This window comes from Acanthochromis polyacanthus, chromosome 3 (assembly GCF_021347895.1).
Source record: "Acanthochromis polyacanthus isolate Apoly-LR-REF ecotype Palm Island chromosome 3, KAUST_Apoly_ChrSc, whole genome shotgun sequence".
NCBI classification, from domain to species: domain Eukaryota; kingdom Metazoa; phylum Chordata; class Actinopteri; family Pomacentridae; genus Acanthochromis; species Acanthochromis polyacanthus.
Window position 1 is genome coordinate 15,945,384 of NC_067115.1, and position 60,948 is coordinate 16,006,331.

General features: G+C 39.9%; 4 protein-coding genes and 1 long non-coding RNA gene across 5 annotated transcripts in view; 2 read left to right on the forward strand and 3 right to left on the reverse strand.

The window, feature by feature from the left end:
- The window catches only part of LOC110966375 (procollagen galactosyltransferase 1-like), a 17,890-nt gene extending 2,376 nt beyond the window's left edge, over nucleotides 1-15,514 (reverse strand). Inside the window, exons 1-10 of the mRNA XM_022215710.2 lie at nucleotides 15,297-15,514; nucleotides 10,461-10,571; nucleotides 10,258-10,375; nucleotides 7,605-7,739; nucleotides 3,891-4,095; nucleotides 3,677-3,796; nucleotides 2,825-2,901; nucleotides 2,628-2,734; nucleotides 2,109-2,241; nucleotides 334-461 (exon numbers count right to left, since the gene is read on the reverse strand). Coding sequence (XP_022071402.1) covers nucleotides 334-461; nucleotides 2,109-2,241; nucleotides 2,628-2,734; nucleotides 2,825-2,901; nucleotides 3,677-3,796; nucleotides 3,891-4,095; nucleotides 7,605-7,739; nucleotides 10,258-10,375; nucleotides 10,461-10,571; nucleotides 15,297-15,514 — 1,352 coding nt within the window. The remainder of the gene's footprint in view (nucleotides 1-333; nucleotides 462-2,108; nucleotides 2,242-2,627; nucleotides 2,735-2,824; nucleotides 2,902-3,676; nucleotides 3,797-3,890; nucleotides 4,096-7,604; nucleotides 7,740-10,257; nucleotides 10,376-10,460; nucleotides 10,572-15,296) is intronic.
- Nucleotides 15,515-15,633: 119 nt separating this feature from the next.
- On the forward strand, nucleotides 15,634-16,435 carry LOC127533286 (uncharacterized). Its single transcript, XR_007941042.1, has 2 exons — nucleotides 15,634-15,764; nucleotides 15,876-16,435. It is a non-coding gene; the product is annotated as an uncharacterized LOC127533286 (long non-coding RNA).
- A 13,788-nt stretch (nucleotides 16,436-30,223) lies between these two features.
- LOC127533304 (uncharacterized) lies at nucleotides 30,224-33,418 on the forward strand. Its single transcript, XM_051945943.1, has 2 exons — nucleotides 30,224-30,322; nucleotides 31,498-33,418. The coding sequence occupies exons 1-2, from the start codon at nucleotides 30,224-30,226 to the stop codon at nucleotides 32,197-32,199; spliced, it is 801 nt and encodes a 266-aa protein (XP_051801903.1). The 3' UTR covers nucleotides 32,200-33,418.
- Nucleotides 33,075-41,229, reverse strand: LOC110966366 (long-chain fatty acid transport protein 1-like). The gene is made up of 14 exons (XM_022215698.2): nucleotides 41,087-41,229; nucleotides 40,827-41,004; nucleotides 40,566-40,704; nucleotides 40,216-40,471; nucleotides 38,019-38,186; nucleotides 37,360-37,429; nucleotides 36,749-36,840; nucleotides 36,265-36,374; nucleotides 35,918-36,127; nucleotides 35,703-35,829; nucleotides 35,466-35,603; nucleotides 33,865-34,029; nucleotides 33,624-33,770; nucleotides 33,075-33,535 (listed from the first exon to the last, which is right to left on the reverse strand). Exons 2-14 carry the CDS (start codon nucleotides 40,997-40,999, stop codon nucleotides 33,378-33,380), a joined length of 1,953 nt encoding a protein of 650 aa, XP_022071390.2. The 5' UTR covers nucleotides 41,000-41,004; nucleotides 41,087-41,229; the 3' UTR covers nucleotides 33,075-33,377.
- Nucleotides 41,230-43,663: 2,434 nt separating this feature from the next.
- LOC110966370 (adhesion G protein-coupled receptor E5) lies at nucleotides 43,664-60,254 on the reverse strand. The gene is made up of 17 exons (XM_022215703.2): nucleotides 60,162-60,254; nucleotides 56,503-56,580; nucleotides 55,967-56,119; nucleotides 54,205-54,345; nucleotides 53,582-53,722; nucleotides 53,088-53,131; nucleotides 52,759-52,869; nucleotides 52,510-52,663; nucleotides 52,301-52,420; nucleotides 52,024-52,223; nucleotides 51,759-51,926; nucleotides 50,411-50,605; nucleotides 47,954-48,171; nucleotides 47,602-47,760; nucleotides 46,429-46,597; nucleotides 46,148-46,249; nucleotides 43,664-44,404 (listed from the first exon to the last, which is right to left on the reverse strand). The coding sequence occupies exons 1-17, from the start codon at nucleotides 60,190-60,192 to the stop codon at nucleotides 44,363-44,365; spliced, it is 2,226 nt and encodes a 741-aa protein (XP_022071395.2). The 5' UTR covers nucleotides 60,193-60,254; the 3' UTR covers nucleotides 43,664-44,362.
- Between the last annotated feature and the right edge of the window lie 694 nt (nucleotides 60,255-60,948).

The window sequence follows — 60,948 nt, forward strand, 5'->3', positions numbered from 1 at the left end:
ATCGAACAACAGCTAAAATTGCTGAATTTCAGACTTATATCAAGTATTTTCATCAGAACTGTTGCAAGACTTTTCTGTTTTAATCCGTTAATGAGTCACACCAAAAACTTCTCTGATGGACATTTTCTGATACAGTTTGTGTCAAAATGCTGGAGGACAGTGCTCAGTAGTGGGATGCTAAGATGCATTACTCCCACAAGTGTTTTCAGGAACTGATTGGCGCTGTCGGAGATGACATGTGTGACAGATGGATGGATTTCACTGTAGGGGGATGATAATCCTCTCTGTTTACTGCGCTGTATTCCTCCCTCTGCTTACTGACGCGTCACTCACATGAGATCCCAGTCCAGCTTGTGTGTCGTCACCTCCTGCAGCAGCGTCTGCAGGCGACGTTTGAAGAACACCTCAAAGCGAAGGTCGTCCTCGATCACCAGAGAAGTCTTCAGACCGCGGTCCACTATCTAAACACACAAAACACATATTGGATTTGGATCAATAGAGAGCTGCAAAGACCTTGGTGAGCCTGCTCATATAAGTTACAGTGTGTTTGTTTTGGACAAAATAGTTTACTGGCTTGTGTTGTCTGGATGTAAAAGGTTGGATTATGGCCGTTTTTTGTGGAATCTTTTTTTCTGTGTGTAATAATGAACCCGGAAATGTGAGTCGCGCTGTGTGCGTTGAAGCCGTGTATAGAGAACGGATGGATGAATATTTGTTTTTGTCGGACAAATGTGTTTTTCTCACCCGCTGTGGTAATCGCATCTGAAAGTGGTTTATACCGGCGGATTCATGAGAATCTAAGCTTTCCATCGGCGTATAGTGTTTGTATAATCAGGTTTGCAGCCGTCGGACATTCTTGAAATTCCTATGCAAATTAGTAGGTGTACCGCCGGCGGTACACCTACGACGCACTGAAGCGTAAAGGGTTAACACATATTTCATAGTAGTTAGGGCCTATATCCTGTGAAATTAAATGCTCGTCAACACTGAGTCCTTACTTCACCCCAAAGCCAGCTGGACTGTGCTGCATGTCATTATCCACCCTATGCTCTACTATTCTCTCAAAATAAAGGATAATGTCCCAAAATAATCTTAAAATATACTTTTTGACATAGTACCCACAGTAAGGAAATGTTTCTTCCTGGTATGGTTGTAAAAAGACTGTGGGCAGGGAGACATGTACCCATTTACATTATTAGCAAGTTACTCATAAAGGCAGATTCTAAAAGGCACTGCATTTACTGAAATCTGTATAGGCTGTATAGGGTGACAAATTAAAGGAAAACCAACCTAAAGTGTCTTTGTAAAGTGCTGGGCCACCATGTGCTGCCAGAACAGCTTAAATGCACCTTGGCATTGATTGTCAAAGTCTCTGGAACTCTACCGGTGATTGAACACCATTATTCCAAAGGGTATTCCTGCATTTAGTGCTTGGATGATGGTAGTGGAGAGCACTACTGAACATGCTGGTCCAAAATTGAGTTCAAAATGGCATTCAGTTTGGTCAAGACCTGACAAGGCCATCACAACATTTTTATATTTTCAAATCATTTAGTGACTCCTCAAGCTCTATGGATAGGCTTAATTAACATCCTGGAAGAGACAATTTAATGCCAGTTTGCAGTTACCCTTCCCTCCAAGGGGACAAACGGACCCAAACCAGATCAGAAAAATGCTCCCTTTTTGTTTTTTTTTAAAATTATTAGTTATCGTTTATTTATTTGTAAGGGATTGTTTTTTGCTCACATTATGAGTATCTTTGTATGATTTACCCATCATAAACGAAGAGGTGGGGTGGGTGGGGAGTGTGTATTATGCAACTAAATGTAAAACTGCAAATGCGATTGCAAAACACATGAATAAAAAAAAAAGTTGATCACAAAAAAAAAAAAGAAAAATGCTCCCCGCAGCATAACAGAGCCACCAGATCCCCTCACTGTAGGGGACAAAGGCTTCAGGCTCTTATTTAGGTACTTTAGTTTGTTACACATTTGTCCAAGACAAGTATATTTATCCCACCAAACAAACTGAATTAGTGCTTTTAACAATATGCGTTATCTACACGGTGCAGGCAGACCTTTTCCTTGGCGTTGGTCCAAGCGACTTACCTCCTTCCAGATGTTGTAATGAGAGAGGAAACACCCCAGTTCACCCTTGGTGAGAGGTCGCCCATGATAAGGGTCTTTATACCCTGGCAGCATCTTAATCCCCATAGGCTCTATATCAGACATGTTCAGAGCTCTAAGAAAATGAATTAGGATGAATAAAGAGATTAGGGATGCAATCAAGAACTATATGAATGTGTGTGACGGTTGAATAAACATGTAAAACGCCATAATGGAATAAACCATGCAGCTCCTAAGACTGTCTTTTACTTTCAGACAACAGAAGAAAACAATTCAACCTGATTTCTGGACAACCTACGTGGAGATTAGTGTGATACGTGTCTAACAAATGAGCTGAAACTACGTGGTTCAGGAAATCTTTAAAAAACAGCATGCAACCAGCTACTTTCACCTGGCTGTTTGTCTCAGCCCCGGCTTCCTACATCAATCTACACCGCATGTTGCAGAGGCACAAATCAGGACGACACAGGCAGTGGGGGAGGAATAAGATGAGAAACGTACTTGCCATCCACAGCAGCAACAACCTTACAGCTGAGCTCCTGCTCAAACAGAGTTCTTAGCATTCGCTCACGACGGTCAGATCTCCGCACCAGATTTATCATAAACACCTGGGTGCACACAAATGCAAAACCTCACACACATGCTTCAGTGGTTGTGTACATCCGTGTGTGTGTGTGTGTGTGTGTGTGTGTTTATACCTCATCAAAGCCCATCTTGTTAGGCTGCTTGGGAGGAAGAGACAGGAAGCTGGAGGGCTCCAACGGTGGATTTTTCACTGTCAAAGAAAAAAGGAGTGAAGGTTACAAAGAGAATGAGTAATGTGTTGGAACAGGGGTTCCCAAAATGAGGTCCAGAGAACAGCGGGGGTCCACGAGTGATTTGCTGGGGATTCCCTGGGGAGCTCCCAAAAAATGAGCCACAATTTAACTCATGATTTGACTTTACATCCTGAAATTTAGCAAGCCAAGCGTACATACAAGGATGACTTTCTACTCGTCGTAGTTTTTATTATTTTGGTGCCAAAGCATGCAGATAGTAATGCAACACAAGGAGTATATAGAGGAATATAATTTTGTGATAAATAACATTTAACAAAAGGCAGTTTCAGCAGGACCCACCCTTATCCTGATTTAAATATTTTCAAGCCCCTCAATCATAAAGCTGCAGCCACACCTCGTCTGTCACTGCATTTCTGTTGCATCTTAATAGCACAACCTTTTTGTGTATGCTCTGTTTCCTCCCCTGTTGTTCTGTATGTATCATCTCAACCAGTTTCCATGTTTATCTGTCAACGCCTTAAACAGAAAAGAAATGACTGCAGCAGGAGGAGAAAAATCAATTAAATGCAACACAACAGTGCAGACCAGCACAACATGACGTGGAGAGTGAAAGACGGTTAGAGCAACAACAAATCAATGCATCTGAAACTTTCATTGTTCTCAGATATAATTGAAGTTTGAGTACTTCATCACAAGATAACTTAAATCCTAAAACTTCTAAGCAGAAAGAAATCCGCCCAGTGTTTCGGAGCGCCTTGCTTTTTGACTCACCCATGATCTCGAGGTGAGTATGCAAAAAGCTCTCCGCCTCGTCCTGCAAAGTAGCAAGGGAACGCATTGGCACCGGGAAATACCCGTAAGTTTCTTTGTTGCATATGTACATCTGCACATCTGAGGGAAAACAGAGGAAAGCATGCTTACACATTTAAACATACTGAACAAGCTTTCCATGTGAAAAACCGTATCTCTGGTGCATTCGTCTCACCTGCCATGCGAGCTGAGTAGGCAAAGACAATGACATCATCCAGGGCCCAGCTATACTCGGGGTGTGGCGGATGAAAGGCCAGCTGACGGGACGCCTCTTTCCTGAGGTCCACCAGGTAGGTGGAGTGAACCATCGGCACAGCGAAACAGCCACGACGCTCTTGCTTACGGATGGGCATGTATGCTGGTGTACGCTTGTAGTAACCCTGCAGAAAGTGCACACAAACTCTGTTTGGTAAAGTTTCACTCACTTCTCCTCTGTGTCCAATATATGGACAAGTGAAAATATTGAGTTGTTGAGGAGTCCAGGTCAGGGGAAACTTGATTTCAGTTGAGAAGGTTGGCTACAAACGGTCCAGCGTCCCTGAATGCCCTCTCTTGCCATGTGAGAGATAAAATGTGGCCCTTTGAAGGGTTTTGAGGAAGTGATAGCTGCATATTTTCAAACTAAATAACAAAAAATACATATATTTTGACTGCACAAGTCACAAAGTTCACAATCATAAAGTGATTGAACAATATCGACATGGAAGAAAAGACTATGCCAGACTCTGATTACTCGTTGTCTTCCGGCCATAGATCTATTAATTCTATTGAAGAAAATATTCTTTGCAGGAATCAGAGAGGCAGATTGTTGGTTGAAATTTGTTGATTTAGTGCTGGAGGAACCAAGACGCTTAGAGGACTACTTAAAGGCAACCTGCTGAGGCAGAAATGTATTACAGCTCGCATGATGCATCAGATTTGCAAGTTTGAGTAGTCAGAATCATATCAGCAGTGTCTGCATATTCACACAGTCTAATAATTATGGAAAGGTATTTCTTTGATAACTCATTTTAATGAGCACAAGCAGCAGTGGTGTCTGGTGAAGCCGACGGTAACAAGCTGAGAAGGTAGAGCAAATTAAACATAATGACTGTGTGGGATGTCTGCGCACCAGCCATACAATCTACTGATGTCATATACCTTCATCGGAGCTAAATATTATGATATATCAGCCCAGCACTGTTTCAGTCAACCTGTGAGACGAAACAAACAAATTACTTTAATTTACAAATTAATTTACCGGTTCATACAGCACCTGCACAGCAATCCAAGGAGAAACACTACACTGATAAAAACAAGAAAGCCTCTCTCCCACACCTTCAAATTGATTCATTTATAGCATTTTAAAGTGACTTATTGTGCAAATATGATTTCCTCATGCATAAGAAAAAATAATCAAATGAAAATGTCCCAGTAGATTACAGAATATTTCAGTGCTATCAAGTTGGCAGGAAATATGTTCTGCTGTTCAGCAGAGCTGCAGAGAAATTGACATTTTATTCACTATCAGTAACCCACAGACTTAATAGTGGATTGCATTATTCATCCAGGATGTAGAAAAGAGGTTTTTATGGAGACATTATAAAGAGTCTACACTTGATAACACCGGACCTGCAGGTTTAAGGATGTTAAATCTAAGAGCTTTTTAAGATCACTTTGGTGAAATTTAAGGTCTTACATTTACAATACAGTGAGAAGCGCTTATTTTTCACCTGATCAGCAGTTCAACGTTCAGCTTAAAAAGAACCTGACAAGAAAAATTTGAAGGAGAATATTAACATGAAATATCACACTAATGAAGACTAGATTTAAATTGTAAGGTGAAAGACAGACATGTAAAAAGACATTTCTGAAATAAATTACGCTACAATTACTCTTTGTTGAATATTTCTAAATATAATATCTTAAAAATGTTTTTCAAACGCAGCCAATCGGAGCACATTGCTTTTGCAGCTGTTAAACATCCTACAGCATACATCATCTGTGTGCATTACAGATTTAGTTTGAAGTTGAATTTAGTTTGATTATTTCTATATGCTATTCAGAAAATTTCTGGTTAAATCTGCATTCCTTTGGTGGATATGGATATATTAGCCAGGTTTAGCATCAAAACTAAAACTGAAGTTCCCTGTTTTAACAGACTGAAGATAACATAGTCTATAATCTACAGATCTCCTCACTGCTGCTATTAGGCGAGAACTATAAGAACATTTCTCAGGTACACAGATAAAGGACAACAATGTTAAATTGTATTTTCATTCTAACATATTTTATTCAACAATTCAAAAATGTTTGGAAGAGACTAATTATAAAATGTAGCCATCTATAGTGCCTCATACAGAGCTGCAAACTCTCAAAAAGTAAAAGTGAAGGAACAAAAACCAAATTTAACATCCACTGCATGCACTGTATATCTTCAGGTTTGTTTTCTTTTTCTCCCAGTGACTGGCAGCAACAAACGGAAGGCGGTGCTACCCAGTGCCATCCCCTGGGGTCACAAATATCTCACAAAAACTAGAAAACAGAACAACATTTGCAGTGGAGGTCACATCTGCCATCATGTTCCCCTCCTGTTCTTTAAGAATGTTTTAAACCGCAAGATAATGAGAGAAATCTTATCTGCCATCTGTAGTATTCTCAAGACTTTTTTTGAGACGGATATAAATACTTAACAGTATTTTTAAGGACAATTACCGCCTTAATTTTGCATAAGTTAATTAAAGACTTTAGGGATCCGCAGACAAACTGTGATAAATACGCTAATCTTTGCAATCTGCTGGTTCTGTTTGTGTGCCGTTGTGAGTGAAAGAGGATACTGGTGGAAACTTTATTATGTGTCACACTGAAAAAGAAAAACATCCAAGAGATGCTTCTTGTTGTTAATCCTTTCATGTATAATAATAAGTAGCAGATTTAAAAAAGCTTTAAAATTAGCATAATTATATTAGTCCTCTGAATCTCAACCAGTTTCTGGGCATTTTTTGCTCACATTTCTACTCACTGTGGGTTCAATTTTCACTTCAACGAGTCCCGCATCTCTATAGAAACAACACAACCATGGCTAGAAGTAGTGGGAACTGGCAAAAGACTTCTGTGCATTATGAAGGAGGTAAAACGCAAAAAAAAAAAAAAAAAAATGAAAGTCGGAATATCTTTAATCACTTATTTTACCAAAGTAGAAAAAACTGTAATTACCATGTAGAACAATTTCCAAGTGTTCATAGTTGCTGGAACAAAGAGTGACTCTATAAACTTCAGATATTTTATTACTTACACAGTCACTGAATTATTGTCATGTGTGTCATGCCGCAGCTGAGTCTGTGATGGTTTTATGGTTGAAGAGATGAGCGCTAATTTTTTTGTTTTTTATGGATACCAGTTGGTGCAAAGGGCCTACTTTTGGTGAATTTTTAAATGAAACATACAGAATAAAGTTACTCAAATATTACTCTTATTTTACGCTTTTATCTGCACATCACATGAGCTGTTCAATAATCATCAGAAAGTTGAAAATCTGATGATTCTTTCTGCATTCAGTTTCTGACTCTGATAAACGGTGCAATTTCTGCCTTTTTTTGGAAAAAAAAAACACACTTTTCAAAATATCGGGCAGGTTTTGGGGGTTTTAGAGGGTTAAACAGTAATAAAATTTTAAAATATCGCTATTTTATTATCACATTTATGCCTTTCTTGTCCATCTTGCTGTCACGCATGTTATTACATTAGTCAATTCCATTCAGACTGCCAGGGGAATATTTACGACACACCCACACTATATGAGCTACCCAATACCCACAATATTAATCTGGTGAGAAGGATGTGGAGGTTCTGTGCCTCACTTTGATATAGAGCTGCGAATGATGAACAGCACAAAAGAAATGTGCCGTACCTGTGAGGTCATGCCGCACCAGTAGTTGGAGTACGCCGCTCTGGACTCCAGCATGGGAGCTACGATGGTCTTGTTCTCCCTCATGAGCTTCCACAGCACATCCTGATTGGTGAGCAGGTTGTCACAGTCGGCCACCTGCAGACGGAGGAGACGGTGCACAATATTGACAATCGCTCCAAACCGTACACGTGAAAGTGCACACAAAACGTCACCCGCTGCCACTAAATGATTGATGGAGCCGCTGTGACATGATTTGATCGCAGAGCACTGCAAGCGTATGAGGCTCCTTCTCAGTCCCTCTCATCTCGCAGCCTGTAATTTTAAACAAGCCTTACAAGCAGATTGCACTTGGATTTGTAGCATGCCGAGTGGTTATATGTCCAGAGAAAAGAACAACACCTGTACTCCAATAAATGAGAATCTACACTGTCTGCAGCCATAATATTTCTTCTGATCATAGCTTGTTGCAGATATACTAGTATTGACCTTTATGTCTGACAATAAAAACAAGAATTTGCACAAGAGAAATGAAAGAAACATGAGTTGAGGTAGTGCAGTTTTACAGAAGAGGAAGGAAGCACTGCTGCTCCTTAGGAGGGCAAATAAAAAACAAGACGCAGGAAGCCTTGCTTTGTATTAAATGGTGCTGACAACAATAGGGAAAAAATAAAGGACTCCATCTATAGGTGAAGCCTCATTATTAATTTATTCTTTCAACACACTTATAGGCAAACAAAGAAGAAGCACAAGAAAACTTCCTGGTTCTTGTTTATTAAATTAATTTTAAAAAATCTCATTTATTACATATTCTGGTAATGTTATGTTAGTGATTAATGCAAAAACAGTTGTTATATTATCATTTAGAAAACTTTTACTTGGCAAATATCTGTATAAATAACATTAAAAACACCATTTTGCTTGGGCTACATATTTTGTTTCCACTGTGTGTGAAATCAGAGTCTTCTCTCAGCCATTAATTTGCATATTCCAAAGCTTAGTTTGAAGAAATTTCTAAATTAGGGCATGTGTTATAACAAAATGCTGATTACTATAGTAAGCAATGGTCCACAGTAAGAATTCAGTACCAATAAAATATATATTTTTGTAAATGTAGTCATGTTTATATGTAATGCCAACTTTCAGCCAGAGGTTAGGTTTCTATGAAGTGAAGTTGTGTGAAGTTCTTCTCAACAGTGAGTGTTTTACTTTCAGTATCTGACCCCAGTGAGGAGATGCAAAATGAAGGAAACTAAGAAATAAACTGCTGTGTACGGGGTCAGAAGTAAAAAGTAGTTTAGATGTTTAACAAAACAGCTTTACCTTTTCATCAAACAGATTTCTCCAACAGAGAGCTAAAGCTTTTTAAATCACTCTATGCTCTCTTTAAAGCCAAACGACTCTGTGGATAAAAACTATGATTTGACTTTGCCAAATGCGGGTGTTGTTGGTCTACCACTGTGTGATTTTGGTGTTTTAATGGGTTAGGTCGGATCCACACTAACTTGTTACAACGCCAAAGTCCCACAATAGCAAAAACAAACTAACTGATCAAGGCAGTGGTAGGCCAGAGTTGTCTGGGGTAAAATTTACTGTTTTTGTCAGTGGAGGCTGGTGGCTTTGAAGAGGGCAATTGAAAAGCTTCAGTTCACTGTTGGAAGAGACTGTCTGCAGCGTACTAAAGACCAGAATCCTTAAACTGATATTGATTTTCTTTTGCTGAACCTTTCCAGCTAAAATTCCTTTTGCTGCTGACCCCGTCCACAGCACTTCATCACCCAGCTTTGATGTAAGTCCTTCTGTCTGCTTCCAAAAACCGGGCATGTCAACCACCATCCACTGTAGGTTTTACACCAATTATGAATAAACTCCTTACATAAACCCACTTCAAAGAAATCAATCACTCCATCTCCATTAAACTCCTTTCACATTAGGTGTTAAAGTTGTCAGTCTTGTTAGGATCATTACAAACAAATTAAATAATGAAAAATATAGATAAGTGGACACACCAGCATCCATTTTATTTGTTATTTCTTTCTCTTCTTTTCAGTCTAACCCTTTTTAACCCCATTTCTCAGTTGGAGAGGACTCTCCACAGCTCATTTATATACAGAATTATTTAGCTAATATTGATTTTTTTGTGGTGGACCTTTCTGTAGGTAGCTAAGATTCAATTTGCTGTTGACCCTGTTCACCCAGCATCCATGCCAGACTTACTGTCTGCATCCCCAAATTGGGGGCATATTAACCACCATCCACTGAAAAAGGAGAAGTGTGTCATATAAACCCACTTTGGAGAAATCAGACTATCCCTGTTGTCTGTCTTAGCAGCATTAACAAAAATCTGCTGCAAGAAAACGGCTAAATATTAACAAGTCTAGAACGGTGTGCCACACAAACACCTACTTGGATTTGTTACATCTTACAAATTTGTAAGCACCTACCTTCTTTGCAGCCTAAATGTGTGTGTAGGTCTTTAATATTTTTACCCTATATCCCCGCTTAGACAGCGGCAGGCATGGATAATAGATGTGTGGGTGTAATAAGCGCTATGAATCAGCTTATTGTACTTTGCACCGATATCTCCTTCTACAGCAGAACTGAGACCACATAACAAGAGGAGCGTTAAGAAGCTGCCTTGATGCTGAGAACATACCATGAGGTAGTCGGCCCAGATCTCACGGGCAGTTTCCAGCGCTGCCTGACGTAGCTTCATTACGTGTTCGTAGCGGAGGTTGTTCCAGTGCTTGGGCCCCACCTCGTCTTCAAAGGCACTGACACATGCAAAGACAGACCCATTAAGTAATGCGCTCACCTCACACAAGCCTCCATTCACACACACACATTCATGCACATTACCTGGGTTCATCTTCAGGTCTCCACTCCACATAGTGATAGTAATTCTGCACCTTAATGAGCCAGTCTCTGAGGATGGCCGTGGTGTTGTCGGTATTGTGATCTGTCGCCACCCTGTGGGAGGACAACAGGCCAGGAAGACAGAAATGATGAGAAAGAGTAACATTACCGCCAGCGATGCAAGATATTCATCTCAATGATCCAGGTTTAACTTCAGAGGAGAGTTAAACTAATCTATCAATTGGTGTGAAAACTGACGTTACAACAGCGATATATACTAGATGTATCGATCCAGTATGCAATGCAACAGTATTAATCCCATTATCATTAAAACAAGACCAAAAATGTATTTTTGTTCTTTTATTTAGGACCACTGATTGAATTTTGAACAACCACAGTAATCCCAGAGCATCAGAGTGTCTTATTTATTAATATCTACCAGCATTTGTTATTCTGCCACTCAAACAGTATTCTCACAGCAGGAGCCCCATTGTTTTCGGTTCTGTTTCATTTACTGCAGCGAGCTAATGTTTCTACATAAATAGTTATTCCAAGCTTCCACTCATTAACAGAGGGATGATCCCAGTTGGCTCCATTCAGTGATGTATGCAGATTAAACACGAGTTTTGGATCAGAATTGGCAAATCCTCCGAGTTTAGTTATGAGAACCACAAGATAGAGGAGCAGGGGGCAGAAGTGGCACAAAAATCTTTCTCAACAATTGCAAACTTCATCTTAAGATAACGTCAAATGATAAATAGTTTGTAGCACTGGACAATGTACAAACTCTGAATTGTGATGTCAATTAAGCAGCAGAGCAACTTCATTAGTAGAATAAATCAACAAGCGTTTGCCCAAGCACCAAACAGTTTAAGCAAATTGTCAAGCAAATATGCAAAATATTTGAACGCAGGAAAATGTGAAATCTGGGAATCTGCTATTTTACATTTTCTGAGAAACTTTAGTGGTCATCTTTTACATTTTCTGACATTTAGAAGACTAAATAATTAATCAGAAATATGTTAAAGATTGATCAAGAATCTAAATGACTCCAAATTAACAACTAGACAACAGTACAACTGGAACAAAAATCTCAAATAAGCTCAGGCAAGTATAACTACTTCAGCACAGATTTGCAACTGCAATGAATCTATTCTTTGACATTTGACAGAGCACAAAACATTGATATATTATTCCCTTACAAAGCTGTTGTAGTAGCAAAACTCTGGTTCAGTTAAACATCCACCATTCATGTGGAGTTCAGGGCCGAAACATTCTCCCTGTCAGCACAGTTTTGTCCGCAATGCCTGAGAAAAAAATGTGTCTCTATAGCTGATACAATTCTCCACTACAGTCACTAGCTAGTCACAACTTTATGTGTCTGGTACTGAGCAGAGAAACCACAAAACGCGTTCCTGTTGTGTCTGAGAAAAAAGTCGACCTTTGAAGGAAATCTCCACAATGAACCAATAGATGTAAAAATTCTCCATACTAGATCTAACAATGCAGGAAAACTTGGGTGATAATTCTTCTAATGTAAATCTGATCTATTGGTAATAGAAATTAACTGATTGCTGCATTTTTTTTGTTTAACCAGTGCCTAATAAATTAATTTAAGAATGTGTTACTCTGACTCTGATGCAACCATCTTTATTGGTTGTCAACATTTATTTTAACTTAAGAGCTAAAACAATTAGTCAAATAATCTTCAACTGCTTAACACATTTTTAACAAAAACCATCTAATTCTCCGATTTGAGCTTTTTAACTTGGAATATTTTCTAGCTTCTTTCCTTTTTTATGACAGTAAACGCAACATTTTTGGGTTGTGGACGGAGCAAGACACTGGAAGGAACTCATCCTTATTTTCCACCATTTTCTGGCATTTCATAAACAGCTAATCGATCAATCAAGAAAACTATCACAAGGTGGACTGACAATGGAAACAATTGCTTCAGTGGTCTGATCTGATTGGTTACACATCATGAGTAACAACATATCAACACTGAAGGACAAATGTTCTCTTTTAATTCAACAAGTAAACAAAGGCATTGTCTTGCCTAAATTTTGACAAAAAGTTTCATTTTCACTGCAAATGAATATTAGTTCTAAATATAGATGAATAGTCCCCTGATTACTAATTGTTGGTATTAATATTGGCCATGAAAAAAAACTATTGGGTGACTCCTTGCACATAGCTAAACAAATTCTAGATGTTAATAAAGGTCATATATACTCCTAGTACCTCTTGAGTAATTTTCATCAGTGCAAACTCATGCATATATTCATGCATAAGATTAACTTTAAAATTCAGATGTCGCTCTTACTGTAACTGCAACATGAATGCTAAATAAGAATCAAGTAATTTAGAATTTATAGACCTAAGACAAAAGTTCTGACTTCGTTTTCAATGACATTTAAAATCCTGACATAGAAATGTGAAATCACCAACCACCCGGGACACTTGGCTCATATTTGTGAGGAGTTCATTGGAAGGAGGAGGTCTTCCCTGCCACTGGTGCCGAGTGCTTCCTCAAAAGGAATCCAAGGGAAAACTTTATTTGGTTTCTCTGTAAGGACTTCTTCTTACTATGTGAAGTACCTTGAGATAACATGCTCTGCGAATTTGTGCTGCTATATCAATAAAATTTAATTGAATTCCCTCAAATGTCCTACTTTTACATGTTCACATATTGCAAAAAAAAAAGATTTTTTTTTAAACTAATGGACAACCCAGCACAGGACTCTCATAGTAACAGTAAAACAAAAAGTATGTACATGTACATTCATATTGTTTTGTACTGTCAAAATGTTACTTTAACATCCACTTCTTTTGACTTCCTCCAACTTGAAAAAAAATCTTTCAATGCTATTTAGAGAATAGCAAGAATGAGCACGGACTATTTCTATTGGTCAGGAGTAGAGTTATGGATATACAATCTTACACCGGTTTACCCTGTAATTTAACGTCTGTTTATTTACTCAGCATCACTCCGGTTTTTAATTCTATTAAGTTTTTGTTGCCATTAGAGCAGCAGAGTTGCACATCAGGTGTGGACAGGGAAGAACAAAGACAGACAATAGGGGCTGAGCGGAGGGGGAGCTGCATTCATCTGCTGTCTGTGTTATCACAACAAATCTCAGTGTGTCAGGGAGGGGCAGCGGCACAGACAGAGCTAGAGACGGGGAAAGAATGCATAAATATGACAGAAATGGATTTACTCCCAACCCTGTCATGTAGTGAGTGACAGTTAGCGTGCTGCTGGTGTTAGTCTCCCATCTGTCTGCGGCGTTTTAACATAGCAGTGCCGTCCCAGCACCTACACGAGACCGACTCACCGATCCATCTTCCTCCTCGCTCTCCGCATCTGTCTGCCCCCCCTCTCTGTTCGACAGAAATATGCGAGCTGCCGTGAAGTTTTGAAGGCCCAGAGGTAGTGAATTTAGAAGGGTTTATGGAGAGTAAATATTTGGGATTGCAGACTCGTGCCTTACAGTTATGAGGGGGCTGAGAAGGAGGCAGAGGGAGAAAATTGATTTATGGATTGATAACATCCATTCTGCATGTCCCTGCAGAGCACACAGGCTCGATATTAGGCAGTCTGCATGCGTGTACGTGTGTGTCGCCACTTGCCGAGCAGTCCATCTTAACCTGTCACGGCGGTAACTGCAGGCATCGACAGGTGGCCGGACAATAGTTTATGTTTCTATGCGCCATTTGAAAACTTTTTGTATCAGTTCTTGCACTGAGAGACAAGATATGCCGCACATGAAAGCAACCGTGCAGAAAACTGGCGGCCACATGGGCATGATTAGAGTCAGGCACAAATTTTTGGCTCAGATACAACAGCAAAAAAAAGCAGAACATTCAGGCTGGTTTGTTTTAAGGCAACTTGAATCCTAAATTCAACATTTAGATGAGGCACATCACCTTCTCTCATCAATTCCTCGGAGTGAGTTATGTTTTATTTTAATTCAAACTCCCGCTGTCACTTAAAACACAACTCAGCTTGAGGCTTTTACCCTCATTTCCCTTTATCCGACCACCGGGTTGCCAAAACACACAATCTAACCTGTCAGGTATGAATGCTGATGGGAAGATTAACCCAATCTACAAAAAAACAGATCTTTTGGCAGAGGGGTAAAATGAGAAGAGGAAGTGAGCAGAGCTGGAGACAATCTGGAAAGCTGGGGGCAGGGTGACAGGAAAAACAGCCTGGAGCTAAAGGAAGGTAAAAACTCTGCAGAGGCGTCTGACTGACAGACAGACAGACTCTGTAGTACCTGGATTGTACAGGATTTTGACACTCAAGTGCTAATTTTGAGATATTTGTTAAAGACAATACTAATGTTGTTTGCAGCCGAGCAAGGGGAAATGTGGAAAGGGAGGAGGGAGGGGATAGGAAATGGGAGGGAGATGGGTAAGGGGTAGAGAAAGCAGAGAGAGAGAGAGACACTGTATGACTGAATGGAACTTTTTCATGGGCACGACTCTGCTGGAGGAGTTCGCCCTCAGTGCTCCGTCCTGCGGCCACATGAGTCCACACAGCCCCGGTGCTTTAACTTCCACTTGTGATTAGTTTAATACAGAAAACCACGTTTCTACATCTTGATAACACAGCGGCACCAATTGGCCAAAAGTAACAAACGCAGTCAGAGTTTCCTCTTATTTCTTACACCAGCTTTTGACGTGTCTCCTGCCTCATGAGAGTTAACTGTGAACCATGACTTGTCCTATAATACTCATGAAAAACTTCTAAAAGTTTTAACATAACAAAGTCTCTCATTCCTTCAGCTAATATGTATTTTCTTAGTGACTATTTACGCCGGTGACACTCACCACAGCGCAATACGGTCCTTCGGGTAGTTGAGGCGCTCGACGGCTCCGAGGAACAGCGGCAGAGAGTGCGCAGAGTTGCGGCAGACCAGCGCGATGACGACCCGGGGAGCGAGGAGCGGAGACTCGGGGCTCCAGCGCTCCTCGGGGAAATACCCCCAGCTCGGGCCCGGCAGGAGAACGAACAGCAGGGCGGGCAGCAGCGAGGTGACCCGGAGCATGGCAGGGTGGAGGGGGGCAGAGTGACCCGTGAAGCGACGCGGCGGACAGAGAAGCAGACTAGGGATGTGAAGAAGCCGAGCGCCCCGCTGTTTGTGTTATGCCGACAGTGTGTACATGGCGGAGCAGCAGGCGGAATTAAAGGGCACGCTTGGGCTGCGTTTAGGGGAACTCGGTGTTCTCAAAACGCCGTTGAATTCCAGCCTCTGTGAGCTTGGTGGGAATGAATCATATCATTTCTGCTCCTGTCAGGTTAGTTTATGATGACTCATGTTTCGTACGAATAGCATTCTGTACACCATTAGGGTAAAGTCAACTAATAGGTTTCCCTGTGTCATTTGCTGCCCTCCCCTTTAAGAACAGATCCAGCTGTAGTCCATTGGAAGCAGATGAAGAGCCATTTGGGCGTGTCGATGTGAATATACTGCAGGCCTGTCATGCCTCTGCAGGAGAGAATGGGGTCCAGAAACTCTTGAAACTGGTGAGATTTACCCTCTACTCTACAGCAATGGCCCCTTTTGTACCTTCAAAACGAAGACGCATCGCCTTACCTGTGACTCCTGATGATGTACCTGACATTCATAAGACAAACTATAATAATGATAAAAAATAAGAATAACCTATCTACACACAGATTACATAAAGATAACTTGAGTAGTAAAAAGTAAAAATAAAAAACACAACCTTTAAAACACAAAATAATAAACTACTGATTATAACTACACAGTGAGAACAAAAGGACAGTCCAAGCATCTCTTTCAAAATGTTATTGAAAAGAATATGTTAGAAAAAAAAAATAAGTGACTGTACAAGACAGAGACATCTATAACTCCTCTGAAGGAGCTTCAAGCTTCAGTAGCTGAGAATGTATGCATTATGTGTAAAACACAAAGTAATTAAATAAAATGCCTACAAAAACTGTTTGCCACCTTGAAAGTTGTCCCTTTTTCCTTCTTCTAAACATTGAATTTTAAACACTTGCGCCAGGTTTTTGTCTTGCTGGAAAACAAATCTTTTCTTGGGCCACAGTTGTCTTGCAGGCTGCATCAGGTTGTCCTCCAAGATTCACCTTTATGGCCTATATTACATCGGTGAACGGCTCCTAACGCTGCGCTGCAGGACTGAAAGATTCACAAAATCTTTCTTGCCATCAGCAATGAGACTATTTAATTCAAAAGAAAACAGAAGAGACCAGACAATTGAATTTCCCCTCGGGGATTAATAAAGTCATTGTGTTGTATTGTATTGTGCATTCTTTTGCTCTCTACCCTTACAAGCCTTCCAGGGCCTCCTGCCAAGAAGCATCCCCACATCATGATGCTGCCACCACCATGCTTCAGGGTGGGGATGGTGTGTTTATAATGATATATGTCAGATATGTGTTCTGCCTGACCACTACGTATTTCATAAACTGAGTCTTTTTACAGACAAAAGCCATGGATCTTATCTTATCTTATCTTATCTTATCTTATCTTATCTTATCGTGGCAAAACAAACTGCCCTGTTTGGACTACGCTGTGCACATTGAAAAGAGCAAAAGCCTCAGCAGTGACGTTTAAAGGAAACTTACACACAGTGATCATATATTTGACTCCCACCACTCACTGGAACATATGCTGGGGCTATTAGAACTTTATACCAGAGAGGCAGAGGGGAAACGAAAACAGCACACACATATTTGGAAACCACTTTAAACTTGTGGCTGTCCAAACTGGGGCCTCAATAAGTCAGCAAAACGACACAACTCTAAACAGAGAAGAACAAAATGAGCAACATTGCCATCCTGTATGTATCTGGTGTGTCTGAGAAACTTAGAAGAAATGTACACATTCTGGACAGAGAAGACTGATGGTTTGAGAGAGCAGTTAAGGAAGCCAGCCATCTCTGAACAGAGGAGGAGGTCTACGACAGCACTTATCAGGTGCTTATAATGTAGTTCCAAGAGCCAGGCAATTTCACACCCATTCACACCTTGAGGCCTGGGAGTTTTGGGTTGTTAATGGACCATGAGTCCTGTGATTTGAGGGTGAGAATAAATACCAGAGACTCACCATCACCAAGTAAGAAGTGAGGAGACTATTAGATGAGAGGCGAAACATCTTCAAAAACCAAAGAATATGTCAGGTTTATTTCTACTGAAGGACGAAGAATGGAGCTGCTGCTAAATTATTTTCATTCTGATTTAATCAGTCCTTTTAAAAAATTAATACATAAATTGTTAAGTTTGTAGGGCGACAGAAATTGGTGAAAGCTTCTTTCATAATTCCCCAGAACTCAAATAGTTTTTTTTGTCCTTAGATATTCTTCAATGAAAGCAAAGAAAAGCAGCTAATTCTCACATCTGACAGGCTGAAATTAGCATAATGTTTGGCATTTCTCTTCAGCATAACATCTTAAACTGTTAATTGAACATCAAAATAGCCACTGACTGATTTTCTTTCCCCTGACTAATCATTTATTCATTGCTATTAAACTCAGCATCAGAATAGGCACGTAGTAGCAGAAGTTTAGTGAGTTGATGGGATTAGTGTTTTTGTATATTCTTTTTTTTTTCATTTTAGCCTTGAAGTTTAATTAATAGCACATTTTAGAATCTGAATGCATGTAAATGAGGTCATTTTTTAGCTGTTAGTTTTTATGCTCAAGTTGTGCATTTGATGTGAAAATTGCAAACAAAAAAATAATACAGAGGATGTGATCTCTGAGGTTATGTACTAGACTGCACTAAACTTTAGTACATTCTGTGCAGTTCTACGGTTCCTTCCTCATTTAAACTGATGTGTTGGCCTGCATCAAGCAGCGAGAGCATATGTTTTTCCAAGTTTTCTTAGTTGGCTAAAGTGTATTCCCAGTCAGACATGCTTCTTGGTGTGAGTGTTTCAGATTCTGATGAAGAGCCTTGAGAGTTTTGGCTGGACTTCTGCTGGCAGCCCCTTTGAGGCAGCAGCTTGTGGTATACTGATTTGGAGAAGCCAGAACTGGAGCTGCAGGGGTTGTTGGGACTGAAGGGGAGATGCACAAACTGCTGTGGTAGTGAGTACCTCATCACTGCAGGAAGAAAACAAAACAAAACACTCTGTTGTGGCATGTGGAACACACAACTCAACAAGACCTGCAGAGTAAAAGATTTAAAATGTTTGGATGAACATGTCACAATTATTGATGACATTTAACCAGTAACTGAAAATTACATATTGGAACTGACTGGATATAAGAGCTCAGGCTGTCTCTCAGGATGGAGTTAGAGATGGTGTCAGGGTGGATGAAGGGAGCTTGTTCTGACTCAATCGTGGCATTATAGCGGGACAAATCCTAAAACTAAATCGAGCTACCATTAAAATAGGGCTCAAACTGGATAACACAACATTCACACATAAAGATGTAAAAACACGCACCTGCTCACTCACACTTTGTGCAAAAACCGGCAGCACTGTCTGCAGGATCATGTCCAGAATTAATCGAGATTGCAAAGCCAACAGTTCTGTTTCCAGGTGATGTGCAAAATGTCCATGTCCAAACAGAAACAGGCAAACACAGGGAGATATGTGACTGCTTTGTAGTTCAGTCAGTGACAACAACATTTTAGCAAACTCTAGGGGTTCAGAGCTGTGTTTTTCCTCAAGCCCATCTTATCACACACCTTCAGCTCTCTGTCTTTGACTCTGCACAGCACTGCTGTGAGCTGGGAAGAATCAGAGTTGAAACACGGATACCGTGAGACCAACCTCCAAAACATCACAGCACACGTCAACCACCTGGAGGAGAAAGTGTGAGTTTGATGAATTTTAAGAGGGTGTTGCTTTCCTTAATTTTACTTGTTACATGAATATTCTTGTTTAATTACTTTGTAGAGAGCACCCTGAGCTTTGAGCACCAAAGGTCTCCAAGTTCTGCTGTGGACTCCTCATATGTCCTGGAGCCACACGCGGCTCTCTGAGCTCAGTTGAAGTCTGTCCAGGCATTTCCTTATTCTGGGATCATCTCGTTTGAAGCCACTCAGAGGTGACAGCACCTTGGATTATGCACTTTTTAATATATATTTAGAATGAACTGATATTTTTATCACTTCACATTAGAGCTACCCCGCATATACCATTATAGCATAGGTTTAAGGTTTCCACATGTATTTCTCTACATTGCTGTGATTGTTTAAGAAACGTTGCATAAACTTCCATTAAAGTATTTGATGCCTCAGGACATGCAACAATTCACATACCATCACATCATCATACCACTGCGGCTGCCAGTCAAACAATAGAGTTGGCAGTGGAAGCTTTAAAAACATCCCAGCTGTCACCTGAGGGAAATTTTGAGCTTCTGTTGTTGTTTGATGCAAGACAAACAAAATCTTCACATTATGGTATTTATTCTCAAACACTGATTGAGAAATTTGACCACTAGCAACTTTATTTGTGGCCTTCTCACAGATAATGCCATCGGAGCCTCAATGTGGACATAAATTGATGGCAGTTTACCCAAAAAGGGATTTTTTCTTCTGAGGTTAATTCATTTAGAGGGTTTGTAAAGGTGTGCAGAGCTGAAAGTATCAGATATATCGAAAAAATAATAATTGCAAAAATTGGTAAGCCAGAAAAGATAAACACCTTTTTTTCTGCAGCCTTTTTCTGACTTATCTTTTTAATCATCATGGTAACCCTCAGGCTTTTCTTGAAGCCCATTGGGTGGTCTGGATCCTCAGGTCTGAAACCGCAGGTGGAATACTTAATTGCTTAGCATCTTCAAAAAATGGAGCGTGTCAGATTTTTTAACTATAAATTCTAAAACTATCCATGGCACTTCTTTCATGGATTTTTCTCCCACTTTTTAAAAATTGTTGACAAGTCCTACCTCTTTCACACATGTGCTCGTTGTTATCACATCTATTATGTCTTCACACGTCTCCAGGAAGTATTTCCAGGTGGTGCAAATCCACTGCAGATGGGTGTGGCTACTTCCTGCAGCGTACTATCGAATCTTGGGACAGTAGTATGTAGGAGGGACTGTAACATCGGCTCACACATGTCCTCTAAGGTGAGAAGATACAGCAGCAAGAAAGATCAATGTGATGAACATTGTCTCATTTTAAACCTTTATGCTTAACTGACAAACACACCTGTCATCATGTGAGCGATGTGGTCTTGCAGCAAACTGGCCTGTTGGAGTCCTGCAGAGATCTGCTTCTCAATGTCAGAACGATAAAGGGACTATTCCTCCTCCAGATCTACCATGGCAGCTTTTACCTGATGTTTTCCTGTCTTAGCGACCTCTGACAGCAACTGACAGACATGCATTTATACGCACATACCGGAGGATAAAAGAAAGACGTGTGAGATGCATTTAACCACTTGTTTACCAACCATGTGTATTTTCAAATTATTTGTCAGTTTTCCTCACACTGAACCACATTTTCCTCTTTCCTTCACGGCGATGTGCAGTAATCCTGGGAAACACTTCCTCCTTGAGGTAAGATATCAATTCTTCCATCATCATGCCGACCAACACCTACATGTCCAAGAACGTGGAGGAGAGCGGATAGAGGATAGAGGATAGAGGGGGGTGTATAAAACAGGCAATAAATCTAGATGAACAGAAAAATCAATAAAACACACATGCATGAGGTGAAAACAACAAACCTTTTGTCTGAAGCCCAGAACAGAAGAGTAAAATGGTCAGGATTAAAGCTAATATAAAAGTAGCCTGTTATAAAATGGGCATAGTAGGGGAATTTATGAAAGAAAGAGGATGGCTTCTCTGATGAGGGCTCACCTCTTCCTCATTTCCCATTGAATGAACATTTGCTTGACTTTTTCCTCCGAGAGTCTTCAGGGAAGGCACAGCATCCAAGAAAGCCCTGGATTCTGGTGAATCTTCACACCAGAGAGCTTCAGCAGACAGTGCACAATCAAAGGACTGGATGACCAAAGAGCACAGTTTTAAAAGGCTTTGAGTGCCTGTGGAAGTTTTGTCTGACTTCTGATTGAGATCAGTGATAAGATGATTTACCTGATCTCTGGTGTTGTGTTGCAGCTCGCAGAATGCTGGCCAACCGTGTCTGCTCCTGGTAAGATGCAGTGGCCAGACACACAGCGGCATTGTAAGGGTGTTGTATAAAGATAGGAAATGCTGTAGGGCAGTCCCAGCATGCCAGTTTACCACCTGATTTACCTGCATGCACACAGAAGTCCAGGCATGCACACATTAAAGTGGATTTGTCTGAATAAAATGTACACATTTAGACTGCCTATAAATAAGAAGAAGAAGGCGTGGTCTTAAAGCATACCTGCGATGTGTCGACACATGTTATCCACTAATTCACAATGCTCATGTATAGAGGTGCAGATCTGACAGCCAGAGAGTACAAACTCTGTCCTGCACCCCCAGCCTCCTTTAAATACCTGGGACACACAAAACAGAGGTGCTCAGGCTGCAGCAGAGGAGCCAAATGTGGATTAGAGTGCAGAGGATTGTGTTTCTACCTCTCTGGCATGGCGACTCTCTACTGCAAAACTGCTTCTGACCTGTAGGTGGCGATGTGACCAGATCCCACCTCGGCACTGAGGCAAAGTTCCCTCTAACAGAATCCCAGCATGGGGGACAGCATCCTGAATCACAGAGTTTCCACTAAAAGCACCATTAACGTGTGGTTTCTGTGTGTGGGGATTGTCCGGTTTCAATCACTTGTTTTGACAATTGTTATGTTTTCTATTATTATTGTAATGAGGTAAATAACTGTTATTATTCATTGATCTCCTTATTTATATCACTATCATTATCAGCATATATATTATACATCATATATGGAATATGCGCGAACACACACACACACACACACACACACACACACACACACACACACACACACACTCCCTCCTTCATACACACAGAGAACAGCTATTTCTGCTTTCATTTCCATTTATTTTTTACCTTTCTTTTCTCCCTGTTTCGTCTTTGTTGCATATATAATCGTTATTACTCATTATTATTGTTTGCTCTCTACTTTGTTTAACACTATCTTCTATATTGTAAAAGCGACCTGTTTGTATGTCTTTAATGTTCACTGTTGTAATAATAAAATTTAAAAAAAAAAAAAAAAAAAAAGCACCATTAACACACATTCATAGTTTAGAGTATGAGATTGTTTTGTCTGAAATCAGAGGGCAAGGTTCCTCAGGTGAGACAGCAGATGAAAGCAGTCGTGATGCTGATAGAGAGGAGGCAGATTTGTCAGGATGTCTGCAGTGTGCTCTGTTCATCAAGAGAGGCCACAGATCAATAGAGTTGGTTTTAGCAATAAAGTCTCAGTTTGTTTTCCAAGACAAAATTAAATCAGTGAGTGGGTTAGCCGTTATGCCATTTCCTAAAAAAAAACTCCTTTACAAATAATTCAAAATTCTGTTTTATGAGTCATGCATTTTCTGCCAGATTGTTTGTAATTTCTATCAAGTAGGTTTCTTATCGACCTACATTTTGACATTTATTTTATTGCTTTACTATCGCTCCATTTCAACCAAACAATCATTTGCTAGATTTGGTGGAAGTCAACACCATCGTAACCTAGAAAATGAAAGTGAAGCTTCAAGTATGTTGTGTAATTTAGCCCAAACCATGCTATTTTCCTAAACCTAAACAAGTAGTTTTGGTGTCTAAATCTAACCAAACAGCAAAATGAAAAGAAACTTAAGTCTGAGAATGACGGTCCCCCATATGGCACCCACCCCAAGTCCCCTGGGTGAAAATCTTATTGCAGACTTTTGCATCCAGTAAACACAGTCTTTGTGGCTTTTTCCAACTGGAAGCATTTACCACATGATTATAGTCATACTTTTTGTGGGAAAAATATATCAAAATGTGATAATAATGCAGTTTAGTTGCACAGAATGTAATTTTTGGGAGACAGGATTGCAAATGACGATGCAGTTTGTTGGCTGTCATATGCACCTTTAGTTTGTCACGTATCCTCATGTTACATGAGTGACATGATGGTGTGTCTGCATATACTTGTGAGCGTTTGGTAAATAGCAACACTTTCTGGTATTGATCATGAATGACTGAAGGACAGAGAGCTAGACATAATCATACATAAAGAGTTCAATAACACTAAATATATTGCTCCAAAACCAACAGCTAACATGATTATTAACAGTGAGATAAGCTCACTGAATGAACACATCTTCTTCTTCTTTTCCTTTCGGCTTTTCCCTTCAGGGGTCGCCACAGTGAATCAATTGCCTCCATCTAACCCTGTCTGCTGCATCCTCTTCTCTCACACCAACTACCTTCCCCAACCCTATTGTACTTCTGCATAATACACTCTTACCTGACATGTACCTGTGCTCTTTGGAGTTTAGGTGGCGGGTGAGTCTGCCTCTCATTCTCAGCTCAGTTTTCCTTTCATTTATCTCACTCTACTTGTCAGTGTCACTCTTCTGCCTCTGTTCCTAACCTCCTGCCCCTGTCTGTCCTCACCTCTTTCTCCACCTCTTCCTTCACTCACACATCATTTCACAGTGACACACTCAATAAAACTGGTTTATGCTGACAGTCAATACTTGGGACAAACATGGCAAAACAACAGCTTAGCCCACAGATGCCCTCATGCTCCAGCTTGTTTGCAGCAATGTTAAACAATGGAATCAGGAAACGGAGCAGTATTATAGAGATATTGAGGGCTTTACTCAGAAATGTGCATGCATGGTGACTAATCACGTCATCAGCTCCTTGTGCAAACATTATGGGGCCCTTGAAAGTCTATTAAAGGTTTTAATGAAGCCCCGAAACACCAAGTTCATTGATATAACAATTGCCATTATGTTAGTAGAGATCCTGCTAACCTCATAAAAACTCCTGCTCTCTTTTGTCATGTCAGTCACCTCCTTCAGTTTTTCACCTTCACACCTCCACTTTTCCCACCTCTTTGGCAGCAGACAACACAGATTGAGTTTAAGGCTCTCACTACGAACAACCGCATAAAGGAGCTTACATCCCCTACAGTCACACAGCCGCCTTCGTATTTTGCACTTTTGTAGCTAACACACTGTATGTGTTGCATGAATTATCACCGGGATGACTGAAATGGAGGCGTAGTAAACAAGGGCAGAGGGAATTTCTAGTGCCTCTCCCGTCCCCTAGTTCATCACCCTCTCGTCAGTTTGGAGTCAGGCCACAAAATCCATCCTGTGGCGATGTGTGTGACTAATGCGAAGTGGCACAAACCGGAATCAGCTGTCGTAATTGAACAAACTGATGACAGAGCTGTACAGTGGAGACGGGTAATTGTGTGCAACAGCTACTGAACGTCTAATGCAGCGAAAACATCTCACCAAACACAATTTTCACAGTTTTGTGAAACTGATTACGTCTGGGGGGAAAGAGGTAACGCTCAGCTGCTGTAGTGGAGGACAGCAGATGAAGGAAAGAGAGCTGACAGAGAAGAACATGAAATACGAAGCTCTGCAAAAAAACTTATGGAAAACACCTGCAGAAACATATTTTGTACGAGTGATGTGTTTCATCTTGTCCCAGCCAGAATACCAGAACCTGCTGCTCAGATCTTTGGCCAAAGCCATTGCAGAAGTTTTGCGTATTCGATGTTTGAGAAGAATCATTTATGTATAGGAGTAAAAATAAAAAATGCTAAATCTGCCTATTCTTACTTCCTTGGATGACTAACAATAAAAATCTAGTTTTAACAGATTTATTTATGAAGTTAGTTATGAATAGTGATCTATTAAGAGTGAAATCACATGTACATTATGATGACATGATTTCTCAAATTTCCCTCTTTAAAGGTAAAATAATAGTTGTAAAATGTTATGACATGTCAGAAAAAATGTTTAAAAAACATTTAAAACTTGTCAGACTGTTGGAAGTTATTGATTTATATTGTTCTGTTCAGTCAGGTCTTGGTATTTTGCTATAGGCTTCCTGGAGGGGATCCACTGGAAAAGGTCAGGATTTGGAAAATGGAGGCAATTTTTCAAAAAGGTATCATGCCACAAATGTAGTTTATTAAACAGCTGATAAAACTAGGGGTTAGTGGTGTGTGTGGACACACTTCAAGTTTGCCTGTCTGCCTTAAGAATGTGACTTGGATTGTCTGCAAATATTCTTGATGGCATGGCATCACACTAATATCACGATAGTGTACGTCATTATCATTATCTGGGTGATTAATTACACACTTCTTTGTTTGAATTATAAACATTAAGAGAGTAAGCCTATTAATCATAACAAGTTTGGAGATTTTATTAAATTCTTTGTCCAGCCATTGATTAAAACTCCTAAAAAGTAATCTCAGAACATAAAAGTTGCATATTTAGACAGTTTTTTCTATGAAAAAACTTCTCTGCCTTTATGTGGCTTAGATATAACTCTACACTGTTGCTTCTTCTCGCAGTTCACATCTCTTTTTCTACCAACTCTTCACTACCTGCTGCAGCTCAAGCACACCAGCTCACCTGGGACTAAAGATACAGCAACAGATGCAAAAACCCAGAAAAGACCTGTGGGTATACATAGTTCAGACACAGGAAACCTGTTCAGTTTACGTGCAAGGACCACTCCATTAGTGATATGCACAAAATTATTTATGAAGTGAGAAAGTAAATGTGATGTTGATGAGGACACAAGTTGTGGCTGTGGTGTGAGAAAAGCTTTGCTGAGGATAAGTGGCTGAAAAAAAAACGTGGGGAAAGGAAGAAGAGAGGCAGAGTTAGAGAGCATAAGGGTGTGGCACAGCAAATGAGATCTCAGAGGTTTTCAGGGCAATTTATAGATATTTGACATGACTGGGAAAGTTTGGGGTGTGGTCCTGCTCCTGAACTTCAGCTAAAAAATGTACCTCCATTCAATTGTCATGAAAAATCCTTAAAGTCCCTCTACAGACAGTGATGAAACCCCCCAAAAAACTCATCTCTGTGTATAAGTTCCAAATTTAAGTTTTCTCATTTATAATAATCACTTCCTGCATTTAAAATATCTTAGATGCCACTCTGCACTGTTGACTCCTTGAAGATGTGCAGATCATGAAGACCTCTGCATGAAGTCTCTGCCTCTTTTTCCACCCACTTCTATGAACTTGTTGCAACCCGAGCACACCAGCTCACATCCACTGTAAAACTCTCTGTGCTGCGCACTGGAACATTGTAATATTGAAATAATTCAGCCATACATGTTTGAAGTTGAAACCAATTCTGAAGAGAATTAATGACACAGAAAGTCCACAAGTTGGTTCTATTTGAAGTCTTGAAAGTCGACGATGATGATGTGACTTCTAGCACATAAAACAAGAAAAACAACAAAAACTCTATTTTCACTGGAGGGTCTCTTTAACAATGTGTCCATCTGTAAAGGTAGTCTTTATATTTACTATATGCTACCAGACATGTTGCAAATGCAGTGAACAGATAATGTCACAACACACTAATTTATTTCACTTTAGAACATACGATTCAACAAAATATGAATCATCTGTTTAAACGGATCTCTTCTGAACATGTTCAGCATCTGAGCAGGTCAAACTGTTAAAGGGCCATGAAACAGGATCCATTTAGCATAACTCCGACCTGGCATACAGAACTGTACATGAAGCACCGAAAGACAGCGTATCGCTTCATGACCAACTGACCAACGTGCAGAAATGCTCCGTTGTTCTTTATTCAACCCTGAATCTGAGGAGCTTAAACCTGGTCGGATAAGCAGAATAATTTCGCACTTGATACTCCCGAGTTGAACATTTGAAACAACTGTACTACTGTGCACATCACAAATATTCACACTTCACAGTAGCACAACTTAATTACCGCTACACCTCTATGGGGGGAAATGGGCGAAGTAATAAAAATGACAAGCAAAGGCACAGGAATGAATTTGGCCCTGGGATACGAGAATGTATCATAAATCACAGGGTTGTGCACGTCAAAATTGACTCTGCAGGCTGATGTATGGCTGCATGTGGTGGAGGCATGTTGGCAAAACCTCAAGTTAGAGATGGAAGCAGATCTGCTGTACAGAGCTTCAGTTCCTCTCATGCTGCACATGGATCCATGTAAGCCTCACTCACAGACATGTAGGACAACTGCAACACTAATACTGAAACACACGGACACAGTGCACCTCCCATTTGCTGTGCTCCAGTTCCCACTTGACATCCGTTTTCTCACAGTTTAATTCCGACACTCGTCATATGTGAAGGTTTCAGTCATGAGCTACGAAGCTCCTCTCCCTGAACCGCTGCCCGGATCTGAGGCTGAAGGCCTCGACTCGTTTCCCTCATCTCTTAAATCTCCAGAGCGGTGTGGGAAACATGAAGAGAGCCTGTCTACGTTCTGTTTGGATGATCTGGAGCCCTTGTGTCAACAATGTGCAGCTGTGAACCATGCAGGACACAGAGTTTACCTTTTAACTGAGGCTGCAGTTGATTGCAAGATAGGAATCAGGCATTTGGTGCTGAAGCTAATCTTGCAAAACATTTCAATTGCATTGGCAATATATAATTTCTTCTGTGCATTACTTCAATCAGTAAGTGCATAAGAAAATATATCATGTTTTAGAACCACAGATCTGCAATAATTCCCATGCTTTTGTTCTACAGCATTTATATAAAAGCATGTATAGTTTAGAGAAAACTCACTCTATAAAGGGGCAAAGTGCTGCTTTTTTGCTCTAATTCTTGTGTTCTTTTGCTGTACCTAAAACAGAGCATACAGGAATTAGACTGCTACTGTTTTATACAGTCGTGCTGCAACTTAAAGCAAAGCAACCTCGCTATTTGGCACCTGTCATAGGTTCTTTTTTTTCCATATTTCGTGAGCAGTTCAACCAAAATGATTTTTCCCTTCTCAAGCTGTTTCATTTCAATATATTCAGAGGCCCCAGTGACTAAAACTATGCAGCGTTTTGCAAGAAAATATGAATGAATAGGAAAAAATAGGGGGAAACTGACATATTTTTGTGCAGAAGAATATGCTTTTCAGATTTAATTTGCACCCACTTGGATCAAAAGTAAAAGACCTGAAGCAGGCTTGCTTATTCCACTGAAAGCAATAAAGCAACATCCTGAAGGATCAGAGTCAGAGCAGCTGGCAGGAATTTACTGTTTTCCTCAAGGACACTTCAGCAGGGCAGATGACTGCCAACAAGAGTGCTTGAATGCTGGTATTCTAGTTACAGATGCTCTTATACCACAAAAGCCAAACCAAACAGTAACACAAAGGCTTCAAATAACAGTGGAGCTCCCAATAGCACAGACTCGTACAAGATCTGAGCCCACTTTTCTGCCAAGACTAAGGGGGCCCTCTCATGACTGATTCGTACTTTTTCATTTGCACGCTTCCTGCAGCCATAGAAAGCGGATATTTAAACAAGCAAGCAGTCGGGCTTTAAAAGAAAAAACTCTCCTGTAAATATTCATTTTCCCTGCTGAACAGATGCCGCCTTGTGTTGATCCAAGATTAGTTGATTCAAGCTGAATTTAGAGTCAGTTTGAAAGCTGAAAACTAAGCTGGTAATAACTGTTTCTGTCCTTGTGAGACATGCGGCACATGAAATTTGAGCACACACACCAGAAAGCCAAGAATAATCTGAAGAGCTGGTGGTTTGTGTTGAGTTACTGTGAATAATGTTAGTAAGCATAAAGGCTGGTAAATGACTACAGGAAAACACCTGCTAATAAACTGTGGACAGTGATGAAAGATCCAGATGTTTTACTTGGAGTTAAAGTGGCCACAGCTCTGATTAAAATACTCTGTTACATGTATAGTCCAAAACATTTTCTAAATTCTTACTTAAGCAAAAGTGTTCACTGTCATGAAAGACAAATTGTATCGCAGTAAAATGGGCTTATGTGAAGAATCTAAAGTTAAATTGCTTATTGTGCACGTATCATTGACTTAGTATTACATATTTAGTGATTTTCTTGTTCTTAATTAATCACATTTAAATGTTAAAGAACATTAACATGTTAACTACTGCATACATTTTGGGGTCATCTGCAATAATGCGTATTCTTTTATAAAATTTTGCAAAAGTTTAGGGTATAAAACTTCGACCTTCAGCTAACATCAAAAGTAGCTTCATTACTGTCCAAAGGTAGTACTTGAGTATATGAACTTAGTTACTTTAAATCTCCTGAAGTAGTTGATACAAAGCAATTGCAGGACAACAGAAAACATTTTTTAATCAGTCGAGCCGACCCAAAAGCCGAGTGGTTTGGGTCCAAAGGATCTAAACAGTGAATCCCTAACTCATTTCCCATTTGCTGCTTGTTTTTCCCGATATTCCCCTCTGTCAAAAATGATAAAATCAAATAAAAACATAAAAATGCCCCAAAAATATCCTTTAAACAATAATTTGTCGTCAACGTAATTCTCCTTTTGGCCACTAGGAGGAGCTCAGAACAGCTCTAATAGGATTGAACAAGAAGATGATTGACTTGGAGGAAGTTTCACAGACCTGTAAACATGCATCCAAGTATAACCAGGTACAGCACCTCCCCAAACTCAACTGAAAATACATTTGCAGTATTTCTTACCCTTTTGTCACGTTTTTACAAATCTTTCCCCTCTCCTTTGAGGCTGAAGCCAAACTGACAGAGGAGCACATGAAGGTAGAGTTTGAGCAGCTCCACCAGTTTCTGAGACGGGAGGAAGCAGCCAGGCTACAAGCTCTGACAGGGGGAGAAAGAGGAGAAGAAGTTGGATCTTGAAGTACGAATGGACAAACTGAATAAAATGATACAATCTCTGGAGGAGAGGATCCAGCTGATTGAAGAGGAGCTCGATGCAGGAGACAATGGAGTGGAATTCTTACAGGTAACATCAATCAAATGTTACATGATTATTTGATAATGGGGATATGTGTGTATTTAAAATGATGCACTCTTTTTCACAGAACTACCAAGACAACATGAGTAGGTATGTGGCTTTTCTTTTCCTTTCTTTTCTTTCAACAACCAGCACATGCACAAAGAAGTGCAACTAAGTGACAGCTTGATTGTCCACATTTATTTACTGCAGCACATGGAGGGATCACAAGAAGCCAGGGAAGGTTTCCAGACCTCTAGTAGATGTGGCAAAACACTTAGGTAACCTTCAATATGCTGTGTGGGAGAAGATGGAACGCATCGCCCCCTACAGTTAGCATCTTTCAATGCATGATTGCACTTCCAAGCTCCTCTGTGTTCATTTTCTCTCAGCTCCTCTGTATCTTCCAGCTTCGGTGACCTTGGACCCCCGAACAGCTGGCCAGTCCGTGAGACTGTCTCCTGCTCTTAACAGTGTCCACATCAGCCCTGGATCTCCACAGCGGCTGGAACAGGATATGCATGAGGCTGTGGTAGTCCCTGCCAACCCTGAACGTTTCCACCCTTATTCCTGCATTCTAGCAAGAGAAGGCTTTAACACAGGAGTACACTGGTGGGATATTGAGGTAATTTATATACTGGAGGCATACTTGAGCATTTATGAGCTCACATTTTCGGTCAATGCAGGCGTGGATACACGTTATGTGTAATCAGTATCAGTCCCGATTTTACTTTTTTTGGATAAGCATAAATGTCAAATATCTGTTACATTTTTGGTCCTACTGTGTTTTTTATGCTTGTCTGAAATTTGGACTTACATTCTTTCTATAAGCTGATGTTAAAGGTTCCATACAAGAGCGGTGGTGGTGTAACGGTTAAGTTTCTAGACAGTAAGATCAGAAACTCAGAAGTTCAAAACCCCAGTGTGGTTGCTGTCGGGCCCTAAACCTTTCCTGTTCCAGGGGCTCTGTAAAGTGGCTGACCCTGCACTTTGACCTGGATTGGGATATGTGAAAAACAATGTTGCACTGTAAAAGTGTATTTGTGACAAATACAGGCTTAGTTTAAAAAAAAAAAACTTGTAGTGAGTCATAGGAGACATTTGTATTTGAGTTAAACATTCTTAAAGGAGGTCGATTTTTGCATTGTTTTCTTCATGGCAATTACCCTCTATGATATTCAAAAAGGACTTTCTGTGACATCGCAGCTTTACATTTTTTTCTCCAACAGGTTGATGGCTGTGATTATTGGACTCTGGGTGTAGCTGCTGAATCTTTATGCAGAAGGGCAGTGTCTGAGGCATGTCCGGAGGCAGGACTCTGGTGCATCGGCCTGAGAGACAAAGAGTATCGAGCTCTAACTACCCCCTCTGAGATCATTCGTGTCGGTCATCACCTGAACAGGGTCCACGTGAGGTTGAACTGGGACGGAGGACTGCTGGAATTCACGAATGCTGACACTAACGCCCATCTTTTTACATTTCAGCATTGCTTTGATGAAACCGTGGACCTGTATTTTGAGAGTATATCCTCAGGGGGTAGTCTTGCTGTGTTGGCACAAAGAGTGAACATCAGCGTGGGGTCGGATTGTGTCCCTGTTGAAGATGTTGCTATCTTTAGGGGGGATCAGGGGGTGGAAATTGAATCTACCACTGTCAAAGACATTATCACAAATGGCAAAGTGGACACTGAACATCTGACAGAAGACAAGAAATCAGTAGTTTGTTCTGTGGGACAAGAGAAGCCAACCAAGAAGGAAAATAAATCAAAAAATAAAACTGCTGTTAAAAAACGATGGAGCAAGACCAGGTTCAGTGTGAGCTACCATGTTTCACTGAACAGAGCACTAAGCACCATCAAGGAGTGTGCCAACCACAAACAAACTTAGATAAACCATGTTCTCAATCTGAATTCTTATCCTTTTGATTAAAAAACAAACAAACAAGAAACCCCATAAAATTACAATGCAACATCCATCCATCCATTCTCTATACACTGCTTTATCCTCACTAGGGTCGCAGGGACAATGCAACATGTAGAAGTAAATACCATCTTTTACACTCATGTTAGTATTAGTCTTACCTTTCAACCCTGCAGCATGGCTCCAGGGTTTTGCAATGGTGCACCGTTTGTGCTTCAATTTGAGCCAGGCCATTGGAGATAGATTGCCTTTTAATTAGATAGATTCAGGGTGCTCAAACACTGTGCACTCTGATGTTTCCTTTAGTGCCAACATGAGGTTCACATTTGTGGTTTTTAATGATATGTCACAGCTTTTAGATGTTCTGCCATGAACTTTACAGACATGTTCCAGTCTGTAATAATCAAAATGTTTAACTGTTTATTTAGAAGCATTATTCAGTGAAAATGTTGTTGAACTGTGGTCTATTTCATTTGTCTTTAGGGCGTATTAGCAAATATTCGAATATTAACACACAGAACTGCACAATTCGTTGGGAAAAATCATTTGCATAAAACCTGCTAAATTTCAGCTTGTTAGCATTTTCACACAGCGCAGTGCATAATTACTAACGCATTCACGTGTCAAGCCCTAATAATTATGCTAATTAAATTCTTTGCCTTGTTTAAAATACATCCAAGAACTACTGTACTTGGATTTTGTTTCTAATGAATCATATGAAATTATGTATCTGCTGTGAGCTGTATTAAAATACATCTACTGAAAATGTGCTACATTGTAACATAAGATATTAACCAGAGTTTCATTTTGAACTGAGAGTTTTGAAGTTTTGGATTCATGTGCCATGTTTGGTTAGTTTTTATTTTATTCTACTGGATGTAAAACAAAGTAAAAGTATTTTACTGGATATGGAATATTATTGAAGCAAACCAAGATGCCATATCATGTAAGAACGATCCTACTATATTACAAACATGTGAGTTCATATAACTGCAAAAACAGATCATGTTTCCAGTATCAGTATTTACAGCACTGTAGTCGTCTCTAAATCCCATCCATCAGTGACTTCTGTGTTGTTCTTTTCCATTTAAATCCACACAGTATCCTCACCATATGTCCATATTTCTTCGTCTCCTCCTCTGGTCTCATAAAGACACTTTCCCCTCCATGATGGCGTTATATAGTTCATGAGTAACAGCCTCGTAACACCCAGCACGACTGTTCAGAAAATAAATCTTTTCACTTGTGTCTTGTGGCTTGTATCCTTCCCTCTGCAGTCGTACCTTTTGAATTTTGAAAGTACCTGAGAACAAAAGTGAGAAAATAAGTTTGCTTGTGACTTTTTCTATTAAATATATTGACGTTTGAACGTCCTTGCGTTGTCATCTCACCTGTAGTGTCAACAGATGGCATGATTCGGAGGAAGACGGGGCGTGCGTAGGAGGGTAGAGCTTTTTGTACAGCGATCAAGAACACATCAAGGTCCAATTGGCCTCCTTCTGGAGCTATTGCTGCCATACCAGCTTTCCCCTCCACCCCTGCAGACAAACAGTTTGACAGACAAGCACGGCAATGAATGGAAAATTAGATAAGACATGTTTTTCCGTCCTGACTGTGTCATCTCAGCTGTACCTGGTACAGATACTCCATAGACGGCTACATCAGTGTGTCCCAGCAGCCTGCTGAGGACTCCTTCCACCTCTGTGGTGGACACGTTCTCCCCTCGCCAACGAAATGTGTCGCCGCTGCGGTCCTTAAAGTACATGTAGCCATATTCATCCATCACCAGCACGTCACCTGATGAACAGAAATAATAACAATCATCGTCACCTGTGTAGGTCATGGTAATCCTAAGACATTCAGGAGTTGGCAACTGGACTTCTGTTTTTTGTTTCTTGAAAACTGAAGATTTCAAACTGACTGATGAAGAGTCCCAGTTATATTTTGTCACCCTCAAATCACTAGAAACCTACACAATCAGACCAATGCCTACTGTTTGACTCCCACAGGCCAATAAAACACAAGCTGGGCTTATCAGACCCTTACAGAGAATGTTCCTACCAAGACAAAGGGTAAAGTAAGGGAGCATATGGTTATTAAGAAAGCTCTTAAAACCCTTGGCTATCCCAAATGGGCCTTCACAAAGGTAGCAAAGAGCTGTGGAAACAACAACACAATATCAAACAAAGAAGAAACCCCAATGTATGAGAATTCTGGACAGTGAAGAGTTATGATTTGAGTTAACAAAACCATCTATGTCAAACTGAAACAGACATTTCTAAACACAGGATGTCCACAACACCATTTATCAGGTACTTATCATGCAGTCTTGAGATCCTTCTCCAGGGAATTACATAACTATTAACACCTTGAGACATGTGAGGCCATAGTCACATGATTTGATAGTATAGACCTGCGATTCCCCTATATTTTGCTACAACCTCTAGAATGAGAGGTGAAACATTACTAGAAAATCAAAAAGACAACTCCAGTTGCCTTTCACTGCAGCTCTTAGAGCAGACATCATCGTTACCATCCCTGCAGGTGATAAATGAACCAGTGACAAGATGGATGGGAGCATCTGCAGTGATCATGATTTAAATGTGCACTTTTGATTCTGGTATAGAATAATAACTCGATGCTGTCTGTTTTTGACACATAACAAGCATTTCATGGAAAAAAATCCAAATATGTAATTTTGATACATTAAGATGTGTTTTTAGTGGTTGAATCAATAGGAAGGACAATATTTTTCATGAGGAATTTAATCAAGGTATGTTTTTTCAGCTGAAATTCTGGAGGAACACACCTTAAAAAGGTCCCCATCGTGTGAAATGCCTATAAATTAACAATAAATCCAAACTGTGTTACGTCTGTTTTTGTTTTGCTTCAATCTATCGCTGTTACCTCATCAGTTCCTGTTCTTTTCAGTGGATGAATGGAGTTGTAGTTTCTCTTAATCACCAGTCAATGTTTTGTCCCCGATATTGAGCCAAGACTTGTCTAATCATGAACTAGACAGCATAACAGCAGTAAACACCATGGAAATGTTCCCATTTTCACAGACAGTGAATCACTTTCAGTTACACCTACGAGCTATTTAAACCTGAAGTACAGTTTTCTTACAATGGAGTGAGATGAGACATGTCTGACCTCAGAAAAGCTGGAAATCAGATGCAGACAATCCATCATTATTCTTCGGAGTGATGTTAAAAAGAAAGAATTAAACATGCCTGATATGTAAGCGGAGTCTCCCATCTTGAATACGCTGTGAGCTATTTTGTTATTAGTAGAGTCTTTATCAGCGTAGCCGTCAAATCTCCTTAGCGGATCAGTGTGGTTGATGCACCCCACTAGCATGCCTGGCTCCCCTATTGAGACAGAGACAGAACTTTTATTGATTCATTTGCAACACTTCTAACACGGTTTTATCCTCCTGCGGCTCTATAAATGTGTTTTTGTGATGTTACCAGGTGGACAGGGTATGCAGAGTCCCTGTGCATCCCTGAGCAGCTCTCTGTTATCCTGCTGCACCCTGACCAGTCTGATGGGGTAAAAACTGGGCAGGATCCGGCTGTTGAAGCCACACGCCCCTACCTAAATGTGTAAACATATAACACGGTGCATGAGATGGGATACCATTTGTGAAATCCTTCAGCTTGCCACAACTTGCATGTAAGCACACCTTTCCGTCGGTGTTGATCAGACTGCAGTTACACTCAGTGGCACCGTAAAATTCCCCAACTCTTTGGATTCTGAACCTCTGGACAAACTCCTCCCACACGGAGGGACGGAGGCCATTACCGTAGGCAACACGAACCCGGTGCTGAGCCTCAGAAGGTCGTACAGGCTGGGCCAACAGATAACGGCAGATCTCACCTATGTACTGGATTACCTGGATACACACACAGAGGCACAGTTACACAACAAAACTGGATGACTTCTCTTGTTTACAGAAGTGGCTCAAAAGAATCAATAGGACTAGAATCTGGCCTTTGGTTGGACACACTTACTGCAGCAGTGTGTACTCACAGTGCAGTTGTGTTTGATGCAGTCATCCCAGAAGCGACTGGCCGAAAACTTTCTCCTGATTACGACAGTCGAGCCAAAGAGCAAACACTGCCCTACACCCATAATGGTACCTGAAAACAGCTACATTAACACTTACACACAGCACATACAGTATATTCACTTCAAAGAAAAAGATTCTCGTGGACTTCTTAAATTTTTAGTACCAATTTTGATATATTTTTCATGTAAGTAAGTCAGGGAGTGCAAAAGACATCACAAGATAGGATTGTTGCAAATGAGCAACATGTCAAAAGAGGTATAAAATACAGTAAAGACGATCAAGTATGGTGAATTATAACTTATTTAATCATTAATTATTATTCTAATCATTATAATGGCATCATGTAAACATGTTGGTAAGATGGTGGGATGAGGGTTGAATGATGACACTTTTGCATTTTCCTCATGCAAACTGATGAAAAAGATTGAACAAAGCAACACCTACCTGCAGAATGGTAGAGGGGAAGGCAGTTGTAGATGACGTCATCATGACGCAATCCAAAGGCGTGAAAACCAAAGGCAGCAATGCGATAATACCTGGCAAATAAAATGGAATAAACTGTCTGACAGAAATCACCATTTATCGGCTCGTCAGCTGACAATTATGGTCCGTGCTGTGCAATGAACGAAAAAATATCCACAGCATGCAAAATGTCTTCTTTTCTGACATTGAATTAAAGTTACAATCAAACTTCAAGTGTTTTGGTTCGAAATAAAAAGGTTTTAAGCTGCTCCATTCACAAATTCTCAATGTAATATAGAAGAATGTTGTTATCAGCGCCAATGAGCAACCAGTCATTGGACACGAGCAAAATGGAGTACAATGCTTTCCACCAATAGATCTCATTTTGAGCTGCACTGAGCAGATGGCGGATGGGTTTGGCAGAGGACAGTGGAACTTTATTCCCTCTTATTTGAAAAGGGATACACCAATGACAAAGTACACATCCGCATTTAAGGTACATTTTCCTGGATTCAGTGCTGTTAGTGTGAGCATCATGTTTTTTTAATTGCTCTTAGTTTGTTCCTTAAACTGATCACCACTTAGGAACTTACCGACTGTGCACCACTATAGCTGCCTTTGGCATTCCTGTTGTACCAGAAGTGTAGATGTAGAAAAGTCTGTCTGCATGGAGAGAGAGGGGAGACATTTCTTAGGTGGATGTTCAAAAAACTCTTTGTGCTTTGACATGTGTGGTATGCACCCGGACGCCCCCATCAATCCCTAACATGTTTCTGTTTCTCCTTCTACTTCTTACATCTGACATGCTGAGCAAGCAACGACTTGAAGAGCATCACCTTAAGAATGCCATGTGATAATAAACATAGATAAGCAAATTAATAAAACGAATGTAGGAAATATATCACCTAATAACTCAAGTGTCAAGTTCAGAGTGGAATTTTAATGCAATACACGAAATAAAAACATGAAAACTGTTGAGTGCACATCATTTTATGGGAATACTGCCTTGAAGTGAGCTGATGATTTGTTTGACAGCCGTGTTTGCTCGTGCATGTGTTGTCAAGTAGGTCGAATCTCATAAAAAATACCCGAGAGAGTAAAATCTGGCAGTCTGCAGTTTACTCCGGCAGGCAAAGACTTGATATAGATAAGAAGTTGCTGTGCTCAAAACTTTGTTCAGTGTAATACAAGAGCCTGATATGGCAACAGAATCATTCCCATAATCCGATGCACAAACATCGTAGAGCCTCACCATTAAATTCTTTTCTCAGTTTGTTCTGTGGTGGGTGTTTGGGTGAACAAGACAGCAAAGCGTCCAAGTTCTCAACTTCTCGGCTGCAGAGTTTCTCCTCATCCTGCTGCTCACCGGCCCTGAACAGAATCATGTCGGACTGCAACGAGTCAGTCACCTCTGACACCGCTGGAAGTGAATGAAAAAGCCATGTTAGAAAAGTGGAGCAGGCACATCAGCACAGGATTATTATTATTATCTTTAACTGAACAGCAAAAATCCCACTTAAAGCTGGAGTTCATCTCCAACTTACAGTGGTATGCAAAAGTTTGGGCACCCCTGTTGATTTTCAAGATTTCCCTTTATAAATCATGGGTTGTTCGGATCATCAATTTCAGTTACATACACACCCTGTCAAAAGTTTTAGGATGCGTTCTCATTCAAATGAATGAAAAAGCGTCTTTTGACAGGGGGTGTATATCATATAGCGGATGAACACAGTGATATATGAGAAGTGAAATGAAGTTTATAGGATTTACAGAAAGTGTGCAATAATTATTTAAACAAAAGTAGGCTTTGGACAAAAGCGTCTGCTAAATGAAATTATAGAATTGTAGAATTGTAGGTGCATAAATTTGGGCATTCCAACAGAAAAATTACATCAGTATTTAGTAGATCCTCCTTTTGCAGAAATAACAGCCACTAAACACTTCCTACAGCTCCCAATGAGGGTCTGGATTCTGCTTGAAGGCATTTTTGACCATTCTTCTTTACAAAACATCTCCAGTTCAGTCAGGTTTGATGGTTTCCGAGCATGGACAGCCCGCTTTAAATCACAGCACAGATTTTTAATAATATTCAGGTCTGGGGACTGAGGTGGCCATTCCAGAACGTTGTACTTGTTCCTCTGCACGAACGCCTGAGTAGAATTTGAGAAGTGTTTAGGGCCGATATCTTGTTAAAGTATCCAGCCCCGGCACAACTTCAACTTTGTCACTGATTCTTGAACATTGTTCGCAAGAATCTGCTGATACTGACTGGAATCCATGCGACCTTCAACTTTAACAAGATTGCCAGTGTCTGCACTGGCCCCACAGCCCCACAGCATGATGGAACCACCACCACATTTTACTGTGGGTAGCAAGTGTTTGTCTTGGAATGCTGTGTTCTTCATCCGCAATGCATACCACCCCTTGTTCTGTCCAAATAACTCAATTTTAGTTTCATCAGTCCACAGCACCTTATTCCAAAATGAAGCTGGCTTGTCCAAATGTGCTTCAGCATACCTCAAGCGACTCTGTTTGTGGCATGTGCGCAGAAAAGGCTTCTTCCGCATCACTCTCCCATACAGCATCCCCTTGTGCAAAGTGCGCTGAATAGTTGAACAATGCACAGTGACACCATCTACAGGTCTTTGGGGCTGGTCTGTGGGTTGAGTTTGACTGTTCTCACCATCCTTCGCCTCTGCTTATCTGAGATTATTCTTGGCCTGCCACTCCGGGCCTTAACGAGAACTGTGCCTGTGGTCCTCCATCTCCTCACTACGTTCCTCACAGTGGAAACTGACAGCTGAAATCTCTGAGCTAGCTTTTTGTATCCTCCCCCTAAACCATGATGTTGAACAATCTTTGCTTTCAGGTCATTTGACAGTTTTTTTTGAGGCTCCCATGTTTCCATTCTTCAGAGAAGATGCAAAGAGGAGAACAACTTGCAAAAGGCCACCTTAAATACCCTTCCTCATGATTGGCTCCACCTGTGTATGTAGGTCAAGGGTCAGTGAGCTTAACGAAACCACAGATCATAACCAGTAAAATCACAATGTTGTAATCAAGTCTCTGTAAAAAAAAAATCAACCCCAAACAAACCAAATCTGTAAAAAGGTTAAAAGGTTAAAAAAAAAATCAGTGTTATCATAAATGGTAATTATTTTCTACAGATATTTGCTGTTACTTTAAAAAAAATTATGCAAATTAAAGATAGTAAAATGATAAAAATTTTATAGATTTTTTTCAGTTTTGTTAAATTACACACACTATCCTAAAAAGCCACAGAAAAAAGTCTAATTTTACATGTTAAAAAACTGTGAAACCAAAATTGTGAATAATGTCCACGTCAAAAATCTGTATTTTTACCAAATTGCAATTTGTTCTTTTACGATGTGTCACCATAAAATAATTTCAGTCACCCAACAACACAGTCATGTCTGGTTGCTTCCTACCTTCAGTCATCTCTGTTCCAAACACCATAGCTCGAGCTCTGGACGCTTTGACACAGTGCAGCAGCGAGTCCAGTCGAAGGTTGTAGTTGATGAGTGCAGCCTCCACGCCCACCATAGCCAGACCCAGCCACAGAGCCACCACTAAAGGCTGACTCTCCAGGTACAGAGCCACTACATCGCCCTCAGCCCAGCCCTGTGCCAGAGCCCAGTGTGCCACGGCATGGCATCGCTCCTGCAGCTCCCTAAAACTCCAAACCTGGAGGAAAACGAAGATATAGATGCAGTAAGTTTGATTCTTTTACATTTCTGTCACAGAGAATGCGGCGATGCTATTTACTTGTAATCCTCACCTCTCCTGTGGCCTCATAGATTAAGGCAGGCTTGTCTGGGTGCAGTGTCACCCTCTGAGCAAACAGGGAAGGGATGGTGCTTTTATTTCGCAGATTTCGGTACATGGAAAACTTCACTCGCAGTAAAATAACCAAACACCTAAAGGAGTAGAAAGGAGAGTAACGAGGGAAAGTTGAACACAGGAATGGAGTAGGCATCATGGAAGATGAGTATCTTATAAATGGGAGACATTAACATCCAGAAAAAAACTACTTGCGTACGCCAGGTCTCTTTTGACTGTGTGTGCAGCTACATGAACGCTTCTCCAGGATCCCCTCGAGAACACGCCGAGCCCGAGTCCCACCAACAGAATGTGGAGCCATGTGAGGGACAGCAGCCACATGGACCCCAAAATGATGACGCTCAATATGACACCACTAGTCAGATGCATCATATTTTCTGTGGGGACCCAAACAGTGATTTCACACACACTAAATCAAACAAAACACACAGATTTAGAACTTGGTGAGAGCAGGCTTACCTGTGCAGGTATTTTAAGTGTTCTCCAGCAAGAATACAGTGAGTTGACAACAGGAATGGGCTTTGAAGAGCTCATTCAGCAGCGGCGGCAGCTCAGAAGGGCTGCCTGATGTTTACAGAGCGGTCGACAGAGTTGAAATGCCTGATAAGAGGCAGCACACAGCAGAGAGCAGTGCAGGTTGCGACTCATAGCTCCTGCGTCACCATACCAAGGGTGATTCATCAACCCGGGAGGCAAAATGTTATGTAGAGTCTGATTTATGATATGATAAATTTCATGGGGAAAGGAGGGAAGTAATTGTTCGTTTTGAGGGACAATATTCAGAATGCCACATTAGTGAAGTTGAATTCCTTTAACTCCACGGAAGTACAACTAAAAAACAGTCCATTACAAGTAAAAGAACCACATTTAAACTGAGAAGTAGGCTGTCATCTTTAAATTGTAGCCTGTAAAAAGTAAAAGCACAGCAGAACGGCGTGTGTCATGAGATAATTATCACTTTACGTGTAAGATTCAAAGTCAGATTCAGCTGTTTTTGAAGTGGTTCTGTATTACTTTCTTTAGTGTGTAAAATATTGTAATCTGAAAAATAGCTGTCAAATAAATGTAGAGTTTAAAAGTTTAACTATTATGAAAGAAAAGTGAGGACATTTTCCCCTCTACAAGTGAAAAGTTGAATTCATAAGCGGTAAAACACAGCCCAGCTCACTTCAGACACGAAACGTTTTTGTTGCTACAACAATTCTTAGTTTTGTAGACGAGAAAATTTCAAACACACCACAAAAGCAAAAGCAGTCGCATAAAAAGGTTGATTTGAAATCCAAAGGTTGGCTCCAATTTCCTCTAAAGATAACATCTTTGATTGTTTGATCAATTGTTATAACAGTAGAAAACTTTTCTACTGTAGAAAACTTTAAAAGCTATGTGTGTGTTCAACCTAAATAACGTCTCAGATAAATAGTGAAGACCAACTATGGAATTTATAAATGCAATTATCAAAAATTATGCATATAGTAGGACAATTTAAAATAAATAAACATATATAAATCACATTTTCTACTATAGTAACTTTGAAAAGTCCCACTTCTAATGTTGGTCTGTCTGAATGATGAGCTTGAATCTATCTGCCTGTGTTATACAGTATGCTCTGTATGCATTTATGTGTTTGTTTGATGCAGCCAAAGCTAATAAAACATACACTTGGGAGATTTGTTGATGAAGCTTTAATAAATTTTGTGATGTATAGTCTTTAAAGAAAACAATACGAATAACAACAAAGTAAAAAAATAAGTTCATATAGTATATTCTAATAACGAGTTCTTACATTCACAAAAAGCTGCATAATGCATGTAACTTTTTCACATAAAAATACATTTTGCAACGCACAAATAAAACGTTTAGGTGGTCATTTTTTTAAAAATGCAGCCACGCTTACGAACCGAAGAACAATCTAGCTGTTAAAACCAACAACTTGGTGGCTTTAATCAGGTTTGTACACTAGAAAGTGCCAAGAAACTGAAATCTTAACAATCAAAATAATCTTTCAAGTAAAAAAAAAACAGATTTAAACTCCCACGATTTGTTCCCATTTTCTCTAAAGAGAACATGTTTTACAAATTTCTATAAAACTGAAAATATAAAAAGATATTTTCACAATGTTCAGGTTCAGTAAGTGAGGCTGGTCATCAAGTCTTCTTTATTATTACATGCACTGTGCGAGTGACAGTGTGCTGGATCATCGACGTTTGTTTTTACAACGGAAAAGTGCAATAAAAATAAACTCAGGTCTGTACAGCTCCCATTACTGCTGAAGTTCGCATTTCAGGGAAGTGACTTCAATCTTACAGTAACTACCAATGTGTGCAGGCACAGGCTAACAGCTATAAAAAGAACATAATAACAAAATGGAAATTTATTCCATAAACACAGGTTGATTGCAGGAAGCTGCAGGCTTATCAGAAGGGTGGGTCTGTTTTTGCAAATTGCCCAGGCAGATTTGTTTACTTGGTTTACAATTTCAAGAATAAGAAAAAAAAAATCACATACACCTGTGGGAAAAGGGCACAGCTCAATTGTAAACCAAGATAGACTCTTCAATAATAGCCACAAGTGATTAAAAATCACTTATTTTGTTAAGGAATGAAAGTAACAACAGACATAAAATCTCTGCAGGAGCCCACATGGGAACACGGGCAATCTCAGAGGCACTTCATGGGTAATTTGCATCATCAGTCAGTTGTTTCTCTCCCATCACAACATACTGTTGAATACAGTACATGAAAACAAATAGTATCTGAGAAGATCCCATGAACACAAAAAGCACGCCCACCCTTATTTTTACATTAAACATTTATATAAAATAGAGTGCAAACTGTTTTCTTGTGCTGCTCATATTTTCTTGCAGCCGACATTATTTAGGCTTTATCGTCTGCACGTTAAAATAAATAGATCTATATTAGTCTCACTTTGAATCACTTTGAAGGGAATACAGCTTATTTTATTATTGTGATATGTTCTTGTTGAACCTATGAGCTTCACATCTTGAGCTCCTCAATAAACACTTTTAACAGTTGCCGGTTTTTGTTTTTTTTTTTGCCTGTTGTCACATAAGTAACACGTGTATCGGATTATTCTACGCTCAAATAAAAATCAGTCCTTCCCGATACAACTGGATCTACAGAGAGTGCTGTAGAATATTATCAGTAATGAAAATAACTAAATAAATGAGGTAAATGCCAGACCGTATGACCCATAATGTAGCTGATTGACTGATGATGCGATTCAGTTTACTGGATTTAGGTTTATGGCTTCAAAGTTGTTAAAATGTTTGGTCCCGTTATTTCACTAGTCTCTGAAAGACTGAAGTTTAACTCCATCTGCAGCAGTAAACAACCAATCTGGTGGATGAACTTTTAAAGACCAGTAATACCTGCCTGCAGATCCACAGTACCAAAGAGGATTTTTCATTTTGATATGAAAACATTAGAGAAAATTCAGAAACAGCAGTATAATTTTGTGTATCACAAAAACAATTTTTAGCTTCCTTTTCCTAACTCATAAATCAATCAATTTAATCAATTCATTTTGCAACCCCTGTGGTGGGTCCAAACTCCCAAGTAAAGAGCCACCACTTTCAGTGTGGTTTAAATGGACACATATGATAAAATAAGGGACTGAATTTTTATTTGAAGTGATTCAGACCTTTAAAATCAGGGCCAAAATAGGCCGAAGGTGTGACAGTCTGTCTTTCTGGGGAGAATTAAAGAAAAAAGTTCCTCATATTTGAGATTCTCCGGTGTGCTGCCCACTTCGAGAACCCTGAAGAAAGACAAACCACATCATCAGAAACAGCAATTATTGAACCAAAGTAGCAACACACTGTAAATATACTTCATTATAAGTAAAAATGTATCATATTGTCTTTTTTATGCTGCTTCACTCTGCATCACTACAATTCACAGGGAGTACTGCACTTTTTACTCCTTTATGTGACAGCTGTTATTAGACACAAAAACATACGATGTGCTTATAAAATACAGCACGTTGAGAAACTCAGAAATGGTGGTTTTGGGCTAATGACACTGTGCACTAAATGTTTTATATACTTGTTGCCTTACAGCAAAGACCAACATATGACAACAGAGTTGTGAAGCTGCGTGGTAATTTTCTTCTTCCCTCTTCATTTAGACCCACTAGACCAAACTCCCTGACTGTATAGAGTAGTTTAAAACAGCTTCACCTCATACAGCTACAGCAGCAAGATGCTGTTTTTTCTGCAGACTTAGTTTTAGTTTTGATGAGCATTTTTGGACGTGTAAACTCTTCGAAATTTACATCTTTTAATGCTTTTTAACATTGAGTTGTGGCCAAATTATTTTTATTGTTATTATTATTATTATACAGCATTGGGCCTGTGTGGATGGGGGTGAATCGGTCAAGCAAGTTTGCCTTATTTTTTTCGTTGCAAAACTGATCAAGGGGTCATGGGCCATATGTTCTCAATTGGACTGAGGCTGGTTCTCTGATGTAGCCAAACCAGAAGTGTCATGTTTTTGTTGTTAAATTGTTTCTGTGTCGTTTTGACTATACACTGCCTCTCTGCTCTCTGTCTTGTTAAAACAAAACAAATCTTGCAGTTCTTTTTGCAGACTGCATGTGGTTTCCCTCCAAGATTTCCCATTTTAACCTCCACCTTTACAAGCCTTACAGGTCTAAAGCACCCCCCACATCATGATGCTGCCACCACCATGCTTCACAGTAGGGATTGTGTGCGTATGATGATGTAACATTTCTAAATGAAGCCTTTAACTGTATTTGAAGAGATATTCAGAAACTTGTAAATTGTATTTTTTCCATCTTCTGATGTGTGTTTGATAGAACCTTTTCACAGAGTTGCTTGATGTGTTCTTTTGCCTTCACAGTGTAGTTAAATCACTTAAGATACATTAACTGCACTCTTTTGATCTCCCATTCACTAATTGCATGACTTCTAGAAATACTTAGGCGCACCTGTGTTTAATTATGTGAGTCACTTTCAAGAGGGTGACTTATGCATTTTTCATTTTTAATAAACTGACATTACTTTGTCGAATTTAGTTTTCACTTTGACCTGAAATCATCTTTGTCAATTCTTGCCCAAAAAACCAAAATTAAATTAGCCATACTGAAATGCAGTAAAAACGTAAAACTTTCAAAGGGGAAAAACACTATTTATAGTGACTATATATTACTTCTACTTAAGAGAAGGTTATTTCTTCCACATGTGTACTGGAATGAAGCTTCTGATGCATCAACATGTAAACAGTATTTTAGTTATACGGCTGTTAAAGATTAAGCTAACTAAATTATTTCATATTATGTTGGGAAAATTGGTGCTTTAAATTTGTCATATTTTGTCAGCTGATCACATATTTATAATGGGAAATTTAAATCTGCAGAGTAACCAGTAACTACAGATGTAAACTAAGTGTAGTAGAACAAAAATTGCACTGAAGTGCTGTGGATGAGTAACTGTTCTCAAATATTTTTCAATAGAGATGAGTAATATCTCTGCATACTTACTTGTGAGTGACTGCTGGAGGGATTGGTGGTGCTGAAGTCCGAGTATCTCTTCTTCTGTGGTGTGCAGATACAGGAGAGGAAATGGGCGTACTCATCTCTCACCTGCAGAGGGCATCAGAACATCAGAAAAAAAAAAATCTGCAGCTGCCACCTCTGGCTCAATATAAGATCTTTGCCATCACATTTTATCCTTCAGTTGATTTTTTCTTCTTTTAATCTATTGTGGTAATGTCTCGTGTCAATGCCAAGCTTCACACTTATGCAACCCTAATATATCCTACCTGTTTAGACAGCAGGCAGTGCATGATGAAGACCAGTGCACCCTGTAAGCTGTTGAGAATGGTGAAGATATACGCCACCACTGTTGTTCCCTCTTGAAACAAGAAGGCCCCAAACACCCACATCAGACCCAAGATACACATCTGGGCTATAGCTGTCACTGTGAAAGCTCTGCAGAAGGAGAAAGAGGATGGGACATGGAGGTGAGTAAAGGAGACACAGACAGAGAGATTATCCATGGATGACTCAGTTACTGCTGCACTATCTGGAAAACCCCTCAGGAGTGAAAGGAAAGAAAATAGACGATGACAGGGGGAAAAAGCAACAGAACAGAATTTTGTTTTTATCAGGTTACTGTCAATTGCAAGCTTGTGGAAGAAGACAAGCCAAAGGCGACTGATAAATATGAAAGATTAACATAAAAGGGGCCCAGTATTGCAAAAACTCTCTCTGCCAAACCCCTCTGCATGGGCTCTTTGTACTATTCACTGATGTGTCCTTATTTTCCCTATGAATAAGGGGATCAGGTTTTGATTTCAATCCCGCAGAATCAGTGAGTGGTTCTTTTAAAGATTCACCAACTTACCCATGACTCATTAATCAAACAAAAACACCCAAAATGTGAACAGGATACACATTTTTCCACTGACACAAACCACACGAACATTTGAAGCATAATCTAATGCTTTCTGAGTTTTTCTTTGACTGAATAAACTCCTTTCTTGCTTGCTTTTTGCACAAAAAGTTCAAGTTTCACAATTCCTTGGACTAAATGACACGTCACTGATTGATGAATCATTGCATCCAAAGGGAGAAGCTTTTTCATTTTGGCTCCGATGTGTTTTGCAGCTGCACATTTTTATTCAGAGTGGAGTAAAAAAAAAAAAAAAAGAAGATCAAACTGCAGAGAGAGACAGGTTTTGGGGGTAAAGCCTCTCAGTAGCAGCCCATCCGAGAGAAGAGTTCGTACTATCAAAACATTCCCTCCGTTTTTCTGTTTACAAAACTCCCACATTCTTTCCATCAAAGCATTTCTCAATTCCAAAGCTGCCCTATTGAATCTATATATGTTTTATCTTAGTGCCTGGTTGTGCAGTGGGGAAGGCGAGGGTAACATTACAACAGCAGCAGAGATCCACACAGTTTGACACACGTTCAAATAAACACAGACTGACTTAATTTTGTGCAGCTTGGAGAGGTCTGGGTTGAGGCTGGTGAACTTCTGGGCGAGCTTCCACACAGTGACGATGAAGAAAAAGACATTCAGGAAGATGATGAGGCAAACGGGGCCGTAGAAGCTCCAGATGAGGCCGTGTTTCAGGGATAGCCAGCAGCTGCAGATGGGAGGGAGGAAACACATGTTCAAGACAGGGTGTTCATTACGCCATGGAGACAGATAACGGCAAGTGTGATTAATCCACTCTTACTATGACGCAAACAAGATACACACTCGTCTCTCTTATTTTCTCTCTTTCACACAACAAACAGGTACTTTCCGCATAGTTCACCCTGTACTAACACACTTACTACTCTTCAGTGCCGTATCCCGTTGGTCTAATGATGCCAGATATCATGACGATAGCAAGAGGTGCCCCATAACCCGTGACGTACAGGTAGACGGGCCTGATGGTGGCATTAAACACCAGGACAACCATACGGTACAGCTGCACCCCTTCTAGCAGCATCCATGTGAAAACACCCAAGAAGAAGAAATGAAGCATCGCTGCAACAGACCTGCAGCCGCCCTGTATGGAGAAAAAACAGGTGTCAGCGCTTTCAAAACCCACAAAAAATAAGATTTTGAATTGAAATTAGTCACACAAATAGAGATTTTGGATCATCTTATTAAGGTTACAGTCATACTAACTGAAATGAGCACAGTGGTGGAACTAGTAGAACTATCTTTCACTTTAGCAAAAGCAGAAATACCCGTATATGTCCTTCTTTCCAAATGAAAAAAAAAATGCATACTTACACACATTAGTTACAAATAAGTAAAACACCAGTTCCTCAAACTGTACGACTTATTGGGACATATGAGGTAATTCTGGGAGCTTCAGCAAAAAGCAGCAAGACTTCTCTTTTATGTTCTTGAAGAAGCTTTTCAGTTCTAAAGAAGGGTTAAAGCCTCTTGGATGAGAAGTGAAACATCTTCAAAAACAAACAAGGAAAGGTCTAGTTGCTTCCTACTGAAGTTCCTCGGATTACCAGCACCTAGATGGTTGAACTCTACACAGACATGTTGGGTTAAAACTGACAATTTCAAGCAACACTGTGACAATGGTCCTCGCTCAATTCTAAACTTCCCTGTTCTCATTTTGTGAGGTTCCGCACCATCGTGAGCATAAGACCTCTTCAAATTTGACCTTTTTCATCAAACATATGCAAAGTGATATTATTCCCATTCTCCAAGGTCTAAATTAACTAAATATATCAATTACTTTGATCTTGGACCTTGGCTATGCCTGCCTCAAGAGCCATGTAATGTTATTGTTGACGTTTTTCAAAAACGCTGCAAAATTCGAGATATTACGTCCTTGTTTTCATTGTAGCTTCCCAGAGGTTGATGCTGTAGTATTGAAAGTGGTACCAAATGAAAGCCAATAAAATTGTTCTTGCATATGGTAGTAAACACATGAACACCTGTGTAAGTACCTGTGAAGTACCACAGGGACAAATTTGACAGTTCCAAGAAAGCCACATTAAACAAGTGACACTATATGTATTAGTGACATCCTATCTGACAGTTTCTCATGCAATATATGTGTCAATGCAGTGCTATCATACTACCACGTTGATTTTTTGCAGTGTCCCAATTGTTTGTGCATTAAAATGAGGTAAAATTTACACAGGCTGTTGAGGCAGGCATGGCCAAGGTCCAAGATCAAAGTAACTGGTATATTTAGTTAATTTAGACCTTGGAAAATGGGAATAATATCAGTTTGCATATGTTTGTTGAAAAAGGTGAAATTTGAAGAGGTCTAGTGAGCATGCTCAAGTGTACTGTCTACGAAAAACTATATTTTTTCCCTTTTTGTGCCTCAGGTAAACCACAAGGGTATTCTACAGCAGTGTGGCAGGAAGATGGGGTTTGAGGTTTAATATCACACGAATGCTCTTAAAGGGGAACTTCGTTTTTTTTCAACCTGGGGTCTGTTTCCGTATGTAATTTCATACATGTAAGTGATGGAGAAATGAATTTTCGACATAGCTCCAGTATTTAGCCAGGCAGGCAGCTTAGCAGCTCAGCTAGCAGCTCGGCTAGCGGAAAGTATGGGGCAACTGGCCCCCCCCACGTCAAAGTCCGCCCTAACCTGCTTTTTGCCCCACACTGACCGGCTCAGATGGTCTCAATGAGTGTCCCACAACATACTAGAGATGAGAAGTGAACGAAAACCTCCACATTACCTGGCGATCGCTCTTTGTTGTGGTCTGTATCCAAATCTCAGGACGCTAGAAAGCAAATCTCGTTCTGAAATTGCGTGATAGCTCGCGCCAAAAAGCACGTTAGGGCGGACTTTGCCGCGGGGGGGGCCAGCTGCCCCATACTTTTCGCTAGCCGAGCTGCTAGCTGAGCTGCTAAGCTGCCTGCCTGGCTAAATACTGGAGCTATGTCAAAAATTCATTTCTCCATCAGTCACATGTATGAAATTACATATGGAAACAGACCCCAGGTTGAAAAAAACCGAAGTTCCCCTTTAAGTTACTGTTAGTATGAAACAGGCTCTACTTTGTAGCTTCTATACCTTAAGATGGGCCTCATGTGATGCAATTACACGTTAAATGCAGTTTATTTATAGGTATGGACCGCATCCCTCACTGGCACATGATGTTGCTGTGAGCACAAATGCAGTTAAATAAAAGATAACACTTAGCTCCAGGTCCAGCTGTGTCCAGTGGGTCAACCAAATGTAAACATCAAATTTCATTTTTATTCACTGCATTCCATGTAAGTGAACTCACAGTTTGCTCCTACAAACATACCTCAGGTTTAGTTCGAGAAATGCCGGCCAGGAAGATGAGATCAGCTAAGAAAAGGCAGATGCAGAGGTGCAGGTGGATGGTGGTACGAGTGCCTTGTATGGATCGGCAGAACACGAATGTCAGGATGCACAACACCAGACACAGCAGGGAGATGGTCAGCCCAATCTTGGTCACCAGCAAGAGCCCAAAGGTGTGCTAGAAGAGAAGACATGACGTGAGTAACCGGAGGCCGGTATGGGTAGGTTAATCGGCTGGTGTAGCTATAGCTGAGTGAGTTCATGAGGGAAAAAGAACTGCAAGTTTGTTGGCCATCATACTTTCATTAGTAGATCAGACTATCCCATCTCCAGATTTTTGCTTTTTTTTTTTTTTACATGCAAAATGCTCCCTTGTGCCAGCTAGTCACCAACTGGTAGGTAGTTTACAATGGTTTTAAAAGATGATTTTACATAGATACACATAGATATATCTAGATAGATGGTTTTATTTATCTATTTATAAACTTACTGACTGCTTTAGTGGTCACAAACCCAAATGGTAATGAGGTCTGGGTTGAGGTTGGTGAACTTCTGGGCGAGTTTCCAGACAGTAACAATGAAGAAAAAGACATTCATTTTTGTTTTACAAAAAAGCTCTAAAAACTCAATGGTTGGTGAAAAACTCTCTTCTTGCCTTTTACACTGCATGCAGTAATTTATTAGTAATGCTTGTTAAAACAGGTTCCATGCGCATCTTTAGTCTGCAACTTGGTCATGGTATTTGGGTTTTGGTTTTGTTTTCTGTGTAGTTCCTGTTTTAGTTTGAATTCCCCTTCTCTTGCAAGTTGCTGGTGTTTCCTTGCCCCTTTGACCCTGTTTCTCCCCTCTCTGCATTTCCTAGAATGTTCTTCACCTTTGGCTTATCTCCTCAATATGTTTTCAGTGTGTAAGTCCATTTGTTCCATTTGCTACTTTCTTGTGTTAACTGACAGTTACCTGCCTGCTCGTCTTTTTTGGCGTTATTTGGATTTGTTTAGATGGGATTTGTAATGTAGATATCATGTGGACTTCGACTTAGTTTTTTTTCTTTTGTTTCTATTTCTGTTAACCTTTGTTCGTAACATTTTATTAAAGTTTTGTCTCTATCTGCCTGCCTTGAGGGTTTACACCTGGGTTCGCACCTAATAATCTCCTGACACAACGTTACGAGTGAAAAACTATCATGTCTTTGGCTGTCAACCCAGGAAGCATTTTTGTGAAGTTTTGTAACATCAGTATGTTCATGGTGTAAGAAACTAATAAGCTAAATGTGTTGAAGAAATTGACATTTTATTTAGGTGTCTATTTAGGTGTGTTTAACCATTTCTTACCTCCATGGGGTAAAGGGCCATGAGCACAGCAAAACTGCTCAGATGTTTACATGAACACAAAGTGTGTGTGGCATTAGAGTGCTGCGGTGAGCAACCAGCTGTGGACCAGACTCCTGTTTCATTCCAGTATGCGCAGATGTACTTCATCTCAGAGGACTCCTCTTTGTCCTAAACCAAAACCAGTACAGCAAAGATGCGCTGTTAATCGAAAATGATCGAGAGAAATGACACATCAGATAAAGTGGGACCACTGTAAGGGGCCCACCTGTAGATGTCTGAGGGTGATGTTAACAGCACGATTCAGTTTCTGAGTGGACGGGTTGGAGACCACAACAGACACAACTCGGGAGGACACCTGGAAGGAGGGTTCCACACCATCTTTATTAGGTTCTTTGAGATCCTCAAAAGACTCATTCATGGATTTGTCAAGGTTCTTGTAGGTCAACAGTGCAGCCAGAGCAAAACCTGTGAAAGACATTCCGACTATGAATATATTGTGGTTGAAAAATGTGACTTTTTTATGAAAAGAGAGGAGAGGTTACCGGGGTATGTTCCCATCCCAGCTGCTGTTGTCCAGTCAGTGTCGAGGCTAGCGTTTTCATTCATCAAATGGATTGGTCCAGTTGGTCGGGTCTTTCCTCTTTGAACAGCAATCTCTACATCTATTTAGGAAGATAACAAATGGTAAACCTCGTTAGCTGTTTTCAGATGTGCGGATCACATAATGAGCTTTTGGATTAAATTTTGCTACCTGTCTCTGTGGTCTCTATCTTGGTTCGGTTGGCTTTGAGCTGAGGGCCGATCAGCAAAATAGAGTGCTCCATTGTGTTGAGCAAGTCGGTCACACCGTCACTGCTGCCCAGTTGTCTGGGAGACAGGATCACCTCAGCAGCTGTGAAAAGTTTCTGTCCAAGATGCAGGACATGAGGGACATTGAGAATCCCACCTGCATTTGCATGTGGTTTAAGAGTGAGTGTGTGTTTTGTGTATTTTTTCTGACCTCCAGTAGCGCTTCTCCATCAACCTTCCCTACACCAGCAGTGCTTGGGTTAGACAGACTCAAACAGCTGTTTCTCATCATGGACAAAATGCCTGCCAGGCCTCCAAGCGACTATGAGAAAAAGAGACACAGAATAATGAGACTATTCAGCTTTGGTGAAGATCATGTATACCAAACCCTGCAAGGCCATAGAGTGGTGCTTGAAATAAAGAAAGGGAGCTGAAATGTAATTGAGGACAACTTAAAGATAAATCCTCTACAGCAGCTTTTAGAATTTTTTGTGTTTTTAATTGTTGCAATTATGCTCATAATTGTGCAGTAAATCTTACCTGTGAAGGCCTGCTGTTGTTACTGAAGGTATCACAGTCAAGCTCTAGATGACACAAAGTGAAACATTCAACTGTTGTCACATTTGACATCTACAGCAAGCAGAAGAGTGTGAGAAAATCTTCACAGAAAAGCAACAGTACTAAACTGCATCTGATCAGGATTGTAAGACAAACCACAGGCTGCCTGGAAAGAGGCCAGTCAATATAGAAAGTACAGAATGTAAAGCAGGCTTTCACAACCAAGTTAACAAAGCAAAACTACAAGGAATGAGACTTAGAAGACTAACTGGGACTAGTGCATGACATTTTATCCCTTCGCTGATATGGCATATGTATGGTGTGATTGACATTGTACTGTGTTTAGAAGGTTAAGTAACGAAAGTGTGAACCTCTAGTTCCTTTATATGAGGAATATGAGGAAATAAAGATATGTATGACAAAATTTATCTGAAATAAGCAAAGGAGATGAAGGGAAACAGAATTCACAAACTCACGTAAGCATGGTGCTCTTTCTTTTCCATAATTGGTGTAACCTTTGTCACACGTGCACCAGTAACTCCCATCAGCATTCTGACAAGTTCCTTTCTTTCCACAGATGTCTTCGTTTTTGTCAGCGTCATTGCATTCATCTATATCTGAATGAGGACAGAAAGATAGACGGTCATTACTCTGAGATGAGGATTTTGTTGAGATAAGTGGAAACAAGTTATCAACTTCGACATGCATAGTAAGCAGAAGAGTGTGATAAAATCTTCACAGAAAAGCAGCAGTAGTAAACTGCATCTGATCAGGATTGTGAGACAAACCACAGGCTGCCTGGAAAGAGGTTAGTTAACACAGAAAGTACAGAATATGCAGCAGGCTTTCACAACCAAATTAACAAAGCAAAGCTACAAGGAGTGAGACTTAGAAGACTAACTGGAACTAGTGCATGACATTTTGTCCCCCCACTGCTATGGCAGAAATATGGTGTGAATGACACTGTACTGTGTTTAGAAGGTTAAGTAATGAAGGTGTGAACCTCTAGTTCCTTTATATGAGGAAATAAAGCTATGTATTACACAATCTATCCCAAATAAGCAAAGGAGATGAAGGAAAACAGAATTCACAAACTCACCTAAGCATAGTGTGCTCTTGTTTCCATAATTGGCGTAACCTTCTTCACACTTGCACCAGTAACTCCCATCAACATTCTGACAAGTTCCTTTCTTTCCGCAGATGTTTTCCTTTATTTTAGCGTCCATGCATTCATTTATATCTGCATGAGGACAGAAAGATAGACGGTCATTCCTCTGGGATGCTGATTTTGGTGAGATAGGCGGAAACAAGTCTGAATATAGAAGGTATTGCCTAAGCCCACAGGGGAACAAACATCTCTGCAGCCGTGTGAGTCTTTCAGCGCTGGCAAAAGGATCTTAGAGGCATTTCTGAGTTTTCCTGGCAAACAGTGTCGTGAGATGCTGTCTTGCCATTTCAGGATAGTGAAGAGCTGTAATTAAAACTAGCAGGAGGCTGGAGATGGCTTTGCTGTTTAGGTCAGATATAATCATGATGACGCACAAGAATGTACGACCTTTATTGAGATCATCACAGGAACTTAGAAAATTTCATTACAAAGAACCCCACTTTATTTGGTGTAAAATTCCAAAGATTGTTGTCAGAGCGTCTGTTCTTATTATGTACTGACATTACCATTACAATCTATGGTTGTAACAAAACAAACAAACAAACAAACAAACAATAAATAAATAAATAAATAAACATATTTCTTCTCGCTTCTCAGGGGTTTTGGTTTTGTCTGAGTGCAGACTATTTGTGGCAAAAAGTATGATGGTTTTCTACTTATTTAAAAACACAAATTACAAAATAAAAACAATGCTTTCTCATCAGGGATTTGGTGAATTCCTGAATTTGTTGCATTTTGAGGTATATTTTGTAGGGCTGACACTTTAGCTCAACATTAGTAAGATTAATTTCTATAATTAATAATACTGTAGAATCTTAGCCTTAAAATTCCTTATACTCAGCCAAAGTTGCACTTTTACATCATTTTTTGTAGGGTTTTAACCTTATATATGTAAATTACTCAAGTAAATTCACACCAAAAAACAACACTATAGGGTGTCAACAGCAATATTTAAACTTGATAATGTGGCACGTCAGTCACATTTTTAACCCGTGAAGCACTTTGGCACTTTTCAGATGCGCTAAATAAATAAACTGTGGCTCGCCTTCACAAGCAGCAGTCAGTGGAGTTATTTTGATAAGCTTTAAAGTGGCAACAGACACATTTTCGAAGCTTATAAGGAACATGTCTATTGTTGTTCTGTAGACGTTGTGTTGTGCAATCAACATTTACTTCATAATTTTCAAGCTAAAGCAAAAAACCCTACTGTCAGTCTAATGTCTCTTTCTGTTGGTGAGAATTTAATTTCTTTAAATGCTTCTGTTGTAGAGTGACGAGTGTGTGATGAGCTTCCTCGTTCACATTGACATTCACTCTGTGCACACTCAGTTTCCTGTCTGTTTTGACAACATTGTTACCCTGTTATCCATTCTAACAAAGCACATTTGTGAACTGAATGGAGATGTTTGACAAAAAGCGGTTGCGTAAAATGTGGAAAACGAGCTTAAAATAAAAACTCAAACTCGTCACATCAGAACCCACTTATTACCAACTGGGTGGAGCCAAAATTTCACTTTAAATGATTTTGCACACTAAGAAAACACCACTGCTCTCCTTCACAGTGTCCAGGGTTGCTGCCGTTGCTGCCGTTGGTGTATCCAGCATGACAGGTGCAGTTGTAGCTCCCAATCACGTTAGTTAAGAAAAAGACTGGAGAGACACATCTCACTGACACACAGACAGACACACTTACCTTGGCACTGTACTCCAGAAAATGCTGTGAAGTTTTGGCTAGGACCACCGTGTTCGAACCCAGAAAGACACTGACAGTAGAAGCTGCCTAGTGTGTTAAAGCAGTTTGAGTTTTTCCCACATGGTTCCTCGATTTCTTTACACTCATCTCTATCTGTAGATTTGAATACAGGAGCATGAAGAGATCAGTACATATAAAACACAACATTTTCTGTGGCAGCGTTTTAGTTTTTGTCTGATATTTAAATGTTCTGTAATCTCTCTCATTAGCTGCTTGTTTACACTGCTAGATCACTGCCAAATGCAGTGATCTAGCAGTGTAAACCTCTTCCACTGTTGTTTTCATTGTAATCCACTCCGGATAAAATGCCTAAAATGGAAAAACGATGGGGAATGTCATCAAAAAAAGTGATTTTTTTCCTGCTGGACTCCAGCAAGTGGCATTGCATTGCATAACATGCGCACCATTAGTGTTTGAGTTTTGGTGGACAGAAACAAGACAGTGTACAGGGTTATTTAAAAGGATGGCTGACTTACCCACACATTTATCATTTTCATTCACGGAGTAGCCCAATCCACATTCAGAGTCACATTTTCCCAGCAGACACACTAGTCCTGCAGAAAAAGAGAGAAAAACTATTACTTTGATAATAATTCAATAATCTTACAATCTTATTAAGGTTATATAAACTTTCATTTCAAATAACCTTAATAGGTTCACTTTTGAAGGGACATTTGAACTGATTGTGGCTCTTGATGTATCATTTGGCCAAACACAAAATCAGTCACTCTGAGGGACAACATGGACCCATAAAACCCTAAAGTAACCTGTGGGCCCATTCCAAACAAGCAACACTTATTGATTTTAAAAAAATTACTATGAACTGTGAATATAAGAATCTGTGTAATTTCTGCCCCTTCCATTACAGCATTTTGGGTTGCAAACTGTTGGTCAGACAGAAGAAATTACAAGCTACCAACTTAGGATTTGAGAAATTGTGACAGGCATTTCTTGCTGTTTTCTGATGTTTTACAAACCAAATGGTTGATTAAAGAAAAATTCAGAAAATAGCCTGCAGAAAAATCAATAATGAAAATAACCATGAAGAACCTGTAATAGTTCAAAGAACCACAAATATGTGCATGATTTCCAATAAACAAAGACACTAAAAAGATTAAAAATATGTGTAAAAAATACCACAGAAAATGTCAACTGTAATGTTAGCCTTTATTCTCTGTACATTTTCAGTGGTGAAGTTGTACAGAAACGTCTCAGAAATCTCATTCAGGCTATTACAATGATCTTTTCTAGCTTCCAAAGCTTAGTAATGGTTCTAAGTAATGATATATTTGTGAAATGTAGGGAACAGAGAGCAATGGCCTATGAATCCACAGTGGGAATGTGGATTATACTTCGTTTTAGTGTCATCTACATAAAAGGCGTTCCTGTCAGCCTCAGCTGTACTGTGTTTACTGCTAACACATTCACCTAAGACTGGGCACACAGTTAGTATTGCGACTTTGTTTTCTTCCTCCTGTTAAACTCCAACAACCAGCCCCCAGACACACGTCAGTCACATTTTTCTTGCTAAATGAGTCACTGATAAGGCAGAAAACAGCAGCCTGCACACATGGCGTTCAGCTCTCCCAGATCCTTCGTCTGCATTTCCCTCCTTCGATCACAATGAGCCTTCTGTTGTTGTGTGATGAGGCTGGAGCTCCCATAGTAACTCCACAGGAAAGCAGACAGTGGCAGTGAGTGTGTGAAGCACTGTGGTTATGTTTAATGATATGATGAAGCATCTGTAGACAGAAACTAGGCCTGGATATATTCAAAGACCAACTTTATGCTCCGCTCACAGCTGACTTCATTCACCAATAAGCTCTGCTGTAAATTAGAATAGTTGTGTGTTGGATATACTGCGCTCACTGTGTGTCTCTTCTGCCCCCTATTTCTCTGTAAACTGTGTGTTGCATTTCTCTGTCTCCCCTCTTTTGCTGATTTATATTTGGGCTCTCTCTAAGCGAACTGTTTCCGTTTTTGCAAACACTGAGGCTTGTCTGTGTTTCTTTAGCCCGTATGTCACATGTGAGGCAAATGTATGCATGCATGTGAAACCCACATAACCCACAGACCTCATTTAATCTGATTATTAAGTGCTATTAAGTCACATGTTTACTGCTCAACACATTAATTAAGGAAACGTTTCAGTTTACTAACCCATGAAAGATAGATACTGAAAGAAAGTGGAATTTTTTTTGGTTTATTTTGTATCATTATATTCACAAGCTGCTGATTAACTTCATCTTTGTGTTATTTGATGAGATCACAGTAGATTTATCTGACATTGTCACCACTGGAGATAAAACTAATGAGAACAACAAGCAGGAAAACCAAAATGTGTCGAAAGAAGCTAAAACGCTCATCAGCACTGAGGGAAACTGCAGTGTTTGGTGATCATTTTTAATGAGTCGTTTGATCAGAGCAGCTTTAATAACTTGTGTTATATTGAGTGCTGAGCAAACAATAGCGTGAATGTGAAAAAGAAGCTAAATTGATCAGTAAATAAAGAAAATAATAGATGAACTGCTGGGAAATGTTGGTGCAGCGGTCAGCGCTGTCGTCTCACAGCAAGAAGGTTTGAATCTGCTGCTCAGACTTTCTGAGTTTTCATGTTCTCCCTGTGTTGCATAGATTTTCTCTTAGAGCTTCAACTTCTTCCTAAAGATATTCCCAGTAGGCTGGCTGGTGATACAAGGTGTGAATATGAGCATGCATCGTGTATGTTTTTGTGCTGGGGGTGCAACTGGCTGCTGATTTGTCCTGGATGTATCGCTTTTCATCCAGTTGTATGAGACCCGTGATCCTCCACAGGAAAAACTTAATTTTAGGTACTTTTTACTGATTTTATACATTTCCTAATGAATTTTTTAGAATTATTTCAAATTTGAAATAACATTAAAAGCATTTAAAATGTCTTTGTTTCAAACATTTAACATATAATATTGTTAAAATACATTCATAAATGTATTATAGTTTCAGAAATATTTCTTTATAATTTAAAGGAAAACAGTTTGTAAATTAAATTAGCTACAATGAAAAGAAAAACAAATATTATGTCTAATTTTGCTTTAATTTGTTTGCTAAAACAAGATAGATACACTATCTATCTATCTATTTGATGGTTATTTCCCATCATTTTCCAATAGGTTTAATACATTACAGTTCTTTTGTTTGTTTTTTACTGCACCCTTCTTTAGTATAGAATTTGACAGAATGGATAAATAAACTTAATATTGGATAAATAATACTTTAGAGGTTTATATCCCTTTATAAAAGATGACTTGAGGTTTAGTTTTACATGGTAATTCAGTCTATCAAGTTTCGTTTTAGATATGACATGTCCTTCCAATAGTATACCTGTGTGTGTTGGCAAAAAACACGATCAACATACTGTATCGTATAACATCTAAATAAATGGAATTAGATAGAAGGTGGACTAAAGTGGCACACCGTTCCAATTTTTAGCTTAGTTTCTGAAATCCACCTGAAAAATGACCTCTTTTTGTGGTGAAGCTCTCTCTAACCAGCTGCACCACAAATCTACACCGCTTGTGTGGTTTATTCAAACTAGGCCTGAAGATGGTTCCTGCTGTGAGTCATTGCACCATCAGAGTTTTGTACGTTGCAGCAGCTCATTCATGCTCTGGGTTTATGCAAAGCTGACAGCCTGAGAGCTGCTCTGACTGACCTGGTCAATGTTATATCAAGTCTGGTCACAGAGGTTTTTTACTCCACAGCAATCACTCTGACCTTTGGTCCAAAACCACTGCAAGAAAACACAGTTGGGGGGCAGAGCTCACTGTCTGGGAGGGTTAACATGACTGGACCTACCCATGTCAATTAGACACAACATTTACTTCTACTATCAAATCCACAAGTTGTAATTCATTATATTTAGTATATGACAGTGAGAAATTCAAAACTTGGAGGCTACTAATCTGACAAATTGCAAAGTTTCACATATTTCATAACAGAGTATCTGACAAAAAGAAGAAGTACCTCAACTGAAGTGTAAAACAGTTTTCGAACTTCCCTGTACTTTTTGTTTCTTTTTTTCCCCCCTCAGCGGTCACACATCCACCCAGTTAATCACACATACACACACACAGTATGCTCTCATTGATAAACTCACCAAGAAGAAGTAGGTCCTTTTTAAATCCCATGTCAAAGCCAAGCAATATTCCCACCAGATGTTGACTTCAGAAAACCAGAGCTGTGAATTACTGTAATCTGATCCAGTAATTAGAAGTTCACAAAGGTCTCAAAAAGTCTCACAAAAGTTCAAGAAAGATCTGTAGTCCAACGTCAATAAATCCACACAAAAAAAATCTATCAGAGTGAAACAATTAAAAAGATGTGTCCTTCTTGTAGAGGATATTTCTATGTGAGGCAGGAAAACAACAGTGAACCTTCACCAGCTTTCTTCTCTCAAAATCAGACTCTCAGTCTGAGGCCCCCCCCCCCCACCAGCCTCGCTCTCCCTCTGATTCCCCACCCCTCCCTCTCTCTTTCTCTCTCTCTCTCTCTCTCTCTCTCTCTGTCTCTCAGTCTAAGTCTTTTGCTTTCTCTCTCTCTCCCTTTTCCTCTCTTTCACTTTATCCGTTGGGTCTTGTCTCCCTCATGCCACTCTTTTAGCTCTTTTCTTTCACTCCATATCTTTGCCTGTGAACACATTTCTCACACTGGAACCGTATCACATTGCTTGTGAACATAAACCCCCCTCTGTCCACACCAGCTTTCCCTCTATCGCCCCAGTGGCCTCTATTTCAGGAGCTATTCACGACACTCTCGACGAGAGACAAAAAGAGAGGAGGGGGGAACAGCGACTGAAGCAGAGGGCGATGACTAAACACTCAATCTAAACAGCTGCTGCCGTACTTGGATTTGGCCAGTAAGTAATACGTATATCCGTTCCCATT

Bases quoted from the DNA above. Each gene is read 5' to 3' on its own strand.
- LOC110966366 (XM_022215698.2), bottom strand. From the start codon at position 40,999: ATGATGCATCTGACTAGTGGTGTCATATTGAGCGTCATCATTTTGGGG. The intron at 40,705-40,826 runs GTACGCAAGTAG...CTACTCCTTTAG, and splicing joins ACAGTCAAAAGAGACCTGGC to GTGTTTGGTTATTTTACTGC. The intron at 33,536-33,623 runs GTGAGATGACAA...TTTTGTTCTCAG, and splicing joins GCCATCTGTTGACACTACAG to GTACTTTCAAAATTCAAAAG.
- LOC110966370 (XM_022215703.2), bottom strand. From the start codon at position 60,192: ATGGGATTTAAAAAGGACCTACTTCTTCTTG. The intron at 46,250-46,428 runs GTAGGATATATT...TGCCCTCTGCAG, and splicing joins ACTGCCTGCTGTCTAAACAG to GTGAGAGATGAGTACGCCCA. The intron at 44,405-46,147 runs GTAAGTATGCAG...GTCTTTCTTCAG, and splicing joins CCTCCAGCAGTCACTCACAA to GGTTCTCGAAGTGGGCAGCA.
- LOC127533304 (XM_051945943.1), top strand. From the start codon at position 30,224: ATGGACAAACTGAATAAAATGATACAATCTCTGGAGGAGAGGATCCAG. The intron at 30,323-31,497 runs GTAACATCAATC...TGATATTCAAAA, and splicing joins ATGGAGTGGAATTCTTACAG to AGGACTTTCTGTGACATCGC.